The sequence below is a fragment of the Podarcis liolepis genome, assembly GCF_965112155.1.
Source record: "Podarcis liolepis genome assembly, chromosome: 7".
In the NCBI taxonomy this organism is placed as follows: domain Eukaryota; kingdom Metazoa; phylum Chordata; class Lepidosauria; order Squamata; family Lacertidae; genus Podarcis; species Podarcis liolepis.
This window is the reverse complement of record NC_139561.1, coordinates 85,479,987-85,533,595: the sequence shown is the minus strand read 5'-3', so window position 1 is coordinate 85,533,595 and position 53,609 is coordinate 85,479,987. Positions and strand designations below refer to the sequence as shown.

The following is a 53,609-nucleotide window of genomic DNA, read 5'->3' as shown; positions in this document are numbered from 1 at the left end:
GGTGGAGAAAGGAATTGCCACCGATGGCTTCTAGCCATGATGACTATCTGGAGGCAGCCATGCTTCTGAAAACCACCTTCTGCTTCCCTGCAGAATGCTCTTGAGGTTTGGGGATAGAACTCCCCCTTCATTGCAACCATCTTTCAAACACTCTGTGCACCTCCGTCATTGCCCAAGCCTTGCGGTCTCCGGATTTCATTGCTCCCATCCAGACTGGGATGGTGTCTGTGCGTGAGACAATGCCTGGATTTGCCCCCACCGTTCTCCATTGGATCCTGGCACACCCTTGCTGCTCCCGCTGCGTAATCCATGGAGACAGCCTGCCTTGGATGGCCCACCCCTGCCCAGTACACCGAGATGCACCCACCCCTTGCCATTCTCATACATGCCTTGGACCTGGCATATGATGGAGATGTAGAGCTCCTTGCAGTCCCCGTGCTCATTAATATTCTGTGGAACTTCCCTGCTTGTTTTTAATTTTGCAGTTTGGCAGCCGCCGGTGGGGAGAGCGCAGCCCCTGCCAAATCGGAGGTTGGCAGATACTTCTTCATTGCCTTCCTCTGCCTCAGAACGCAGCAACGTGTTGGTTAAGGTCGGGGAGCAGGGTCTGGTTTGGGAAAGGCCTCCTGCCCCCTTCCAAGGGGGATCCTGGGCTCAGATCGGCGCTGCAAAAGTAGAGAGAGACTTGCATTGCAGTTCGATAGCCTTCCTGCCCTCAAAGGGTTGTTCCCAAATCTTGGGGCACAGAAGCGTTCTTTATTGGCGTGAACCCAGCCGACCTTTCCTCCCAGAGCTGGCAGATACTGCTTAATAACCATTTTAATATGGCACTTAGTCTTTTAATCACCCCCACTTGGTCCTTGCAAAGAGATTGCAAGGTTACAGCACATTCTTAGGAGAACAGAGTCCCATGTTGCTGGCTCCTGAACTTTGGAGCTGGGTGGGTGGGTGGGTGTTTTGCAGATTTACTTCACAGCTTCTCAGCCAAAATCTTGTTTTCTGGGGGAGGGTCAGATCCCACTGTTTGCCACTTCAAGTTCCTCTCCCTCATCCTTCCCTTCAGACAACTGGCAAGAGAAGCAGGGGGAGCTGCGGAACATAGAAGGGCAAGAAGAAAAAGCAATAATGGGAAAAAGTAGGGTGGCTTAGGGAAATTGCAGGCTGGGGTTTGACCTCTCCCTCCCAACCCATCCCTTTGAAATGCCCTGGCTAGCTGAAAACTCTGTTTGCAACCTTAGCATTACCGTTTGCATCTCGTCACGTGTGTGTGTGTGTGTGTGTGTGTGTGTGTGTGTGTGTGGATATGTAGGAATGCGGGTGGCGCTGTGGGTTAAACCACAGAGCCTAGGACTTGCCGATCAGAAGGTCGGCGGTTTGAATCCCCGCAACGGGGTGAGCTCCCGTTGCTCGGTCCCTGCTCCTGCCAAACCTAGCAGTTCAAAAGCGCGTCAAAGTGCAAGTAGATAAATAGGTACCGCTCCGGCTGGAAGGTAAACGGCGTTTCCGTGCGCTGCTCTGGTTCGCCAGAAGCGGCTTAGTCATGCTGGCCACATGACCCGGAAGCTGTACGCCGGCTCCCTCGGCCAGTAAAGCGAGATGAGCGCCGCAACCCCAGAGTCGGCCACGACTGGACCTAATGGTCAGGGGTCCCTTTTTTTAAGAGGAGGATTTGGGCTGCTCAGCAATATAGATTGGTTTCCCAGTTATGTGCCTGTGGAACAGAGCCAACCAACTTGTACTCGCATCGTGTGAGGTGTTGGCTCCTGTGCTTCAGGAGGCAGCTCCCACAGTGTGGCTGCTAAGCCGTATCATCCATCTCCATCAGGTCACTGTAAATGACGAACGATGGGGCTGTCCTTGGGTTAAGTTCCCGGCAAAGCCTACTACCCCCCTCCCTGGTTTCTTTCCCCAAACTCTTCCCTCCTTCCAGAGATCCAGCCGCTCTCTTAACCTTCACCAGCTGCCCTGGGAAGAGGCAAACGGCCCGCTTTGATTAATGAGCCTAATTGAGTTGATGAAATGATCTTTTTTTTTATTTCCCCCACCGGTGCTTTCTGAGGTCTTCATCGTTTCCTTATTTAAACCAGCTGTCCCTCTGGAAAAATCCCCACTGGCTTCGAAAGGGCAGGATAGCATCACCATGCATGCATGCATGCGCAAGCATCCTCCTCGTGTTTCTCCCCCCTGGCCTGAACACCCTCAACCACCAACTCCTCTTCTTCTTCCTTCTTCTCCATCTCCTTCTCCTCCTTAAAGGACGGGGTGACCTCGTCTCCCCTTTTCCCTAGTACAAAGCAAGACTCTGTTCCCAATTGCTGCACTCTCTGCCTCCTGCTCTCCACAATGAATATTCAATCAAGGCTGCGCTATGTATTATTTCCCACTCTTTCTGCCCCACCGGGGCCTCCTTAGGGAAAAAATACTGAGATTTTAATTTGCAGGCTCCATGGGGCAGGTGTGTGTGTGTGTGTGTGACAGATGGAGGGGATCAAAGTGAGAGCGCTGTCACTCAGGCTTCCTCCGTTTGGAAAGAGGCGATGGAGACCAGACACTCGTCCTTCTTTGCTCTCTTTTCAATTAGGCAGCCTTCGTCTGAATCGGTTTCCTCTCTCTCCACCCCCCTCGCGCTCTTGGGTTTCGATGCCTTCTGATCTGCCTCTTATTCATTAGGCAGCAAATGAAAGAGCAACTGAAACCACCTCCGGTCTTGCCCGGGCACAGCCACGGCTGCTGCCTTCCCCCCCTTCACAAAAATGGACATTGGCTTGCCACCCTGTGATCCGGCCTAGAGGCTTGTTACTGCTCGCTCGGCTCCTCCTGACTTCTGGAGCGGGGAAGAGGCTGCGAGCGATAAATTCCACCCACTCTCTTTCAAATCTGCCGCATGCTTTGAGTCAGACCGTCGACTGTGCCAGCCCACGGTGGTTCTGTCTCCCAGAGATGCCAGCATTGCAAGGGGACAGGCCCCCCCTTGCAGCCTCTGCTGAGGATGAAATCCTAAGTGCCCGAGTGATTTGGGGGGTCCAGCGGAGGATCCAAGCAGTAAATGTATATTTTTTAGGTCCTACAATCTTGGTTACACAGGCCCAGAATCAAGCACCCGGCCGTTTCGGAGAATCCTAGTTTTCCTTTTACCAAAGCAATCATGTTTCTAGCCCTGGAGTGAGCAGTTGGGGTTCATGGGCCAAAGGGCAGTTATCTAGAGGGAATTCATTGGCAAAAAGATGATGGGGTGCTGGCTTTAAGTGGCATTTAGAGACAAATTCAGTAGCGGATGCTCATAACTAGTGGGGTTTGCATCAAAATGTTGCAGCGTTTGGAGTGTTCCTGTTCACTGTGCCGGCCAGCTAGCTAGCTAGCTGACCTTCCTTCAGGATACTCCATTCCGTTCCCCCTACCAGCAAGTTTCTGCCCCTTCCGCAATCATAATTCTGCTGCCGCTGAGCATGCTCTGTCTCCATTGATCTGTTTTGCCTCTCCTTCCACCCCACTTCAATTCCCCCCCCCCCTAAATATGTTTTGTTGTGTTTCTGCAAAGCTTGTGTTTCCCCAAAAGAAAAGCACTGCTGGATCAGGCAAAAGGCCCGTTGAATCCCGCGTCCTATTCTCACAGAAGCCACTCGGATGCCTGTGGGAATGCTGATCACTGCAAAAGCAGCTGGGGTAGAGACACGCTGCCTCTGACAGTGGAAAGACCCTTTCAACGGGAGCGCTGTTTTAATGTCATAAGAGGTGATAGCCACACCGGGACATCAGGAATCTGGTCAGAATAGCTGATTGGAACCTCCATGTACAGATGCAGTATATCTGTGTCAACAGACGAGGATAAGGAACAGGTGCCCTCTAGGTGCCTCAGAAGCGCTGAGGGCAGCAGGTGGCAGCAGGCTTTGCTTCTGTGCCAAGAAGGGAAGAAGCGAGGGAGGGGAACCTAACAGAGCATCAATAACTTTGGGTCAAAAAAGCTCAACACATTTTGTGTCCAGATTCTCACTTTTTGAAATATGGCAACCCTAGTTCGCTTCCTCCTCCTCAGTCTCAGTGTTGCTGCTGGTTAGAACATAGCAGGTAGAAGGGCAAACTGAGGATTAGTTGGCTTTGCAGGTCATTGTCCTCTGGCGCCCCCTACTGCTAGGCTCCCTTCCTTCTGCCCTATCTGTCCCAATGGGTCCCAGCCACAACTCAGCTACCCCATTGCTGCAGATACAGATCTGCGGGGACGAGGTGAGCCATTTGCAGCTCAGCCGCCTCTGCATCAGGCTGTCAATAATGGCCTGTAACCGATCCAAAAATCAAGACGCACGCCCCTCCCTTCCTCGCTCGCCTCCTTCCGGCAACTCCTGCAGCCCAGCTGGTGCCAAACGTCTTGCGAGGCCAAGAGGCCCAGGCGTGCACCCCATGGAGGTTATTTCAGTGTTGGTTGACTTCATCCCTAGAGGAGCACTCCATTGTCTCTTGAGACAGACAGATGCCAACAACAGGGATATGGTGTTCTTGTGGTCTTCTAGATGTTGCGAGATCACAATTCCCATCACCCCTGACAGTTGGCTGAGCTGTCTGAATCTGCTAGGCCATGTGCTCTTCCTTCCTACGAAATCTCTGCTCCTGACATTTAACAACATGCGCCAGAGTAGGGCCCCAGACCGTCTGAGCTCTTTTCAATTCTTTTTTTTTTCCACCTGAGCTGAGCTCAAGATGATGGTTAATGCTTTAGAAAGAAGCAGGCCAGGGACCGCGCATAAATATATGATGGCGCACCAAGCACACTCAATAATTCATGGGCGCTTTGGGGGACAGCGAGAGAGAACAAGGGAAGAAGAAGAGGGAGGGAACGTAATGGATGGAGGGGCGGGAGAGAAAGGACAGGAAAGGGGAGAGGCACCAAAACAGCACCCCCACCCCGTTCTGCAGGCCAAGAGGAGGCTGAAGCTCTTCCCAGACTGTATCTCGGCCTTCATCAACCTGCCTGGTCTAAAACATCTGGTGGTTGCCACCAGGTTAGAGAAGGCTGCTGTAGCATTTGAGGACATGCCAAGGGGTGTGTATATTTAATCTCCTTTCTCCCCCAGACCTTGAGCGCTTTACCACCTGAACCCAAAGCCTAGCCTTGCTGGGTGGCATGTAGCCCAGTGTCTTGTTTCCAACAGTGGACAGCCAGGGGCACCCTCCAGGAAGCCCTGCAGGCAAAGTGTGAAGGTCCTCTCGTCCGCCTGATATGCAGAGGTAGACTGCCTCTGCAGCTGGAGGTTTCCTTTTGCCCCCATGGCTAATTGCCGCGATTTTTGGTTTTCTTTTCTTCTTTTTTTTGCACGTATGAACAGGGCCTGAGTGAGGCCAGAACAGGGCCTGGTAGTGCAGGGACGTCTTGGACTGCAGCTCCCATTAGCCCCAACCAGCGAGACCAACAATCAGGGATGATGGGAGTTGGGAGTCCGAGAGCTCCTGGACGGCTGCAGGTTCCCTATCCCTCCTGTGGCATAAATGAGGGATGACCGGCTCGCCAGCCTATAGTCTGGGGCTTCTTGTCCCTGTAGCAAAAGTTGCTTCTGACACTCCACTTCTGACACCATGTTTCGTAGCAAAAGAGCTGGAGCCCATCTGCAAGAGCAGGCGGGCCTCAGGGCTGGGAACCAAGAGTCGCTGCTGGTTGTGGGGAATCTCCACAACCCTGGGGTGACAGTGAGGCCCTCCAGCCATCTCTCGTCTGGCCCCCAACAACTCTTCCCCAAGGTATGCCCCTCCTAGGCGCTGCTCCGTTCCTTGAGACTGTTTGCCTGGCTGGAATGTGTCCTTGCACTTTAATAATGACGCCTGCCTGCCTGTATAGGGTGTGTGTGAGTGCACACATGTGCATGTATGTAGAAAGTCTATTGTACAAACGGTGAAAGTTATGTGTTGCCCCGCCCACTTTTGCCTTTGGCCCCTCCTCTGCTGGAATGTGGCCTCCAGAAGCCTACCCAGGAGGAAATATGGCCCTTGGGCTGGCAAGGCTTCTCCACGCCTGTGGCAGAGAACGGCGCAGGACTTGGAGGGTAGGGGAGGACCTTGGCAGGCCAGTTAAACTCTCCCCTCCCTCCCACTTCCTGGTCGACTTGACTTGACCCACAGAGGCTACTGCCTTATGGGTCATGCAGCCCAAGGTGGGTAGTCGCCTTGGCACCCCGCGGCTCATTTCACAGGCAAGATGTATCGGCGTTGCCGCAATATAGACGGCGCACGAGTCATACGGGTGGCTCACGAGGCAGAGGTGCCTTGGCAGTTTATTGAGGGCGGGGTAAGGAGAACATGACCTTTGGGTGTGGAGGCCAGGGCCTCTGTAGAAAAGGAGAAGTGACCAAGAGACACAGCCAGCTAAGGGAAGCCTGGGTGGGCGTGGGTATGAGAGAGAGGTGCCCCATTGTCCGTAGGTAACCTAATCCCCTCGCCTCCCGTTTCCTGGAAGCAGAAGCTCAAATCCCCTCCCCAAATTCTGTCCCAGTCTAGGTGAACGGGCCTGTCTTCTCCCGCAATGGGGTTGGTTTCTCCCCAAACTGTCAGGGATGTAGCTTCGATAGCTGCTGCCCGTCCATCACTCCTGATGCCAGGAGGGACCCATTGCAGAGACCCCGTTTCCCAGCCTGGGGTTCCTGCTTCTTGCAACCGTATATCCTCTTTGCTCCCAGGGCTTGCTGAGTTGAGAGTTGAAAGGGTGGAGTTCTTCCACACACACCTTTGCTGGGGTGGGTTGGTTGGTTGGTTGGTTCACGAAATCAACGTCAGGAAACCGGTGCTCACCCCATCATGTCGGCACACGCCTTTCCAACTCCCAACTGGGGGTGGAGGGGGGCGAGGGCGTGGCTTTGGTGGGGCAGGAAGACCTAGGTTGGGGCCTTGTTGGACAGGTAAGCGATGAGCGCCACCACTGCTCCGATGTAGGTGCAGATGCCGAGGATGATGGACAAGACAGCCAAGGCGAAGGTTTGGCGAGAGGCCGTCCACGCTCCCGGGTAGTCACCCTTGGCAGACGCCTTGTTGGTCTGGGGAGAAAAGGCAGCGGATTTAGTATCGGGAAAGGCAACTGCAGGGGCTCAAGTTCCTGAGCCTAGAACTTGGCAAAGACTGTAGCTATTGTTTTAAGGTAATGTGGCCTGCGGTACATTCAGTGTTAGCTGCTGATGGTAAAACCTATTGGTGCTTCGCAACTTTCTGACTAGTTGCAGGACCTTATCCAGACCTAGCAGAGTAAACGCAGAATCCATGGAAGCAATTGGCGACTTGGCTGCAGACAGGATAGACGAAGCAGGAACCAGGAACTTATAGTTAGGTGTTTATTATATACAGTGGACTATTTACAGGACTAGAACACAGATCTTTAGCTTGCTCTCTCATACATGACTCACAACTCCTACACTGACACAGAACTCTGAACTCGAACACTGAACTCCCAGTTAGTAGGTCATTAATTATCATTCCCTTAAGAGAGCTTGACCAATCAGGGAGCGGTCTCCATGTCTTTGTTATCACCAGGCAGACGTACTCCTTCAGATTGCCTTCTGGCTGTCTGCCAAACCTTAATTGACTCACACAGTTTCCCAACAGTTGCATGGGCACCAGGAGTGGCGGCCATGCCGTGCACCCAGGGGGGTGGGGAGAGCCCCCTGCTGTGTGCCTTTTTGTCACCCCCCTCAGGGATGACACCCGGGGCAGACCGCCCCTGCTGTCCCCCTTCCTACGCTCCTGGATACATGATGCACCAAATGGCATGCACAGGCTCTGCAAGCTCTTGACTGCTGCTTCTGGGCTCCTCGCGGCAAGGATCCCATCTCACATTCCCAACACCCCCTTTCCTTCCTTGCTTGCTCTTGTACAATTCAGAGAACTTAGACAAATAACGTCTCTCTAACCAAGTGTTTGGTGGCAAGTAATAATAATAAAAAATAAATAAATAAATTATTATTATTATTATTATTATTATTATTATTATTAATAATAATAATAATATTAATAATATGTTGATTTCTGCAGCTTGCAACCAGCCCTGTTCTCCATCTAATAAATTTTATTAGGGTTTGTAAAGAAAAATGCAAAGTGTGTTGTTGAACGCTGCCTTTTGTCCGAACTAAAACATTAATCCAGAGGCAGAGAGAGAGAGAGAAAAGAAGGAAAAGAAAAAGGAAAAGATAAAGAAAAAGGAGTAGAAAAAGAATTGGAGAGAAAAGAGGAGAGATGTTAAGATGCTAAAGAACTTCCGATTCTTTTGTCTGTCAGCTATATATAAACTTCATTCACTTCATCCACTCCAGTATAGCATCTATCCTAAACCCATCTATCCTAAACCTGCCCCCTTTGCGAGCTTTTCCCTGCTCAGCGACACCCACCTTTTGGGACAGGTAGAAAGCAGCGATGCCCAGTGGCCAGAAGCAGCACAGCATGGAGAAGACCGCCAGGCCCAGGTAATCTTGCGGCAGCAGCATGGAGAAGCTGCTCTCGCTCTCCGTATCGCTGTCGCTTGAGGAGTCATTCTAGGGAGGGAAGGGGAGAGCAAGCGTTGGCTTCGTTCATTCTGAGGTCTGGCGAACGAACGCCAATAATAGGAGAAGAGCCCGGCTGGATCCGGTCAATGGCCAATCCTGCTCTCACAGTAGCCAACCAGACGTCTCTTCTGGGAAGCCTGCGAGCAACTGCACTCTCCCTTCCTGCCATTTTCAGCAACGGGTAGTCAGAACCATTGCTGCTTCCAACTGCTGAGGCCAAGCTGAGTCCGTGTGGTTCATAGATGTTGATTAGCCTCCATGAGGCTGTCTCTAGTGGGAGGGAGTTCCATAGTTTATGTGCTCTGTAAGGATGTGCTTTGTTTTGTCCATCCGAGCACAATTCAAAGTGTTGGTGCTGACCTTTAAAGCCCTAAACGGCCTCGGCCCAGTATATCTGAAGGAGCATCTCCACCCCCATCATTCAGCCCGGACACTGAGGTCCAGCGCCGAGGGCCTTCTGGTGGTTCCCTCACTGTGAGAAGTGAAGCTACAGGAAACCAGGCAGAGGGCCTTCTCGGTGGTGGCGCCCGCCCTGTGGAACGCCCTCCCACCAGATGTCAAAGAAATGAACAACTATCCAACGTTTAGAAGACATCTGAAGGCAACCCTGTTTAGGGAAGTTTTAATGTTTTATGTTTTATCGTGTTTTTAATATTCTGTTAGGAGCTGCCCAGAGTGGTTGTGGAAACCCAGCCAGATGGGCAGGGTATAAATAATATACTACTACTACTACAGTGGTACCTCGAGTTACAGACGCTTCAGGTTACAGACACCGCTAACCCAGAAATAGTACCTCGGGTTAAGAACTTTACCTCAGGATGAGAACAGAAATGGTGCGGCAGCAGCAGGAGGCCCCATTAGCTAAAGTGGTACTTCAGGATAAGAACAGTTTCAGGTTAAGAATGGACCTCTGGAACGAATTAAGTTCTTAACCTGAGGTACCACTGTACTACTACTACTACTACTACTTCAGTTTCATTGGATGTCCACGAATTCTTGTGTTATGAGAGAGGAAGAAAAGGCTTTTCTGCATCCGCTTCCTCCATCATCTTATAAACTCCCGTCCTGTCCCCTCTAGCTCACTTTTTCTCTACGCTAAAAAGTCCCGAATGCTGCAAACTTTCCTCCTAGAGGACTCGCTCCCTCCCTTTGATCATTTTCTGAACCCTTCCCAACTCTGCAGTGCCCTTTCTGAGGTCATATAACATAGTACAGTGGTGCCCCACAAGACGAATGCCTCGCAAGACGGAAAACTTGCTAGACGAAAGGGTTTTCTGTTTTGGAGGTGCTTCGCAAAACGAATCTCCTATGGGCTTGCTTCGCAAGACGAAAATGTTTTGCGAGTTCCTGCGGGGGTTTTTCCCTCTCCCCCCCTTTTCTAAGCCGCTAAGCCGCTTATCAGCTGATCCGATAAGCCGATGAAAACCGCTAAAAGCCGCTAATAGCGCTAATCCGCTAATCCGTCAATGGGCTTGCTTCGCAAGACAAAAAAACCACTAGACGAAGAGAATCACGGAATGGATTCTTTTCGTCTTGCGAGGCACCACTGTATTCCAAATGCAGCCACACCATAGATCTGTTCAATGGCATCACGGTTTCAGCAGTTTTGTTTTCAGTTCCTTTCCTAATGATCCCTAGTATGGTATTAACCTCTTTCACAGCTGCTGAGCACTGGGCCAGCATCTTCGACAAGCCATCCACCACAACCCCAAGGTCAGGCATTGCCAGTTCAGAACCCATGAGCGTATATGTGAAATTAAGATTAGATAGATAGATTAGATACCGTATTTTTTGCTGTATAAGACGCACCTTTCCCCTCCTAAAAAGTAAGGGGAAATGTGTGTGCATCTTAAGGAGCGAATGCAGGCTCCACGGCTTCGCGTTGCTTTCGCTGAAGCCAGGAGAGCAAGAGGGGTCAGTGCGCACCGATCCCTCTTGCTCTCCTGACTTCGCTTGGCTGAAGGGGCTCTGTGCAGAGAGGGAGAGAATATTTTTTTTCATGTTCTCCTCTAAAACTAGGTGCGCCTTATTGTCGGGTGCATCTTATAGAGCGAAAAATACGGTAGATAGATAGCCCCAACATATATACGTGCAACACTTTACACTGAATTGCGTTTGCAGCCGCAGGATCAGCACCTGCAAGACTGGTGCCTTTTTTGTGTGTGTTATTTTGGTCTTTATAGGCTTTTAATTCCTTTCTAATGCCTTTTTAACCCTTTAAACTTCTCGATGCTTTAATGCTGCTCGACGTAACTGCTTATCGTTGCCTGCCAACAAACAAAGAATCCAGCTTGTTTGACTCGCTGAACCGCATTTGCCATTTTACTGCCCGTTCCCTCAGTTTGGAGAGATCCTTTCTATAGCCGTCTGCAATCCCTTTCGTTTTAATGACTCCGAACTCTTTTCTCGCCATCAGCAAAAACGGCCACTCCTAGCTCTAGATGGTTTATGAAAAAGTCCCAATACCAATCTGAAGGTATTCTACACCCGTCCATTAAGGTAACTGTCTATTTATTCCTACACTATGCTTCCTGTTAACCAGGTGCAGATCCAAATGGATGCATTCGTTCCATAACATCCTGCTCTGGCTCTCTGCTTCTGGAGTGGCTACTAAAATCATGCTTGGTGTGCAGAGAATGGACAGAGGGTTTTTTTCTCCCCCTCATTATATGAAATGCAATAGAACCCATATTTAAGGTAAAGGTAAAGGGACCCCTGACCATTAGGTCCAGTCGTGGCCGACTCTGGGGTTGTGACGCTCATCTCGTTTTATTGGATGAGGGAGCCGGCGTACAGCTTCCGGGTCATGTGGCCAGCATGACTAAGCCGCTTCTGGCAAACCAGAGCAGCGCATGGAAACGCCTTTTACCTTCCTGCCAGAGTGGTACCTATTTATCTACTTGCACTTTGCCGTGCTTTCGAACTGCTAGGTTGGCAGGAGCAGGGACTGAGCAACGGGAGCTCACCCCCTCGTGGTGATTCGAACCGCCGAACTTCTGATCGGCAAGTCCTAGGCTCTGTGGTTTAACCCACAGCGCCACCCGCGTCCCAGGACCCATATTTAGGAGAGAGTAAAAGTGTGCACTGAAGGAATGAGGTTGGTTTTAATGGCAAGTCAAATACTCCCCTTCGGAGATCCGCAATTTCGCATTTCAGCTCTTCACAAACTCTTGAGCGGACACCATCCACGCCTGTTGATTTGTTTATTTTTTAACTTGTCAGTTAAAGTCTAGAATGGCATTTCTTGTCACCGCTATTTTCCTCAGTTCTTCAGACTCAGGAAAATAAAAATCAGTCCAGGCACAGGTATCTGACCTAAATCTTCCATAGTGAGAAGCAGAGAAGTCATTCAGCTCTCCTGTAATCTCCTTATCCTCCTTTTGCACCTTTACTTGTCTTCTAATGGTCCAACTTCCCTTCCTGGCTAGTTTGCTGTTTCTGATGCACTTAAATATTTTCCAAAATTAGTTTTGCTGGTTATAATGCTAGCATTTCTGCCCCAATTTCTAATATTCCGTTTGCAATACGGTACCTGTTGGGTCTTTGAACCTATATACTGCCATGTCAGGCTAAATTTTGTTCGCCCCAGTAGGCTTAGCAGAACATGACAGCAAAGGTCAACAGACATGTAATGCAAAAGTCTACTGTACAGGTAAGGGAGTATCAGGAAGACAGAATAAAATGTCGCCTGAATGTAGCCTTCATGTTTTAGCAATATGCTCCTGAAATTATTTTTTCGCTTCTCCTATGGCCCATCTGTCTGTCTGTTGCGTGAAAGTTTACGTTCTGTTTTGTTCTCATTTGGATAAAACTTCCATTTTTAGTGAAAGGGTTTAAGGTCACTGAGGAGGAGGATTGGTTTGAGAAGATATTGGATTATTTGGGTAGGTTTGAACAATTTGGGGCAATTAAAATGTTAAAAGTTAAATAAACCTTGTGGAGGGAGGAGTGTTAAGGTATATAGAATTGTACATATGGTTGATTTGAGTATGTTATTATTGATTATGTATACCCAATGTATCAGCCGCCTGGGGTTTTTCACTGTTTGTGTTTTGGTTGTTGGTAAAAAAAAAAAAAAAGAAAATGGAAAAAATGAAAAGAAAAAAAAACTTCCATTTTTTAGAAGGGAGCTCCTTTGCTTCTAACAGATTCCTGGCTCACTCATTAACCTGGCTCACTCATTAACCATCTCGTGTGATTTCGGCGAGATCTTGCGAGATCTCGTTGGAAATCGGTGCCAATGCCTCACCCTACCTAATGGGAGGGCCGGCCCAAGGTGTGGATTTGCTGCTTCCTATGCTCAGCAGCTGAGCTTCTGTTATCGTGGCTTTGAATAACTACCTACCCCCTCAGCTGGATGCCCCTTACCTTCTCTCAACTTCCCCCTATCTAAAAAAACACCTTGCAAACTTTTTAATAGTAAGCACCGCCAACTGTCCGCTTCTGTTCTGGTCCGAGGGGAGCCCAGTCTACCTTCTTCCTTATAACCTGTCCAGGTGGTGATGATACTTCCCAGCTTCCTTCTCCTTAAATTAGTTTTTATTAAACTGTGTGTGTGTGTGTGTACGTGTGTACATATAGCACCTCCACTTTCAATTCCTATAGTCTTTTTCATACATTCGGTATGAGACACTATTGCCATTGTGGGGAAAGAGAGATGGGAAGGGAAATTAACTTTGGTTCTACAGTGGTACCTCGTGTTAAGTACTTAATTCGTTCCGGAGGTCCGTTCTTAACCTGAAACTGTTCTTAACCTAAAGCACCACTTTAGCTAATGGGGCCTCCCGCTGCCGCTGTGCTGCTGGAGCACGATTTCTGTTCTCATCCTGAAGCAAAGTTCTTAACCCGAGGTACTATTTCTGGGTTAGCGGAGTCTGTAACCTGAAGCCTATGTAACCTGAGGCAACCACTGTATTGCAAAGTGCTTGTGCAGGGTGTTTGAGTCAGGGTCATGTGGAGCGGTCCTTTGTTTGTTTGTTTATTTATTGGCACCATGGGAGATTGGAGGGTCCAGAATTTGGTCGTCTCAGCGACACCCTTGCAGAATTCAGCAGGGAATGAGTTGGCTCTTGTCTACCTTTGGTTGTCGTTTGTGGCTGACGTTGGGCCTCCTGCTCCACCAGTCCCAATGGACACCAGCCAATGCTATCCATACCCAAGCTCTCCTCCTGACACTACCTGCTCAGACTGCAATGCGTTCTACGTGGGGCTACCTTTGAAGGTGGCCCGGAAACTACAACTAATCCAGCATGCGGCAGCTAGACTGGTGACTGGGGGCGGCTGCCGAGACCACATAACACCGGTCCTGAAAGACCAACATTGGCTCCCAGTACGTTTCCGAGCACAATTCAAAGTGTTGGTGCTGACCTTTAAAGCCCTAAACGGCCTCGGTCCTGTATACCTGAAGGAGCGTCTCCACCTCCATCATTCTGCCCGGACACTGAGGTCCAGCTCCGAGGGCCTTCTGGCGGTTCCCTCACTGCGAGAAGCCAAGTTACAGGGGACCAGGCAGAGGGCCTTCTCGGTAGTGGCGCCCTCCCTGTGGAACACCCTCCCACCAGATGTCAAAGAGAACAACAACTACCAGACTTTTAGAAGACATCTGAAGGCAGCCCTGTTTAGGGAAGCTTTTAATGTATTTTAATATTATGTTGAAAGCCGCCCAGAGTGGCTGGGGAAACCCAGCCAGATGGGTGGGGTATAAATAATAATAAATAATAATAATAATAATAATAATAATAATAATAATAATAATAATTATTATTATTATTACTTGGGCTTCCCATTTGGGCAACCGATTGGCATAGCTGTCAATGTTTCCCTTTTTTAAAGGGAAATTCCCTTATTCCGAATAAGATTCCTCGCAAGAAAAGTCGACAGCTATGCCGATTGGCCACGGTACAATTGGTGCCTTTTGCTACTGACAGCAGTGGCGGTTCAGGAACGGGTCTGACACCTCCTTCCGCAAGAGGTGAGCCACAAGCTTCTACTCCCTGCGTTTGAGGCCCCTCGGCCAAGCCCCCCTCGAGCCCCAGCCCTTACCTCGAGGTCCGGAGACTCTGTGTCGCCCACCTCGTAGCAGACGGTGTGGATGTCCTTTTCCAGAGGCACTTTCCTTGGCAGCTCCCCGGCCTCCTTGCTGTCTCCAAAGGCGGTTTCGATATAATCTTTCTTCTTCCACCCTTGGGGGTTGCTGGATTTCCACAGCTCGGGGTACAGGGTCGGTTCCGGGGTGCAGAAGGGCTCGACTGTCCTCTGCAGGCTGCTAGGGTCCAGGAGCTGACTGGGAAGGATGTGGGGTCCGGGCTGGAGCCAGGAGAGGTTAGGGGGCATGTGATGGGACAGCAGTCCAGAGTGGTCCTGGGGGGCAACCCGACTCAGCATTCCGCCCCGGAGGGTGGCTCTCCCGGGGGACTTTGCCAGAAGTGGGTGCTGCAGTTCATGGATGTTCTCCATAGCACCCCTAGGCGGAAGGTTCTGGCTGCCCTCTTCTCCTCGCTGTCAGTTAAGGCCGAGTGAGTCTCTCGCTTCAGTTAGCTTGGGGAGCGATTGCGAAACAAGCAAGTAAAAAAACAGCAAAGCGTTTAGAGCCTTTTATGTCTTATTTACCGTATTTTTTGCTCTATAAGACTCACTTTTCCCCTCCTAAAAAGTAAGGGGAAATGTATGTGCGTCTTATGGAGCGAATGCAGGCTGCGCAGCTATCCCAGAAGCCAGAACAGCAAGAGGGAGTGCTGCTTTCACTGCGCAGCGATCCCTCTTGCTGTTCTGGCTTCTGAGATTCAGAATATTTTTTTTCTTCTTGTTTTCCTCCTCCAAAAACTAGGTGCGTCTTGTGGTCTGGTGCGTCTTATAGAGCGAAAAATGCGTATATAGGGGGGAAATGTACACATCACTGCACCAAAAAGCTCTCTTGAGAGGCACACTAATAACAGATAAAGCCAAGATCCACAACCCATCTCCAAACAACTGCAGTGGTACCTTGGCACTCGAACAACTTGGAACCCAAACACTGCAAACCCGGAAGTGAGTGTTCCGGTTTGCGAACTCTTTTTCGGAAGCCAAACGTGCTCCGTTTTGAGTGGTACCCTTTCGTTTTGAGTGTTAAGCTTCTGTTCTGAGTGTTACGCCGAGGTCTATTTTCGCTATTTATTTTGCGTTTTAGTTTTTGAGGCTTCTTTCTTTTGTTTTTGTGACTGTGTGGAACCCTGTTCAGCTACTGATTGATTGATTGATTGTGTGACTGCAGTACATTGCTTATTGCTTTCATTTTATGGATCAATGGTCTCGTTAGATAATAAAAATTCATGCTAAATTTCTGTTTTCAGAGTTGTATTTAAAAGTCTGGAACGGATTAATCCATTTTGCATTACTTTCTATAGGAAAGTGCGCTTTGGTTTTGGAACGGATTTTCGGAATGGATTAAGTTTAAGAACCAAGGTGCCACTGTATAGTTAAGAGATACCAAACTTGTGATCCACATCCTTCGTTCAGGAGGCCTGCATCTTGTCTGTGGCTGAAGGCTGGAGAGAACACACCTGTCTTGTTCAATATTCGTATTGATTTTTAAATTGTATTTTAATTGCTGCTTTTATTTCTTACAGATTGCGTTCTATTGTATTGTGATTTGTATTTGACGGATTCCAAATTGGAATACAATGAATACAACCTATGAGAAATAAAATGAAAGAAGCAGTAAAAAGAAGATTAAGAATCATACAACGTCTAGTGCAGTGTATTACGATTGCTGCAACAGTAATGATGGATCTGTTAAGACCCTTAGTGGTTTTCAAGTGGGGGGGCATGGGGGGGCATGGGCATAGCCAAGGCGGGCCTGGGGGGGCAGATCCACAATTTTTTTTGAAAAGCATTGAAAGTACTCAATTAACTGAGGTTCTCCCCCCTCCCAGAGAAACCTCCCCCCCCCAACCAAAGTCTGCCCCCTGTAATGTCCGCTAATGGGGAGTACAGTCACCCATGATTTCGCCAAAAAAGCTCAACAACTTGGGGGGGGGGTGATCTCCTAAAGAAAGCTCAACAACTTTGGCGCCCCCCACCCAACAAAAATCCTGGTTACGCTCATGGGTGTTGGGGAGAGAGATTTGGAAACCACTGGCTTAAAACCATAAAACAAAGATAAAAATCAGTAAAACTTTTAAAACAAATAAGGTAAAGGTAAAGGGACCCCTGACCATTAGGTCCAGTCGTGACCAACTCTGGGGTTGCGGCACTCATCTCGCTTTATTGGCCGAGGGAGTCGGCGTACAGCTTCCGGGTCATGTGGCCAGCAGGACTAAGCCGCTTCTGGCGAACCAGAGCAGCGCACGGAAATGCCGTTTACCTTCCCGCCGGAGTGGTACCTATTTATCTACTTGCACTTTGATGTGCTTTTGAACTGCTAGGTTGGCAGGAGCTGGGACTGAGCAACGGGAGCTCACCCCATCGCGGGGATTCGAACCGCCGACCTTCTGATCGGCAAGCCCTAGGCTCTGTGGTTTAACCCACAGCGCCACCCGCGTCCCCTTTAAAACAAATACAGGCAACTAAATAATGCATCGAGATAGGCTGGCTTAAACAGGTAAGTTTTCATCAGGAGGTGTCTAAAACAATAAGGGCGGATGCACTAATGTCTTAATTATTTCATTTCTATCCCACTTTGTTCTCCAAGCAGCTCAAGGTGGCAAATGTAGTTCTCCCCGTTCTTATTTAATCATCACAACAACCCTGTGAGGTAGGTGAGGCTGAAAGGCAGTGACTGGTCCAAGGTCACCCAGGGAGCTTCATGGCTGAGTGGGGATTCGAACCCTGGCCTCCCAGGTCCTAGCCTGACGCACGAACCACTGCACTACACTGGCTTGCAGAAGATGGTTTACATTAAATGCTCTGAAAACTTCAAAATACTGTGCAGAGATAATAGGTGTTGTCGTTGTTGAAGAGCCATTTCTCCTCATTCTGCTGTTTTCCGAACCCAAATCGAGCCCCTTGAATTTGTGTGAAACTGAGTCCCTGTAAGTTAGAGAATTTTCTCCTCCACTGCCCTGAGGCTTAGGAAATCTCTTTGTTTAGAGCCTGGGTAGGCAAACTAAGGGATGTGGGTGGCGCTGTGGGTTAAACCACAGAGCCTAGGACTTGCCAATCAGAAGGTCGGCAGTTCGAATCCCCACGACGGGGTGAGCTCCCGTTGCTCGGTCCCTGCTCCTGTCAACCTAGCAGTTCGAAAGCACGTCAAAGTGCAAGTAGATAAATGGGTACCACTCTGGCAGGAAGGTAAAGGGCATTTCCATGCGCTGCTCTGGTTCGCCAGAAGCGGCTTACTCATGCTGGCCACATGACCCAGAAGCTGTACGCCGGCTCCCTCAGCCAATAAAGCGAGATGAGCGCCGCAACCCCAGAGTCAGCCACAACTGGGCCTAATGGTCAGGGGTCCCTTTACCTTTAGGCAAAATAAGGCCTGAGGGCTGGATGCAGCCCAATTGCCTTGTAAATCCGGCCTGCAGACGGTCCAGGAATCAGCATGTTTTTACATGAATAGAATGTGTGCTTTTATTTAAAATGCATCTCTGGGTTATTTGTGGGACATAGGAATTTGTTCATATTTTTTCCCCAAAATATAGTCCTGCCCCCCGCAAGGTCTGAGGGACAGTGGACCGGCCCCCTGATGAAAAAGTTTGCTGACCCCTGGTTTAGAGAGCCATCCGCTCCTCTCAGCTGCCTGCAAGACTCCTTTCCTGACACAAAACCCACCCCACTCTTTGTGAACCAGTTAGTTGGGACAGAAAACTTGGAGCAAGTCCATTTGTATCTCTGTATTTCCAAACCTATCTGTCTGTATAGATATATATCAGAGGTAGCGAACGCAGTGCTTTGCAGAAGTCGCTGGTTCTGAAAATCTGTTTAAAGTTCCACTTCACTGGCATCTGATATCCTTCTGGCTGAAAACGTACATGCAGGCTGATGCGAGATAGTGACTTTTAGAGATGCAAAGCTGTTTTCCTGCTAATTTTATCTGCAACTTTCGGAACAGATTCACAAGAAGCCTTGTTGAAGGAATTGCTGGATACTATAAAGGGACATTTTGTCAAAGGATGTAGAGATAACACTAAGTTTGGCGACGGCAGGAAAAAAATGCTTTATCAGTGTGAAGTGGAATTTAAGATGAATGTTCCAGACTTCCTAGATTGCTTTCATATAGACCCTTTTATTTATGGCTGGGGTTCGGCTCTCATAAGCAGAAGCTGAGGAAGTACATAAATTTCTGGGATGTGCCATTTGGCTTGTAGGTGGAGTTCACTTGAGTGCTCTGTACGATTATTTTTCAATCCATGCACATAAAAAAAACCAGCCTGTCGCAGTGAAGGTTACCCTAATCTTGCCCCCCTGACACCATCTGTATTCTTAAATGTGCAGATTATATTTTATTTTTGTACAACGTTCTCACACGTCAGCCCGCACCGGCAGTCTGAGATGGCAGCAATTCAGAAACAGCGACATTGTCTCAGCTACTGTTTGGGTGAAATAGGCAGCGATGGACTTAGGCAACAGAGAGCTGTTAGCGAATGCGGTGCTAAATTAACGTCACTAAGCGGTATCTGAATTGTGATGGCAGAAAGTTCTTGCTGAAGGAAAAACACAGGTACATAGCCCAAGATTGTCGTGCAACTGATTGCACAGCAAAAACCAGCTGCTGAGCACCAAGAATTGGATATTGTGCAACAAACTTCTGCTGGCACAACTTTTGAGTTGGATTCTTTTGTCGCCCTCCCTTTAAACTTGTGATGGCCTGGGACTCGGAACCAGAGGAGACTCGGTCTGCACAGGTTCCCTTGCAACAAACACCAGCTGGGCCAAGTCAGAGGCCTGAGCCTGCCCTGGCTCCAGATGCGGGGATTACTTCATTGTCTTCAGCTGGGCCATCACTTACAGCTGCTTTGCTACTGGTTGGGTCAGGGGAGACTGAGGCGGCCTCTGGGTCTAGTAACCCACCGACGTCTCCCAAGCTGCAGAGACGAAGGTCTGAGAGAAGGAAAGACCTTGTGGTGCCCCGCAAGACGAATGCCTCGCAAGACGGAAAACTCGCTAGACGAAAGAGTTTTCCGTTTTGGAGGTGCTTCGCAAAACGAATTTCCTATGGGCTTGCTTCGCAAGACGACAATGCTTTGCGAGTTCCTGCGGGGGTTTTTTCCTCCCCCCCCTTCTAAGCCGCTAATCCACTTATCAGCTGATCCGATCAGCAGATAAGCCGCTAATAGCGCTAATCCTCTAATCCGTCAATGGGCTTGCTTCGCAAGACGAAAAAACCGCTAGACGAAGAGAATCACAGAACGGATTCTTTTCGTCTTGCGAGGCACCACTGTACTTGCAGGAGGAGTGTTTGCCTTTGGGCGAAACAGGGAGGTGAGTCACCGGGGGATCAGGACCAGCCGTTACCCCAACAAAGATAAAAGGCTGTCGGACCCTGCCCCAGGTTGTGGGAGCAACATTGTTGTATGCTAGATCCTGCCTGAGATCCTGTACCTATCCTTGCCTGGTTTCCTGCCTTGTGTCCTGCCTTGGCCCTGTTGGACTGTCTCCCAGCGGAACATTTGGATTCTGGACCGGTCCTGGACCGCGTTTCACGGGTTACTCCCGGGCCCAGCACAAAACTCTTGTCACACACTAGCACACAGATCATTGGATACAGCCCAGTTTCTGGACTTAATGGTCTGAAATGGAGAGCCCCTCTTTTTCAATAGCAATGGGTCTTCCTCTGTTTACTTTGAAATGTGGGAAGCCAGCCCTGCAGTGTTTGGGGGACACCCTGGTCATTCTGCTGAGTGGGGGGCCTGGGCCTCTGCCCCCAAAGTCCTGCCCTGATGGTGCCATTGGAAATAGACTTATACCATCACCTTTGGAAGACAGAGAGCAGGGGGGAAAGTCTATTGAAAACTTGTTTATGAGCTGCGACGATAAATACCTTGAAGATGTCAATCCATATGCTGTGTTTTTTACCACATTGCACTGGGAGTCTGCTTTATCGACCAAACAATCCACTTTATTGATAGGTTGCCGGGTGAGCATTTTATGTATCGTGTATTGTTTGCAGCTTTACTTTTTCCTGGTTTTTTGTTTTAAAAATTGCTTTCATTCGCCGCAGTTTGTCTTGCCACGTTGCTTTGAGGCTCTTTCTTTTGTATAAGGCAACCGATGAACGCAATAAATAAGAATGCCGTTTTTAAAAGGTTTAAGTTAAGCCCCGAGACTTCAGACGCAGTGGCAGGCAAATTTGGACGACAAAAAGTGGGAATATTGAAATGGTGATGAGGGATTATTCGTAAGTAACATCGGCTTAAATCGGAGGAGGCCTGGGAAGTATGCAGGCTATATTCCTCTGCTTATTGTGGCTCATTAGAATTGGCTGGTGTTTCATGCCTCCACCCCCCTACCCCCCCCATCTGCAACCTTTACACAACCCCTACAGCAGTCGACTGAAAAAGAACAGCGTTTGGCACTTTCTGGTGGCACACTGCCATCACGCAATTGTAGTCGCTGTATGGGAAGAGACATTCAGAGTTTGTCCTTTTTTAATTCCTGTCAGGGCTCCCACCAACTCAGAAAGCCACGCACCGTGAAATCCGGTGCACGCACATGGGATTTCCATAGCAGGAACAGATTGCTCAGCCAAACATGTGCAGCAGTTAATGCTCTGCACAGAGGCGTAATGCAGAACTCCAAATCACTCTTTTTAAATGATTGGGAACGAGACAAGCTGCCCGCTCCACACACACACCAAAAAAATTGCGTGAAAGCAGGATCGTGTAGAACAGGCCCTGATGCCATCAACAGCACAAATAGTGTTGGTGCTGACCTTTAAAGCCCTAAACGGCCTCGGTCCTGTATACCTGAAGGAGCGTCTCCACCCCCATCATTCAGCCCGGACACTGAGGTCCAGCGCCGAGGGCCTTCTGGAGGTTCCCTCATTGCGAGAAGTGAGGTTACAGGGAACCAGACAGAGGGCCTTCTTGGTGGTGGCACCCGCCCTTTGAAACACCTTCCCTTCAGATGTGAAGGAAATAAGCAGCTATCCTATCTTTAAAAGACATCTGAAGGCAGCCCTGTTCAGGGACGTTTTTAATATTTAACGCTGTACTGTTTTTAACACTTGATTGGGAGCCGCCCAGAGTGGCTGGGGAAACTCAGCCAGATGGGCGGGGGATAAATTATTATTATTATTATTATTATTATTATTATTATTATTATTATTATTATTAAATAACCATGAATGAACGTCTGGAGGGAGCCTTGGTCTTAATAATGTTAAACATTTCCATAGCTGTTTCAGTTGTAATCCTTACAAGAACCCTGTAAGGTAGACCGGTAGTATTATGCCCTATGTTGCAGCCTGAGGCTGAGAGAGTTAAGAGTGGCTGGCTCGAAACCACCTACTGCGCACACGACAGAGGCGAGTTTCGCACTGGGGGCTTCCTGAATGGTACCTCGGCCTCTTAGGCACTGCACCACGATTCTGGAAATTTGCAGGTAAGCAAAAACGTCGTCCACATGGAAAGGGCATTATCTACACGGGTTTCCGCATGCTTTGTTTTTGTACGTTTTTGATCCCATCTGAGCTCAGCTCCTCCCATGCGCTTTTGCCTGACAAAGAGCTGTGTGTGACTCAGAAGCTGGCATGCTGCTTCGCGTACCCCGACACACACACACGCGACCAGATCTCGCGCAGCTGGAGATCAGTCATCGGCACCAAACTGAGCTGCTCTCCAGCCCTGGCTCCATTAAATGGCATATTTGGTCTACTTGACTTGCACAAACGATGGGTCAAATTTATCTTGATAATTTGTGTCAGGTCACCAGTCAGAAGGAAAATGGGCTGATGGGACTGTAGCCTGATCTAGCCAGGATCCTGAGCCCAGACTGTGTGTGTGTGTGTGTGTGTGTGTGTGTGTGTGTGTGTGTGTGTATGCATGACAGAGAGAGAGGGGGGGAGAGGGAGAGAGAGAGAATTGGGGGATAGGGATGGAGTCAGAATTCATTCTGGATTTAAGGAGACCAGGCCAGGTCCTTTGTACAGTGGTGCCTCGCAAGACAAAAAGAATCCGTTCTGTGATTCTCTTCGTCTAGCGGTTTTTTCGTCTTGCGAAGCAAGCCCATTGACGGATTAGCGGATTAGCGCTACTAGCGCTATTAGCGGCTTTTAGCGGCTTTTAGCGGCTTATCAGCTTATCGGATCAGCTGTTAAGCAGCTTAGCGGCTTAGAAAAAGGGGGGGGAAACCCCCGCAGGAACTCGCAAGACATTTTCATCTTGCGAAGCAAGCCCATAGGAAATTCGTCTAGCGAAGCACCTCCAAAACGGAAAACTCTTTCGTCTAGCGAGTTTTCCGTCTTGCGAGGCATTCGTCTTGCGGGGCACCACTGTATATCTTCATCCCAACTTACTGGCAGAAATATGGACAGTGTACTGAGAGTGACATACAGAGCAGAAAGAAAACTGAAGCAGAATACAGTGGTACCTCAGGTTACAGACGCTTCAGGTTACAGACTCCGCTAACCCAGAAATAGTACCTCGGGTTAAGAACTTTGCTTCAGGATGAGAAAAGAATTCGTGCAGCAGCGGGAGGCCCCATTAGCTAAAATGGTACCTCAGGTTAAGAACAGTTTCAGGTTAAGAACGGACCTCCGGAACGAATTAAGTTCTTAACCTGAGGTACCACTGTACAGAATTGTACGGGTTTTATGAAGCACCGTACAAAAATTTATTGAATAGTAAATCTGCTTCAGTTGTACGGTTTATAGCCATTATGACGGCTACTGTGAAGCTTGACAAATTACTTTACCTTCTGTTCCTCCAAACCCTCCTGTTGCCTGATTTATCTCCCCCTCAGAGTCCCTTGTCTTGTATTCCATTAAGGGTTTCCTCCCTCATCTGAGGTTTCTGAGGAAATATTTCTCATTCCACAGGAATCATAGGATGGCAGTTGCAGGGTCATCCAGCCCAACCCCTCTGCAACGCAGGAATCTTTTGCCCAACATGGTGACTCTGAGATGGGGATCCAGTTTCCTTGTGCTCTCTCAACATCAGGGTTCAAAGCCAGACTTTCTATGAAACTGACCAGCCTGGCTAAATCTTTGTGCGTAAACCTGAACAAGCAAGAGTAGCGACTAGACTAGGATTGGTTCAGTTTTGGAGCCATGGCTCTGGGTTTATTTTGCATTCTGCTTTGACCTGCCTGCTTTTTCATACAATACAGTGGTACCTCGGGTTAAGTACTTAATTCGTTCTGGAGGTCCGTTCTTAACCTGAAACTGTTCTTAACCTGAAGCACCACTTTAGCTAATGGGCCCTCCTGCTGCTGCCCTGCCGCCGGAGCACGATTTCTGTTCTCATCCTGAAGCAACGTTCTTAACCTGAAGCACTATTTCTGGGTTAGCGGAGTCTGTAACCTGAAGCGTATGTAACCTGAAGTGTATGTAACCTGAGGTACCACTGTAATAATAATACAGTGGTACCTCGGTTTCTGAACGTTCCTGTTGATGAATGTTTTGGTTTTTGAACACCGCAAACCCAGAAGTAAATGCTTCCGTTTTTGAACATGCCTCGGAAGTTGAACGGCTTCCGCTGAGTGTATGTGTTCTTTTTCTCAATTTTCTCTATTAAATTTGCAGACTGCCCTTTGTGCCTTGGTTTTCGAACGTTTCGGAACTTGAACGGTCTTCCGGAACAGATTACGTTTAATATTTAATAATGATTTTATTATTTATACGCTTCCCATCTGACTGGGTTCCCGCAGCCACTCTGGGCAGCTTCCAACAAAATATTAAAATAATACTGGGGGGGGGGGGGAGGAAGGAACCCTCTACAAGAGAAGATTGCTACAAAGGATGCTGCCGGCTCACTTGCGCAGGGACTGCAGGACTCGGAGACAGTTCCCACATGACACGCAACCCAGGGAATGCCTTCTGAGGAAGAGAGAGAGTGTTTCTGAAGAGAGGGAACGAAACGTTTCCCTCAGTGCTCAAACAAGCGCATGTTGGCATCGAAAGATCTCGGCTCTGTTTGGCAACATTGGCTCTGACGTGGGGAACCTGCAGTGCGCCACAGCCTTGCCAAGATCTGTCGAGCTTGTTTGTTTGGTTTCTTTAAAACTGAAAAGGGAAACCAGGGTGCTAAAAGCCCAGAACTCGCAGGAGTCACTTCTGCCGGAAGGAGGACTGCAGCGCAGTGGCAGAGCACCCAGAAGGTCTGGGTTCGATCCCTGCAGTCTCTAAGAAGGGTTAGACAGAGCTCCTGCCTCAAACGCTGAATAGCCGCTGCCGGCCAGTGCAGGCGGTCTCTGTGCTCCTGTGTTCTGGTTCTCAGTATCACCTAACCCACTAAGCAGGCGGCACAGAGCAGCAGTTTTGTTACTGGGCCTCCATCCTAACTGGGAAATCCTTCAAGAGGTTAACGGAATCTCCCCTTCTCTCTCTTGGGCATCAGAGTCTGATATGGGGAATTTTCCCCAACCACTCTGGGCAGCTCCCAACAGAATAATAATAATAGCAATAAAAGATCAAACATTAAAAAACTTCCCTAAACAGGGCTGCCTTCAGATGTCTTCTAAAAGTCAGATACAGTGGACCCTCTGGATATGAATGTAATTCATTCCAGGGGTCTGTACTTACCCTGAAAAATCTGCAAGTAGAGGCGCTGCTTCTGTGCATGTGTGCGGCACGATAGAGCGCTTCTGCGCATGAGCGCACGGCGAAACCAGGAAGAATACACTTCCGGGTTTGCTGCGTTCGCAACCCGAAAGTTACGTTACCTGAAGGTAACGTAACCCGAGGCTCTACTGTAGTTGTTTACTTTCTTCACATCTGATGGGAGGGCGTTCCACAGGGCGGGTGCCACCACCGAGAAGGTCCTCTGCCTGGTTCCCTGTAACCTGGCCTCTCGCAGTGAGGGAACCGCCAGTAGGCCCTCGGTGCTGGACCTCAGTGTTCGGGCTGAACGATGGGGGTGGAGATGCACCTTCAGGTATACAGGACTGAGGCCGTTTAGGGCTTTAAAGGTCAGCACCAACACTTTGAAAATAGCATTAGACATAATGAAGTTCCTACCCAATCTCAGATTCTTATGCCAAGGATCGAAGTTTCCCATTCCCAGTTGCACAGACTTGTCTCCATTAAGTTGTATGGAAGACAGGGCCAAGGAGAAATTGGGGGGGGGACCCAAAAGCAGGAAAGACACCCTCCGTCTTCGCATCACGTAAAGGTAAAGGGACCCCTGACCATTAGGTCCAGTCGTGGCCAACTCTGGGGTTGCGGCGCTCATCTCGCTTTATTGGCTGAGGGAGCCGGAGTACAGCTTCTGGGTCATGTGGCCAGCAGGACTAAGCCGCTTCTGGTGAACCAGAGCAGCACACGGAAACGCCATTTACCGTACCTTCCCACCGGAGTGGTACCTATTTATCTACTTGCACTTTGACGTGCTTTTGAACTGCTAGGTTGGCAGGAGCAGGGGCCGAGCAACGGGAGCTCACCCCGTCGCAGGGATTCGAACCGCCGACCTTCTGATCGGCAAGTCCTAGGCTCTGTGGTTTAACCCACAGCGCCACCCACAACATCACATAGTAACTAGCAAATTCATTCATTGTGTTTGTGTCCTGCTGCTTTCCATTACGGGACCCCAAGTCACCACACACGTCTGTGTGGTGAAGTGGTTAGAGGACCTGGGAGAGCAGGTTCGAATCCGTGCTCAGCCATGAAGCTCACGGGGTGACCTTTGGGCCAGTCACACTGCCTCTCACCTCAACCTACCTCACAGGGTTGTTGTGGGGGATTGAATGAGGAGGGGGAGAACCATGATTGTTTTGGAGAAAAAGGTGGGTTGTAAAATATAATATAAATGCAGTCTCCAATATTGTCATCTCCCATTTAGGCACCAACCAGACCCACAACCAGGGAGGTGGGAGCCTCATTTGCCTTCAGACCATAACATGGGACCATATCTGGGGGCTGGGGGGGAGAAGCAGCCCTGGAAATTAATCTTCTTAAGCAAAATTGTTTGCCTGCTCTGCCACCTCACCAGCCTCTTAAACTGATCTTCCCTTCCCACTCACTGGGCTTTGAACCCAAGGCTCCCGTCACATGACGGCCCCCTCTTGCGCTACCCACTGAGCATCCCTTCTCCTCCTAGGAGCTGGAATCGAACTCCCAACCCTGGCCACATTCCTGCTCTGAATCTCCTGCCAACGTCCCGAGTTCCCGGTTAAATTAAATCAGAGTGTCTTCACGCATCTGCGCTGCCTCGCTCTCTTGGGAAACCGTACATCAACGGAAATTATTTTGGGATGGAGAGGAGGAGGAGGATGAAAGCAAGTCCCTAGAGATCTTGGTCCTGACTGTACTTGGATGGCGGTGCCAGCGAATGCCCATGAATCACTGCCGCTTCACCAAAGCAGAGGCGGCACAGAGAAAGCGAGGAGAAGAGATTCAGCTTTTTATCTTCTTCCCCGGCTTGGATGGCGGGGGAGAAAATTGGCAGAATGCTCCCTGTCTTCCTAACCCCACACGGGGAGGTAGGCAAGCTGCACTTTCCTGAGCCACACAGTGGGGTCAGGATCAGAGTAACTGAAATAACAGTTCTGAGGCCTTAAGCATTTGCAGAACATGTTTCCAAGCGCTCCTAGGAAGAGCCGAAGAGCCCGGCTGGGTTTCAGTTAAGCATCCAGCGAAGCCCCAGTGTCCTGTTTCCAACAGAGGGCAGCCACACGCTTTCTGGGAAGCCCAGAAGCAAGGGTGTGAAAGCCTTGCTCAGCAGCAGGGCACATGCTTTTGGGGACAGAAGAGTCCCGGCAGGTTCAGCCCCTGGTAAAAAAGGTAAAGGGACCCCTGACCATTAGGTCCAGTCACGGACGACTCGGGTTGCGGCGCTCATCTCGCTTTATTGGCCGAGGGAGCCGGCGTACAGCTTCCGGGTCATGTGGCCAGCATGACTAAGCTGCTTCTCGCGAACCAGAGCAGCGCACAGAAACGCCGTTTACCTTCCCACCGGAGCGGTACCTATTTATCTACTTGCACTTTGACATGCTTTCGAATTGCTAGGTGGGCAGGAGCTGGGACCGAGCAACGGGAGCTCACCCCGTCGCGGGGATTCGAACCGCCGACCTTCTGATCGGCAAGCCCTAGGCTCTGTGGTTTAACCCACAGTGCCACCCGCGTCCTGGTACATCCACTTAAATAACAGGGAACAGGGTCCACGTGAAAGGGGAGGTTTCTGCTGGAGAGCAGCTGCCAGCCCAAGCTGGCAATGTTGGGCTAGATGGAGCAAGACTTTGACTCGGTGTAAGGGAGGATGATAGCTTATACCAAGGCTGGATGGCCTTTGACCCTCCAGATATTGATGGACTACAAGTCCCATCATCCCTGATCATTGGTCATGCTGCATGGGTTAGGAACCCGAAAACGTCCGGAGGTTGTGGCTGGGGCAGGTGAGAGAAGTCATCCAAAAAGAGCCCTGGTTTATTCAGTCATGAGAGTTACAGCCCTACAGCCCTCTTGTTTATCCCCAACGTCTGGGGATATCACAGGTAGAGTGCCTCTGAAGAGAGAGGCTCTATTTAACCGCTAGCTGCCACCAAGCCATTAACCTACATTATATCAAGCTGCTCAATAAAGGAGGCTGGTGTTGTTATACGACCTCCACCCCAAAGTGCAGCTCAGTGGGGCGGAGAGTGGAGAAGCTGAGGGAAGAGGGGTTTGCCTAACTTTGGGGCTGAGCCTAAAGTGAGGTTTAATCTGAAGTCTTCCCACCCCTTCCCCATGCTGGCTCTCACCGAAGACACCAAAGTTTGGACCTTAGGCTCTGTGTGAGAAATACCTGTGCCCCTCCAGATATCTGCTAGACTCGGTCTCCCATCCTTACTATAATTTATTGCTTTTATATCCCCCCTTTTTCTCCCAAGAGCTCAAATCGGTGTGCGTGGTTCTCCCCTCATTTAATCCCCACAACAAACCCTGTGAGGCTGAGTGAGGCAGCGATTGGCCCTAGATCACCCCGTGAGCTACATGGCTGAGTGTCAGCATTTGAATCCCGGCCTCCCAGGTCCCAGTCCAACACTCTAACCATTGCACTGCACTGCCTCGAGCACTTCCTGACCATTGGCCTTGCTGGCCGGGTCTTCTGGGAGCCAGGAGGACCACAGGTCTCTCACTGCTGCCTAAGGCCACATCAGGGTTCGCCAGGATTTTGCCCCGGAACCTGTTTTCTACTCAAGGCATATAAACTGAACCCTGATGCCATGAAGCAAGCAAAGCTGCCTATGAAACATTTAGATCGTCAGTCTCCCCCAGCCCAACCAGGGAAGTGCTAGGGATTGAATTTGGAACATTGCCCATGGAAATCATGTGCTCTGCTGCTGAGCTGTGGCATCTGAACATGTGCAGAGTGCCAAATAATCAGACGTAGCTCCTACGTCCCTTAGAATTCTGGCAAAAGGCTTCGGGCCACAGGGCAACTATTATAAAAGTATTGGCATTTAACACCAGCCACTGGCATCTCGGAAATGAAGCACTTCGGCCAATTATTCTGTTTATCGCAGACCATCAGTCTCTGCTAGCATGGCCAATGGTGAGCCACAGGCCTAGGAGGTTGTGGCTTTCTGGATTCCTCATGTACAGAGCAGAAACTGGTGGATCTGCCCCAGGCCGGAGGTGGCCAAGTGACTGGAGCACTCGTTCCAAACGCGAGGAGCCATGTGTTCAAATCCTGACCGGGCCGCTGAATTTGCAAAGCCTGATTTTCACCATATGTTTCAGCCGAATGAGAAATATACTCATCGGTCGATAAAGAAACGCATTCCGGGTTTCATGGAAACGGCTCCCTCCTTCTCCTCTCCCCGATGACATGCACATATGGTTGAAATCGACAGCAATATGCGAGGGGGTGGTGAGGGGCCTAATTGGACAGATTCCCACCGGTCCAAAGCTGAAGCCCAAACGATGCTTTGTTATATGTGCAAGCAAAATAGACACACATGTTCAGCCCTCCCTGTTTGATTTCATGCATACATTTCTCTTCTTCTTGTGCTGTTGCTGCGCACAGGTTTTGCACATGGAGCAAAGGTGAGCCTGAAGGGATAGCGTCCTACTAGATATGGATTCTTTGGGGCTGTTGGGAGGGGGGTAAAACTAGCCTTCCTGGGTACCCAATGTGGTTCAGCACCTGTTGTGCCATGATACCCAGGTGATGGGCTAGATTGAGCTAGTTTGGGTGTCCAAGCCACCATAGGTAAAGGTAAAGGTAAAGGGACCCCTGACCATTAGGTCCAGTCGTGGCCAACTCTGGGGTTGCGGCGCTCATCTCGCTTTACTGGCCGAGGGAGCTGGTGTACAGCTTCCGGGTCATGTGGCCAGCATGACTAAGCCGCTTCTGGCGAACCAGAGCAGCGCACGGAAACCCCATTTACCTTCCCGCCGGAGGGGTACCTATTTATCTACTCGCACTGGTGTGCCTTCGAACTGCTAGGTTGGCAGGAGCAGGGACCGAGCAACAGGAGCTCACCCCGTCGCGGGGATTCGAACCGCCGACCTTCTGATCAGCAAGCCCTAGGCTCTGTGGTTTAACCCACAGCGCCACCCGCGTCCCTTTTCCAAGCCACCATAGACATCCCATAATCCATCTTCAGCCGTGTGTGCCAAGGAGTGAAGGGGTTTGGGGTAGGGGATCAATGAGTCATAAAGACCCATTTTTGCTCCCCCAGGAGATTAAACGCGATTGCCGAATTTCTGGGCTTGCTCATGGCGTCCATCGCTTGCCCGAAGGCATCACTGACCACTTAATGTGTTTTTCGGATTTCCATACCACCCTTCGAGACGCAATTATCAGAGCTGCGGTGGCAAATGTTAAAATAGAGCAAAAATGGGAAAATCAGCGACGTCATAAAAACCAGCAGGGTTCTATTATTTCTTCCCAGCCAAAGCATCTCTTTCTCTCTTTCTCTTTCACTGCCTGTTGCTGGTGAGGGGGAAGCAAATAAAACAAGTGTTTTAATTAACCAGGCAGAGCTCCAGAATTAGCATATAAACTGGGCATTCCGTTTTGGCACTCGCCAGAGATCAGGGACCCCCCCCCCAAAAAAAAAATTATTGATGGAACTGTAGGGCCGTTTCACACCTTGTGCTGAAACCAACCCAGGTTTGCTGCATTTTGTACACACTCCTGGCCGGCAGGGAGTCATAATCGACCCTGGATCTGAAAGGAGTGTGCTTAGATAATGCACTTGTTTTCGTCACAACCGCACATTACATAATGGGGACCCCACGAGAATGTCCATTTTCACACGCACGGGGGCGAGAAATTCGCTCGTTTGTTCTTCCCGGGTTCTAACGGGAACATGATACCACAGAGTCGTTCCCCTAACACATTAAGCTATACAGTAAGTCACAGAAGAGTGGAGGAAGCTTATTCTGCATCAGATCAACTTGGGGTTAATCAAAGACATCCGTTTGTGACTCAGCCCGATGACACTTTTGATGCTTGCCACGTGGGGATGGCGTTACGTGCGAAAGGGAAACCGAGTGTACATTTGGGGCAAGGGAAGCTGTACCGGGACTGAGTTCCTCACCCCTCGCATGAGAAAAACAAGCTTATTTTGATGTGCAGTTTCCCGGAAACGGACAATTCATTCATGCAATGCACTGTTATCTTTAAGAAAGTCGTCGCCCCAGAGTCTGAATATGGCAGCTATTTCAGATGCCTTTAAATGAGAATGGAAAAGATAATAATTCAGAACACAGCAGTTGATCTGCAGCTGTAATTATATAAGGCGTGATGGCTTAGAGAAACCTCAATGTACAAGGGCAGTATACCCCTAAATGCCAGGTGGCGGGGGACAAGCAAGGAAGGGCTGGGTCTTTGGGCCTGTGAGGTTCAGAGAGGCACCAGCTGGCCAGCAAAATACTAGATTAGATCGCCACTTCTCTCTCCATATCGATCCCTTTCAATATCCTTGCACCTTGTTTTGCTCCCTGGGCCCTTTCTCTCAAGAATCCAAAGAGGATCTGGAGAGGTAGCTGGGGGGGGGGAGGGAACCCCTCTTTCCAGAGAGCCACAGACACAGGAGGAGCGATGGGTGAGCCCCCACAAAGGAGCTAAATCCCCAGCAGTCTTTCCTTGCACATTGATGGTCTCTATCGATCTCCTTCCTCCTTCCTGCTTAGAGCTCCCACAAGAAAGAAACTCTCTTTCTCTCTCTCTCTCTCTCTCTCTGTGTGTGTGTGTGTTTGAGAAAGAGAGCTCTGGTTCCTTTGCCCTCGGTTTTCCAGCCCACACACCTGCTGTGTAAAGACTCGGGGATGATGCATCCCTTCTCCATCCCTGGGCTGGCGAGTAGGAGAGAATGTCCCCAAGCTGGGAGCCGGGAAAGGGGCATCCTCTTGCCACCAGGGGCTGGCAACCTTTTAAAACACACACACAAGAAACCCACCCTCTGGCCAACTCTGTTTCACAAATCCTTTGCACGCTTCCCCGAGACTCTAAAGATGCGCTCGGCTCCCCGCGCTCCTGGCCCGACCCCTCTCTCTCGCCCCCTCGCACAACAATAAGACAGAGGCTAGGGTTAGGGGGCTCAGTGACCTCTCGGGGGGTTGTGCCATTTCAGGGGCGTTAAGTGGAGCGGGAGCCACCTGTCTGCCTCCCTGCCCATCGCCCTGGGACGCTCGTCCTCTTGGGTACCCAAGGCTCACCATAAGAAGCCATGCCCTGGTCCAGAGGGACTCCGGCTTCACCCAGTTACCCCCTCGCTTCGCCGCCAAGCTTAATCTCATTAATTCCACCATCTCGCCGGCTCGGCTGTCGGGAGTCAGAGAGAATCTCTCTTCAACTTTCATATGGCAGATTTAGAATTGAGAGCAGCGAGGAGGGCAAAAAAACCCCCAAGTTTTTTTTGGGGGGGTGGGGGGCAAAATCCAGGGCCAATGGGGCACTCCAAATCTGGGATGGATAAGAGTGGGCAAGAGGATTGGCGTTGGGCTTCTCCTTAGGGGGGGTTGGACTAGATGGCCATTGGGGTCCCTATTCTACGATCTGATGAAGACTTGCAGTCAGGGAGGTTGGCACCACCTGGGTAGCCCAGGCTGAGAGGGTGGTGGGGTTGGCAAAGTCCACATGAGAAAGAGAGAGAAATAGAGACCCTTACCGTGCTCACTGCCAGCGTCCCCGTGGCAAGCACCTGTTTGCCACCCTCCATACCTCCGCGGGCTGCATCCTCTGCAAAAGGGTGCCCATCTCTGCCCAGCCCAGACACAATGATGCCCGGTCAGCGAGAGAGTTGCTCGGCTTGGGTGCCAGCCACAACACGCAGACCCTCCTCCTCTCCAAAAATGCCAGGGTCCCTTCAAGAACTCCTGTGGTGAGCCTGGCACGATGCCCTTTGCCACCCTCAGCGCTAAGGGTTAGGTTTGCCAATCTGTGGCAATCTGTGGCGGCTTCCCCAAGGCTTGCCACGAAGAAGAAGGACCCGTGGCACGAAGAGGAGGAAGAGAGAGGCAGAAAGTCCCCTCCAACGTGGTGGCTGGCCGGCTCCTCTGCCTTCTGCGCGGTGCCAAGGCAGTCGCCTACAGCAAGGCTGCCATCCAGTGCTCCGGGAGCAGCTGTGCGCCTGCTGCCAAGATGCGGTGGCCCCCTCCTCTCCCTCCTTCCCACCCCCAGATCTGGATGGAGGAGGGGGGAGGAGGAGGGGAGGGGTTGTCTGCGAGCTGACAGCCACACACAGGCAGATGCCTCGCCTCCTCGCAGAGATGGATTGCGTGGCAAAAGAATAATAAGGAAGACACCCCCCTTTTAAAAACACACCCCTCCCTGTGGGCACGTCTTTGCAATTTAAGACCCCCCCCTCCACGCCAAGCTGGCTGATATAAGGAAGAGAGACCAGATGCAAGAGGGGGGAATTGATTTTAGGACTTTGGCACCCCCCACAAGCACCCTTTTCCTCCCTCCATAGGTGCCCGCAGGGTTGGAAGAGGGTGAGGTGTCATAAATGTGGGGGGGGGGGGCAGATGCTCCTGGCTCCCTTTAGTCTCCTGGAAGGGGGGCCCGGGCGGCGCTAGCTTTCAGACTCTGATCTTGGGCTTACACGCAGCCCAGATTTATTTATATTTTTGGGTGGGGGTCACTTGTAGCCTTTGACTTCAACAGCTCCCCCCGCCCTCCCAAGCTATATTTTTACTCACGGAGCCAACCTCCTCTCACAAAAGAGTCTGCTAGTCCACCTGCAACCTGGGAATGATTAGCTGTATCTTTCGTTGCTTTTCAGTGCTTGCAGATCTTCTGAAATGGCTTAAATCGATTAAAAATAACTATTTTCAAAATTATTTAATGGGTGGTGTTGTCTGCCACCCTGGACTGAAGGGCAGTGCAGAAATTGAATGGCCCAACAAAATAACACCGAAAGACCCCAGTCAAATCAAACTGCTGCCCCCTCCTTTTGCACCCAGAGCATAAATTTGCTGCCTATCCGCCACCCAAATAAATGCACGTTTCTTTCAAGTCTCCAGCAGGCCTCTGATCGCGCCAGCGGCGATTATAATAATTATAACGTTTTATGTTTCTGTAGCGGCCTCTTGAGCTTTCCAACAGCTTCGAGTGCATTATTGTGCTGTAATCTCTGCAGCAATCCTGTAAGGAAAGCTGATATCCCTGTCTCTATAAGTCCTGAGAAGCCTATGCACCATACATTAAAAGCACATTCCACCACCACCACCCACTCCCAAAGAATTCTGGGAACTGTAGTTCGTGAAGGGTGCTGGGAAATGTAGCTCTGTGAGAGGTGGACTACAGTTCCCAGGATTCTTAGAGGGAGGCGGAGGAAGACATGTGCTTTCAGTGAGATTTCAGTGCATGGCGTGTACACAGCTGGTACAAAATTATTTTACAGCTCAATTCTGCAATTCTGTGATTCCAGAGGTATGTTAGACTCCAGCTCCCATCAGCCCCAACTAGCAAAGCCAGTGATGATGGGAACTAGAGTCCAACATACTTCTGGGGGCGGGCATGCCCTCCGCCAGTGTTTCCCAAACTTGGGTCTCCAACTGTTTTCGGACTACAATTCCCATCATCCCTGAGCACTGGTCTTGCTAGCTAGGGATGATGGGAGTTGTAGTCCAAAAACAGCTGGAGACCCACGTTTGGGAAACACGGAGTCCACAGGGAAATAATTATTTGGAGCAGGTACAGAAAAAAGGGGTATTCCCAATACAGTGGTACCTCTGGTTATGTACTTAATTCGTTCCAGAGGTCCGTTCTTAACCTGAAACTGTTCGTAACGTGAAGCACCACTTTAGCTAATGGGGCCTCCTGCTGCTGCTGCGCCAACGGAGCACAATTTCTGTTCCCATCCTGAAGCAAAGTTCTTAACCTGAGGTACTATTTCTGGGTTAGCGGAGTCTGTAACCTGAAGCGTATGTAACCCGAGGTACCACTGTACGAATATTTGCCATGGCATAGATCAGGGGTCAGCAAACTTTTTCAGACCTTGTGGGGGGCCGGACTATTTTTTTGGGGGGGGGATGAACAAATTCCTATGCCCCACAAATAACCCAGAGATGCATTTTAAAGAAAAGCACACATTCTACTCATGTAAAAACATGCTGATTCCCGGACCGTCTGCGGGCCAGATTGAGAAGGCAATTGGGCCGGATCTGGCCCCCGGGCCTTAGTTTGCCTACCCATGGCATAGATAATCAGGACAACATTCCTGTTTCTTCAAGGGACACAGCTAATGGTAGCACACCCTCTGTTAAGGGTTGCTGGCAAAACAAGTGAGGGCTATCGCCAGGAAAACTCTTTCGCCTTCTTGCCCAAATCCCACTCTCTCCCATCCTTCCTTCTTCCTTGGCTCCGTTGACTTCCTAATCCTCGCATCCTGACCTACTTTCCCACCTGCGCTGATGCCCACAGTGTTTCAGATCTGTCTTGTGTTCTGTGTAGATACAGAGGGAGGTCACTTTAGCTGCAGCCAAACTCGTGGAGTTTGTTTGCTTGCTTGCTTCGTTTTGTAAGCCGCCACTCCAATTCGGGCTGTTGTTTCGTTGAGATGTGGTCCCTGTATATGTGTTTTTTTGTGTTTGTGTCAGGGTCAGGTTGTGTGAATAGGAACCAGCTCCTAGGGGCCAAGGTCCCTTCGCCCCCAATAAAATATTTGAGGGGGCCGGGGGACCCCAAAGTTGATGGGTTTTGCCATTCAGATAGTGTGCATGCGATGCGTCTTGTGATTGATTGGGTCAACAATCTGGGCTCTCTCTCTCTCCATAGTATCCAGATTTTTGCCTGTCAGTGCATCTCTGTAGCTACTGGCTGGATTGCTGTGATGTCACAGAATGTTCACAATTAACTCTCCACTGGTGGTCTGTGTAGACAATACTAAACTAGATGGATCAAAAGTCCGACTGGGACAATCTGCTGCTATTAATACTAAACTAGATGGATCAAAAGTCCGACTGGGACAATCTGCTGCTATTATTAGAATAGAATAGAGTTGGAAGGGACCCATAGGGTCATCTAGTCCAGCCCCCTGCAACGCAGGGATATGCAGCTGTCCCGTACAGGGATCGAACCCACAACCTTGGCGTTATCATCACCACCGCCCTCTAGCCAGCTGAGCTGTCCATCTGATACTTTTTAAAATTGATTTAACAAAATGTACACACTGCTCAATTACAAACAGGACCTCTAAACAATTTATAAAACAAAAAACTTAAAAAACAGAAGCAAGTGTTAACATCGTTAATGAAATTGCCAACTATTGCCAATTAGATTCCCCTCCCCACCCCACATACCTCCTCCCAAATTTGCTCAGGGCAACTCAGTTTACAGCAATACAGAGTTTAAATCAATTTATTCATTCCAAGGCAACCTCAGAAATAATACTTTCAAAACTGCCCCAAACACCCAAATGGTTGGCTGTCTCTGCCCTTCTTGGTTTAGCTGGGTGGGGCCTTACCCTGCCCGCCCCCCCGGCTTCTGAATATGATTCTTATTATAGCCAGTTTTGCCTCAGACCTGGGCAGAAGCATGTGGAGGAGACAGAAAGAAATCAGGTGGGTGGAAGGAGCCTTCGTGAATGAAGGCGAGCAAGATATGTGTTATGAAATAAAATGTCCCTCACATGGACATTATAACCAAGATTTGGGGCACAGTTGCCAGCTAATTCCTGGCAGTGCTTGGCCAAGAGCCACACTGCAAAACTGTTGTGTGGCTTTTACCTGAGCAAGGATATTTATAAGGTGTGATGCAAGCTTTTCTTTCTTTTCTTTTTTAAATATATTTTTAATTAGTTTTTTTAACATATCATTTCCAACATTCATACAACAGAAGTTCTTATCTTATACAATCTTTTTACTTCCGTCAACACCTCTGACAATTTTCTGTTCTTTATCACTTATTCTGCATTTCTTGATTTCTCTGTTACTCTTAATTATCGTCAAATAAAAATTCTCCTCATTGTCTTACTTGTAATATTTCAAATAGTCCTCCTTACAACACTGCAATCCTACTAGCGTAATCTTTTCATTACTATTACTTTTCAAATAGTTCATATATTTACTCGAGTCTTCTAATAATCTCTGGTCCCTCTGGTTATTTTTGTTTTTTAGTACTGTATTGTGTTTTCTTTTGTGTGTTTTCTTTTCTTTTTTCTATGTTACATTTGTTATAATTGTGGAAAATTTAATAAAAAATCTTTTGGAAAAGAATCTCTGGTCCCGCAGGTTTCGGATCCTTCCTGTTAATTTATCTAATTCTGAACAGTCCATCAATTTCATCCTCCATTCTTCTTTCATCGGTAGTTCTTCTTGCTTCCATTTTTGTGCCAATAATATTTTTGGACACGGGTAGCTCTGTGGGTTAAACCACAGAGCCTAGAACTTGCCGATCAGAAGGTCGGTGGTTCAAATCCCTGCGATGGGGTGAGCTCCCATTGCTCGGTCCCTGCTCCTGCCAACCTAGCAGTTTGAAAGCACATCAAAGTGCAAGTAGATAAATAGGTACCACTCCGGCAGGAAGGTAAACGGCGTTTCCGTGCGCTGCTCTGGTTTGCCAGAAGCAGCTTGGTCATGCTGTCTGCGGACAAACGCCGGCTCCCTCGGCCAATAAAGTGAGATGAGAGCCGCAACCACAGAGTCGTTCGCGACTGGACCTAATGGTCAGGGGTCCCTTTACCTTTACCTTAATATTCTTGCAGCTGTCATTGCTTATATGTCAATGCAATGCAGTGATGCAAGCTTTTCAGGAGGATGAGTGAAAATCCGACCCACATGTCCACTGCTTCCTTTGGCTGAGACCCAGAAAACCCAGGCCAACGAAGACTCCATGGTGTCCCCGAAGGACCCTCTCCTGCCTGGGTTTCAGAGTCCCTGGTTCTGTGTGCTTGAATCCCAGGGGTTCTGTTATGCACTGAGTTGAATAGGATCCAAAATGCAGCAGTCTGATTGGTCCTAGAACAATAGGATTCAGAATGCAGCAGTTTGATTGGTTCTAGAACAATGCAGCAGTATGATTGGTCCGCAGGAGCCACCCAATCCAGCTCCGGGTGGAAGTGAATCCACAACCTGATTGGCCTATAGGAGAATCCCGGAATTAGCCAATCACGTGCAGCCCACTGTGTAAATAATGTATATAAAGCAGATATTTTGGGGAAACTTTCATTCCTCCTCACCACTATGAGCTGAATAAAGAGCATGAAATCCACTCTCGACTCCGAGTATATTTCAGGTTCCCTCGGCTGTCCGATAGCCTCTTTTGCAGCTCTCTGAGACCCATGAAAGATTCAGGAACACAGGATAGCAAAGAGCTGCCTTTGGGAGTCGGGGAGTCAGCACTTACTGGCTGTGAACGGTGGTGTGTTTGTGTCATCTGAGGTGATTAATCATTCAAAACCGTCGCTGGAGAGGGAGGAGCGGAGACCTGGAGTTGCATGGGCATCTAGGTGGGCAGAAGGGGCAGCGCAAGATCTGAAGGGGGATGAGAAAGAAGGCAGGAGTCTGGTATTATAGGTAAAGGTAAAGGGACCCCTGACCATTAGGTCCAGTCGTGGCCGACTCTGGGGTTGCGGCGCTCATCTCGCTCTATAGGCCGCTCTATAGGTCATGTGGCCAGCATGACTAAGCCGCTTCTGGCGAACCAGAGCAGCGCACGAAACGCCGTTTACCTTCGTGCCGGAGTGGTACCTATTTATCTACTTGCACTTTGATGTGCTTTCAAACTGCTAGGTTGGCCGGAGCAGGGACTGAGCAATGGGAGCTCACCCCATAGTGGGGATTTGAACCGCCGGCCTTCCGATCAGCAAGCCCTAGGCTCTGTGGTTTAACCCACAGTGCCACCTGTGTCCCCTATTATAGGCCAGGACATTAATAGGCAAGATGTTAAATTGTTTTTATATGCAACAACTGCGGCAAGAGTATCATTAGCTCAGAAATGGAAACAAGAAGAAATTCCGACAAAAGAAGAGTGGCAGACGAAATTTGTTAAGTTGTGGGTGAACATATCAGACAACACAGCGATTCAAACAGACAGCTCTTGTTTATTCACAGGCCAGAACAGAACAGAACTGAAGGGTTCAGCCAACCTGCTTATATAGAGCTCAACTACAAAGCAACAGTAACAACTTTCTGTAACTATCCAATCACTGAACGTCACTTTCGATTCCTCATTTGCATATGCGGACCTGAGTGAAAACTATCTACAGCATCCCCCTGCCGGCCCAGGGTGAGAACTTCAGTACATAACAAAATTAATGGATTATGCAGAATTGGACAAAATGACAGGAAGGATTCGAAACCTGCAGGACCAGAGATTTACAGAAGATTGGAAGAAGTATATGAATTATTTGAAGAGCAACTGTAATCAACAAATTGCACTAGTAGGACTACAAGAAGTTTTGTAAGGAGAAATATACGAAGTGTTACAAAGTAGGAAAAGATAGTGATATTGGTTATGAGTTTGAAATGTAATAGAGAAGATAAGAAATGCATACTAAGAGATTAGATTGGAAAATTTTCAGATAGGATTGATGGAAGTAAAAAAAAAAAGGTTAAGTACAGGTTAAGTACTTAATTCATTCCGAAGGTCTGTACCTAACCTGAAACTGTTCTTACCCTGAAGCACCACTTTAGCTAATGGGGCCTCCTGCTGCCGCCGCGCCGCTAGAGCACGATTTCTGTTCTCATCCTGAAGCAAAGTTCTTAACCTGAGGTAATATTTCTGGGTTAGCGGAGTCTGTAACTTGAAGCATATGTAACCTGAAGTGTATGTAACCTGAAGCGTATGTAACCTGAGGTACCTCTGTAATTACTGATGAAAATGATATGTTAAAAAACTAATTAAAAAATTATATATAAAAAAGAAAGAGGGTAGGAGTCTAGAGAATAGGAATCGAGGGCTGGTGGGGCCCAGGAGGTAGAACACCTGTTTGGCATGCAGAATGTGTCGGATTCGATCCACAACAGCATCTCCAGGTTGGGCTGGGGGAAGAAATCTCCTCCGTCTGAAACCCTGGCGAGCTTCTGCCAGACTGTGTGGACAAGACAGTGTTAGGCGCACCAATAGCCCGACAGCAGCATCCGAGGTTCCCACGGTAGCAACACCATTAATTAGATTACAAATCATTTGGCCTCGCTCAGAGAACTCGGGTTCCGCAAGGCCTCCGGGGACGAAAGCCGTGAATGAAAATTAGGCAGCAAGTGAGAATATTCTGCGGAAGTAATAACGGCCAACTTGTAAGGCAGCGTTCAGGTCTCCGAGGACGTTGTTAAGGCGAGGGCATTGTCAGTGGTGGTGGGGAGGGACTGTATCGCATTAAAGGAGCAAAGCAGGAGAGCAAAGGGGCCTGGTTGGATTAAAAGTGCTTTAAATGGGTGGTGTGGTTGTCAGAACTAAAAGTAATTTTGGGGCAGCGGGTGGAATCTGGCAATGTTGCAATTGTTGTCACTCAGAATGTGAAATTGCAGATGTGAAATCCCAAATGGGTGTTTTCTGAAAATAAAGGGACCCCTGACCATTAGGTGCAGTCGTGGCCGACTCTGGGGTTGCGGCGCTCATCTCGCTTTATTGGCCGAGGGAGCTGGTGTACAGCTTCCAGGTCATGTAGCCAGCATGACTAAGCCGCTTCTGGCGAACCAGAGCAGCGCACGGAAACGTCGTTTGCCTTCCCGCCAGAGCGGTACCTATTTATGTACTTGCGCTTTGATGTGCTTTCGAACTGCTATGCGGCCCCCTAAAAGTGAATTCTGTAGGCCAGAGATTCTTAAGCTCATACGTTTCCGAGCACAATTCAAAGTGTTGCTGTTGATCTTTAAAGCCCTAAATGGCCTCAGCCCAGTATACCTGAAGCAGTGTCTCTACCCCCATTATTCTGCCCGGACGCTGAGGTCCAGCGCCGAGGGCCTTCTGGTGGTTCCCTCACTGCGAGAAGCAAAGCTACAGAGAACCAGGCAGAGGGCCTTCTCGGTGGTGGCACCCGCCCTGTGGAGCACCCTTCCATCAGATGTCAAAGAGATAAACAACTACCTGACATTTAGAAGACATCTGAAGGCAGCTCTCTTTAGGGAAGTTTTTAATGTGTGACATTTTAATGCATTTTTTATCTTTATCTTTGTTGGAAGCCGCCTAGAGTGGCTGGGGAAGCCTAGCCAGATGGGGGGGGTACAAATAAATTATTATTATTATTATTATTATTATTATTATTATTATTATTATTATTTATTTGAGGGCTACAGGTGAGCTGTAAAACACACTCACATGGTCTGTGGAAAGGTTGCAGAAGGCTTGGGAATATGCTGCGGCAGCACCAGAAAGAAGATTTCAGGGAAAGGGCAAAATATATTTCTAGGTGGGAGAGCTGTGCCCCACATATTAAGATCTCGGTTTCTTTTTTAAAAAAAGAAACAAATGGTCTTTGCTCCCGTACTGCAATATTTCCTTCTGCTTTCACCTTCAGCATTCAGAAATGTGCATGCCGTCAAATTTATGTGAAGGCTATGGGATAAAGAAAAAACCAAGAGACTGGCGAGCATGAGGACAACAGAAGAACCTTCCAGATCCGGTAAATGGCGCATCGATGCCAACATTATTTTCTCACAGCAGCCGCCCAGATCATAGAATCATAGAATCATAGAGTTGGAAGAGACCACAAGGGCCATCAAGTCCAACCCCCTGCCAAGCAGGAAACACCATCAGAGCACTCCTGACATATGGTTGTCAAGCCTCTGCTTAAAGACCTCCAAAGTAGGAGACTCCACCACACTCCTTGGCAGCAAATTCCACTGTCGAACAGCTCTTACTGTCAGGAAGTTCTTCCTCATGTTTAGGTGGAATCTTCTTTCTTGTAGTTTGGATCCATTGCTCCGTGTCTGCTTCTCTGGAGCAGCAGAAAACAACCTTTCTCCCTCCTCTATGTGACATCTATATTTGAACATGGCTATCATATCACCCCTTAACCTCCTCTTCTCCAGGCTAAACATGCCCAGCTCCCTTAGCCGTTCCTCATAAGGCATCGTTTCCAGGCCTTTGACCATTTTGGTTGCCCTCCTCTGGACACGTTCCAGTTTGTCAGTGTCCTTCTTGAATTGTGGTGCCCAGAACTGGACACAGTACTCCAGGTGAGGTCTGACCAGAGCAGAATACAGTGGCACTAGTGAAACTAGTCACTAGTTTCCCACAGATACCCGTGGGAAAACCGCAAGCAGGACTGTGGGGGCAGCGCATAACCACCATGCCCAGGAACCACTGATACTCCACAAATACGGCAGAAATCAGGAAGTGCCTGACTGAAATGTTGTCTCTTCCTTGAACACGTTGGTGACCCTAGAAGGGAAGAGTGTCCAGCATGGTGCCTGTGAGTCGCATCTTGCCCTCCAATGTCCATTATGGCGCTCTTGAAAGTAAATACCGTGGTACCTCGGGTTACAGATGCTTCAGGTTACAGACGCTTCAGGTTACAGACTCCGCTAACCCAGAAATAGTACAGTGGTACCTCAGGATGCAAACGGGATCCGTTCTGGAGCCCCGTTCACATCCCGAATGGAATGCAAGACGCGACGGCACATACGCGGGTCACATTTTGCCGCTTCCGCACATGCGTGTGACGTCATTTGGAGCGTCTGCACATGCGCGAGCGGCGAAACCTGGAAGTAACACGGTCCGTTACTTCCGGGTTGCCACGGAGCACAACTCGAACGCGCTCAACCCGAAGCACATTCAGCTCGAGGTATGACTGTACCTCGGGTTAAGAACTTTGCTTCAGGATGAGAACAGCGACAGCGGGAAGCCCCATCAGCTAAAGTGGTGCTTCAGGTTAAGAACCATTTCAGGTTAAGAACGGACCTCCAGAACAAATTAAGGTCTTAACCTGAGGTAGCACTGTATACCCTCAAAAATCCACAATTTGGCACAAGGCTGTTTGCTCTTCCTACTGGATTCCTGTTTATTCATTTGTGGCATATTATATCCCACTTTTTTCCTCCAAGGACCTCAAGATGGCATACGTGGCTCTCCCCTGATCTTCCTCATTTCATTCCCACAACCAGTGGCGAAGTCGCATGCTCTGGCACCGGGGGGCAGAGAACAGGCGGGGGCGTGGCTGGTGCGCATCCTGGGGGGCGTGACATGTGTCCTATGGGTGTGGCATGTCATCTGTGGGAGTGTGGAGTGTGTCCTGGGGGCATGGCGCACCATCCATGGGGGCATGGCACCTGGCGCAGTGGGAGGGTGCGCAGCGCATGTCCGGGGGGCAGCCACAATGGTACCCCCCTCCCCGATGGTGCCAGGGGAGGTGCACTCCCCCTGCCCCCCTTCCTCCACCAGTGCCCACAACAGCACTGTGAGGTAGGTGGGGCTGAGAGATGCAGTGACGGGCGCAAGGTCACCCGAGAGAGCTTCCTGGCCGAGGGGGGGGGGATTCGAACCCTGGTCACTTTAAAGAGAAAGGCCTTCCCCACCAAAGAATGGTATGAGCTGGAGTTTGTTCCAAAATAGAAGCAATGCGGCCGCAAGCTGCTAGCTTGAAAGCAAAACATAATGGGAATGTTGGGACTGTTCCGTGGGAAACAGAGGGATAGTCTATTCACAGTGCGAAGCACCGGAATTAGCTCTGAGTGTAATATGAGCTGTACAGGAAGTACAGGAGGAGTTTGTCTCTCTGCTGTTGGAGTTTGAAGAGAGCAGACATGTTTTCTGTAACGCTGCAAAGACAGAAATAAAGGCATGTAAATACGTTTCTGTCTATCTCTTTCCCCTGCCCGGGGAGGCAGGAAAGAGTCGTGTGTTCTTCTCACGCTGAGGAGGATCGCCGATCGCGACCTAGCCTGTATCCTGCTGGGGAATGCAGACAGGGAGGTCAACCAGAGATCAAGCCGGGTGCCTGGAGAGTGGCCAGTTTCTCCTGAAGGCAGGCTTGAATCCCAACATGTTTATGGTTCTGAGCATCGATAGGAGACCCCTATACCTCTCCCCGGAACTATAATACCCAGAGTTCTCTGTGAAAGGGAATTGATATTTAACTTGCTCTGGGAACTGTAGTTCTGGGAGGGAAATGGGGGGAGGGTCTCCTAACAAACCACACCTCCCAGAATTCTTTGGGGGAAGCCATGATGGCTTGAAGTCGTATCACAGTGATTTAAATGTCTGATGTGAACGTGGCCTTTGTCCGAGGCGGAACTTGAACCCAAGACTTCCAAACGAAAGAGTCTCATTTGTCGACCTAATTAAGTGATTCTTCCTGAGCAAGGTGGCTAAAGGAGGTGATGTTTAGACTTTTGGTGCCCTTCTGTCCCAAGGTGGGCAAATTCTCTCCGCTCCTGCCAACCCTTGTCCCCCTCAATCTGCTCCCACCCCCTGTGCCCCCTTCTGTGTCCTGCCAATCAATCCTCCTGACCCAGGCCTTCATTCTTCTTTCTGCAGAGAGACTGTCAGAAAAGCAGCCCAATTACTGCTAATTGCGACGGCAGCTTTTCCAAGGGCCCTACTGGGAAATTTCAGCCCGCCAGCAAGCACCAAACGAGCTGAACTTGCAGCCGGAGGAGAACTAAGCAGCGGGTTTTAATTTGTGGGAAAGGTGAGGCATGCCATGCCACTGGTATTTGTTTGTCTGAGACGTTTTATAGCGCACCCATCTTCCAAGGAGCTCAGAAAGCTACATCATTCATGAATTAATTTTACACCCCCCTTCCTCCCCATAGGAGCCCAAGGCCTCACTTTCCACGAAAAAAAACAAAAGACCTCCACATTTCTTATATATGTTGTTTAGTTGTTTAGTCCGACTCTTCGTGACCCCCTGGACCAGAGCACTCCAGGCACTCCTGTCTTCCACTGCCTCCCGCAGTTTGGTCAGACTCATGTTTGTAGCTTTGAGAACACTGTCCAACCATCTTGTCCTCTGTCGTCCCCTTCTCCTTGTGCCCTCCATCTTTCCCAACATCAGGGTCTTTTCCAGGGAGTCTTCTCTTCTCATGAGGTGGCCAAAGTATTGGAGCCTCAGCTTCAGGATCTGTCCTTCCAGTGAGCACTCAGGGCTGATTTCCTTCGGAATGGAGAGGTCTGATCTTCTTGCAGTCCATGGGACTCTCAAGAGTCTCCTCCAGCACCAGAATTCAAAAGCATCAATTCTTCGGTGATCAGCCTTCTTTACGGTCCAGCTCTCACTTCCATACATTACTACTGGGAAAACCACAGCTTTAACTATACGGACCTTTGTCAGCAAGGTGATGTCTGCTTTTTAAGATGCTGTCTAGGTTTGCCATCGCCTTTCTCCCAAGGAGTAGGCGTCTTTTAATTTTGTGACTGCTGTCACCATCTGCAGTGATCATGGAGCACAAGAAAGTAAAATCTCTCACTGCTTCCATTTCTTCCCCTTCTATTTGCCAGGAGGTGATGGGCCCAGTGGCCATGATCTTCGTTTTTTTGATGTTGAGTTTCAGACCATATTTTGCGCTCTCACCCTCATTAAAAGGTTCTTTAATTCCACCCTCATTAAAAGGTTCTTTAATTCCTATATAATTTTTATTAATTTCAACATACCAATTATTATACTTTCCACAGAGCTTCACATCTTATACAATCTTTTTGGACTTCCATCAGCAGCTCTGATGATCCGGCATTTTTATCATTTCTTCTGCATTTCTTAAATTCCTATTGCCTTTAATTATCTTACCTCACAATCCACCTCTTTAACCATTTTTGCAATAATTCAAATAATTTGCTGTAATGGGTTTAGGGGTTGCTCGTGCGTAAGTTGCCGCCACTCCTGGCTAGGTTACCTGGTTGAACCCTTTCTGACCGAACAGCCTCTAGCTTCGTGGCTGTCTCAGTCGCTGGCAGAATCCGTCAGTGGGTGTTTCTTGAACTTCTTCCAGCACAAAAGTTCCTTGACACCTAGTCTCCGCCTAGTCTCCCTCCGCGGAAGCCTTCTGCGCAGGGAGGGTGTGGGCAGCGGCAGTGGCGTAGCGTGGGTTGTCAGCACCCGGGGCAAGGCAAGTAATTTGCGCCCCCTAACCCATGGATTTACGCCCCCTAACCCGTGGATTTGCGCCCCCTAACCCGTGGATTTGCGCCCCCTAACCCTAACCCCCAGATGTTGCGCCCGGTGCGGCCAGCCCCCCCTGCATCCCCCACGCTACGCCACTGGGCAGCGGAGGACCCGTACTCTCTCCGCTGGTCTCCGGCGAAGAGTCTTGGAGCCTCCTCTCCAATTCCCCCATCTGCCCCCTTTCTCCACTGGTGTTACGCTGATTTCCTTCCCCAGCAGACGGGCTGCCTCTCTCCCTACTGGGACCCTCTCCGCCATCCCTCTGGAGCCTTCCCTCCGCCTCCAGCTCCGATGGCAGTTCCCTGACATTTACCTCACAAAACTTCTTGCAAACCTACAAACGTAATCTGGTCATCACAATTACTTTTCAAATAGTCCGTAAATTTACACCAGTCTTCTGTGAATCTCTGGTCCTGCAGGTTTCAAATTCTTCCGGTTAGTTTATCCGATTCTGCATAGTACATCAATTTCATCCTCCATTCTTCTTTTGTCGGTAATTCTTCTTTCTTCCATTTTTGTGCCAATAATATTCTTGCTGCCGTCACTGCATATAAAAACAGCTTACAATCATTTCTGTTTATATCACCTCCAAGACCTCCACATTTCCAACCAGCTCGGTTGGCAGAGCATGAGACTCTTAATCACAGGGTTATGGGTTCGAGTCATACGTTGGGGTGGGGCTAGATGACCCTCGGGGTCCCTTTCCAGCTCTACGAAGCGATGATTCTAAGAGTCTGCTCTTATTACCAGCACACTGCCCCCTGAAGGCGTCCAGGGGCTACTGCAGACCATTCCCCCAAGCTGTCGTTAAAAGGGGATTTAAATTTAAAACAGTAATGTTTTCGGTGTGAATCTGCTGACGAAGCTGTCTGTGTTTTGCCACTGCGGCAGCTGGGCTGGCAAAGCAGCCGTTGGGGAGGTTGTCATCCAGAAATCCGTGGAGTCATCACAACTCTGGCGCTGTTAATGATTTTTACTAACTATAAAGAGAAATTGGAATCGCCGGGGTGATGGCTCCGAAAGAATAAGACGCATAAAGCGAGCCGGGTGAGATCAATCAAGGTTGGGAACAAGCTTTGAAGCAACACAGAGCTCCTGCTCTGAAGCAGGCGAGGGGGTGGCAATAGCTGCTTTTACTGGTTTTACTGCTCTTACTGGTTTTAACCTTGGAACTTTATGAAACGGTTCAAAAAAAAAAAAGTAGCTGTTTTACTACAAAGGAATTTCAGAAATAGACTGGAAAGAGAAGCTGCTGAATTGCAACTCATTACCAAACTTAAAACCATGGAGAGACCTGGTCTGAACAGAGACATTGGATTCCTATCTCATTATACATGACTAAGCCATTTCTCACCTTCTCACCCCTTGCCTTTTCCTGTAAGACCTATTACAGTCGTTAAGAGTCGTCAACAGGCTCATCTCAGCTATCTGCCAATCTCCCATTCCCACCACCCTTCTGAGCAATACCCCTCCCCACCTTCTCACTATATAGAAGGGTCTGGCAACTTCTGTTTCAGTGTATCTGAAGAAGTGTGCATGCACACGAAAGCTCATACCAAGAACTAACTTAGTTGGTCTTTAAGGTGCTACTGGAAGGAATTTTATATTTCAAAAAAAAGGCACCTTTTACATGCTTGGAGTGCATTTTCCACAACACCCTGATAATCAACAGCTGGGCACCTGTGCACAAGGATGCAAATGACAGAGCCTTTCTCTGCATAGCAACCAGTGCTCACGCTTAACTCAGCATATGGGGGGAGGCTGTTGCAGCCCCATCCCTGAGAATGCAATGCACCTTTCAAGGTGCTGCTGAGAAGAGGTTTTCTCCCATCGTATTAGCAGGGGATTTGCTAAAATGATGGGGGGGGGGGACACCTGTCTTTTAGCAGGAGATTGTAAAGCATGGGTAGGCAAACTAAGGCCCGGGGGCCGGACCCGGCCCAACCACCTTCTAAATCTGGCCCATAGATGGTCCAGGAATCAGCGTGTTTTTACATGAGTAGAATGTGTCCTTTTATTTAAAATGCGTCTCTGGGTTATTTGTGGGCCATAGGAATTCGTTCTTGTCCCCCTCTTCAAAATATAGTCCGGCCCCCCACAAGGTCTGAGGGACAGTGGACCGGCCCCCTGCTGAAAAAGTTTGCTGGCCTCTGTTTTAATGCATGCCCCTTCCCGATTCAAGGAGGCTTGTGTGTCAGAATCCCTCGCTGAAAGGCAGGTTTCCCACAACATTTTAGCAAGAGATTTCACACAAACCTGTCCAGTTTGCCCCACAATGCCGATCCTGCCTGGCCTGTGGAGCCCAAAATATTGCATTGCACCCAAACTCATTGTTAGTACATAACAATGAGTTTGGGTGCAATGCAATAGAGTTGAATAGGGTCCAAAGGCAGCAGTCTGATTGGTCCTAGAACAATAGGGTTCAGAATGCAGCAGTCTGATTGGTCCTAGAACAATAGGGTCCAGAATACAGCAGTCTGATTAGTCCACAGGAGCCACCCAATCCAGCTCCAGGTGGAAGTGAATCCGCAACCTGATTGGCCTACAGGTGAATCCCGGAATTAGCCAATCATGTGGGGCCCATTGTGTAAATAATGTATATAAAGCAGACATTCTGGGGCAGGGACGCGGACTTATAAAAAATATTGGGGGGGCCCGGGAAAGCTCATGAATAATAAATAAGCTCATGAATATGCAAATAAAGTGGCGCCGCCTCCTCGTGAGCGAATAGGGGAGAGCGTGCTGCGCCTATTAATCAGCTCCAAGGACCTTCTGCTAGGGAGGTAGGGAGGGAGGGAGGGGAGCCCTGGATCGCCCTCTGTTTCTGTCTTGCAAGAAACAAGGAAACAGGAGGAAACATTGTATCCGCTGTTGCTACATTTTGTAGCGCGCTTCTTCCCCGCTTTCTGCTCTCGGTTTCTTGCGCTCTCCTGGCGGATCGCGCGCTCCAGACACGGGGCTGCTGCTTCCTGACTTCGGATTGGCTGCCTCTCACCTTGGACGATGCCCATTGGTCAGCGATGGTTCTTTGAGAAATCCTGATGTTTCATTGAGGGGTTTCGGGACTCTATTGAAGGGTTTACAAGCCTTCAATAATCTCCGGCGCTCTGCTGGAGGGGCGCCGGAGATTATTGGGGGGGCGGAGCCCCCCCAAACAAATTTTTGAGGGGGCTCGGGCCCCCTCAAGCCCCATGGAGTCGGCGCCTATGTTCTGGGGGAACTTCCATTCCTCCTCACCACTATGAGCTGAATAAAGAGCATGAAATCCACTCTCAACTCTGAGTATATTTCACTCATAAAGGGAACAGTCGGGTCATTGCAAAGGTTGGTAAAAAGCAGCTGCGTTTAGTGCCCATTGGGACTGGTAGGGCGGAAGGGAAGGAGCCTAACAGTAGGTGGCGCCAGCGCCAAATAAGATCTGCTTTTGCCCCCATCCTCCTGCCTGCTGAGTTGTACAAGGAGCAACACTGAGACTAAGGAGGAGGAGGAAGCTGAATTTCCCGGGGTTCTCCAAAGCAAAAGCACTGAAAGCATGCTAATTTCTCACACGAAAAATAGCGCCTGTGCTTTGTCACATTTCAGGCACTGCAAATGCTAGGAACTTGCCCTTTAAAATGGAAAATGGGGGTTATGGTTCATCTGGGGAAAGGGGCAGCTGTCGCTGTCGCCCACACCTTGCCCAAACTCCCCCTGCCTCCTGCATGGCACAGGCCCATTCATTCCAGACTCCGCTGGCTAAAGGTGACTGCGTAGGTGTTCGCCAGGGTGGCATCAGGTGGCGCACGGACTGGCGGCTGGAGCGAAGCCAGCTCGAAATTAAGCGCACATTGTTAAGAACCCAAGGTGATTAAGTCCTATCACTGCCCACCTAGAAAAGAGATTAAGTGTGCTTGTCTCCATCTGTTACCTTCCATGTACCGGATGAAAATTGATTGCCCTCTGGGATTGTGTACATAACCTACACGCCGTAAGGTTTAATAGTCCCTTGGAGCTGATGAACTGTCGGATGGCAGTGGTGAAGGGGAGGCTTTTGGTGTGCTAACCCCCTCCTGGACGCATACAGCAGACCCAGCCTCCTAAAATACTTCTCTTACTTTTCTGGGCACCTAAGAAAGCCCTTAAAAAGCAGAGACATCACCTTGCCAACAAAGGTCCGTATAGTTCAAGCTATAGTTTTCCCAGTAGTGATGTATGGAAGTGAGAGCTGGACCATAAAGAAGGCTGATGGCCAAAGAATTGACGCTTTTGAATTCTGGTGCTGGAGGAGACTCTTGAGAGTCCCATGGACTGCAAGAAGATCAAACCTCTCCATTCTGAAGGAAATCAGCCCTGAGTGCTCACTGGAAGGACAGATCCTGAAACTGAGGCTCCAGTACTTTGGCCACCTCATGAGAAGAGAGGACTCTCTGGAAAAGACCCTGATGTTGGGAAATATTGAAGGCACAAGGAGAAGGGGATGACAGAGGACGAGATGGTTGGACAGTGTTCTCGAAGCTACCAGCATGAGTTTGACCAAACTGCGGGAGGCAGTGGAAGACAGAAGTGCCTGGCGTGCTCTGGTCCAGGGGGTCACGAAGAGTCGGACACGACTAAACGACTAAACAACAACAAGAAAGCCCACTCCCCACATCTGACCCCCCACCAATATCCCACTTCCCCACCTGCCCACCCAACTGTCCCTGGACTTATGCTGCCCACTTACGCTGATTGACTGTAAGCTTAATGGTGCACAACAAGTATTTTTCATCTTTTTCTTGTGTTGCTCTGTAAAAACACATTGTACATTTTTTTTTAATGAAGGGGGGGGACCCTGTCCATTTGCCGTCATTATAACGATGTGCTTTCCCCCTAATTAAACACTTGCTTCCCATCCAAAACAAACATTAAGCACTTTGCCTTTTTTTTGACATTGAATGAGTAGTAATGGGGCAGTCGTGCTTAAAGAGATAAGTGCTTGGTGCTAAATAATTTTTCTGTGAAGGGTCGCTCTGAATAGATATATATTTTTTATCAGCCGCTGTGGTGAATGGGGCCCTCCCCCACCCACACCACCCACGCCACGCTCACTGGTGTGGACAGAACACCATGAATGCAGAATCCTAGGATTACAGTGGTACCTTGGGTTAAGAACTTAATTCGTTCTGGAGGTCCATTCTTAACCTGAAACTGTTCTCATCCTCAAGCAAAGTTCTTAACCCGAGGTACTATATCTGGGTTAGCGAAGTCTGTAACCTGAAGCGTCTGTAACCTGAGGTACCACAGTGGTACCTTGGGTTAAATATGCTTCAGGTTACATACGCTTCAGGTTACAGACTCCGCTAACCCAGAAATAGTACTTCAGGTTAAGAACTTTGCTTCAGGATGAGAACAGAAATCGTGCAGAAGTGGGAGGCCCCATTAGCTAAAGTGGTGCTTCAGGTTAAAAACAGTTTCAGGTTAAGAACAGACCTCCGGAACGAATTAAGTACTTAACCCGAGGTACCACTGTATAAAGTTGGAAGGGTCCCTAAGTGTAATCTAGTCTAACCCCCTACAATGCAAAAAAATTCCTTCCAGTAGCACCTTAAAGACCAACTAAGTTAGTTCTTGGTATGAGCTTTCGTGTGCATGCACACTTCTTCAGATACACTGGAAGTGTGCATGCACACGAAAGCTCATACCAAGAACTAACTTAGTTGGTCTTTAAGGTGCTACTGGAAGGAATTTTTTTATTTTGACTATGGCAGACCAACACGGCTACCTATCTACCCCTACAATGCAGGAATTCTCCCCATGGCCATCCTCGAGTGGGCTAGAACCATCAACCTTCTGGTTAACAGCCAGACGCACTAACCCATTGCACCACAGGAGCAACGAAAGTTTTGAATAAAACACATTCATGCAACAGGGCCGCCACACCTGGTTATCAAGGGTGCCTGGGAATTGGACAAACTGGCTCCAGGGCATTGGACTGCTTTGGGGTCTTCTGATGGCTATTTCCCAGAACCCTTTGCAACTATGCACAGGGTGCCAGGAATAGACTTCTTCTTTCAATTATATTTTCAATAAATAAACAAATCACCTCTACATTCCAACACCTAATAGGTTTTTCTTTTGTTTTGTCAACTTCCCATCCCATTTCCCATAGTGTGTTTTTTTTAATATCTCCCCCTTGCTGCACCCTATCTTCTCTCTTTTATATATCATGGCAATAATACAACAATCCCTAATTCCTTCTGTTGCTCACAGTTCGAATCCTGCTCACAAATTCACCATACTATAGTATTTCTTTAAATAGTCCAAAAGGGCTTCTGTTCTTCGCAAAACAATCATCCTTAGGTTCTCTTATTTTAGCTGTTAGCTCTGCTGATTCCGCATAGTATATCACTTTGATTATCCATTCTTCTTGGGTAGGAATGTCTTCCGATCCGCTGCTTGGGCAGCAGGCCGGTTTGTTGGTGCCCGTCGATATGTTACCACCCAAAAAAAAAACAGCTTAGGTTTTCTGTGCTGCCAGGCTGGTCCTGGGGGCGGCTTGTCCTGGCCCCACATCTTCCCCTTGCTTTCAGAGGTTTCCCTAGGCACAATAAAAGAAAAGACACCTCTCTTGCTCCTTCCTTCCTTCCATCCATTCCTCCTCTTCTTTTTCATCCTGTCTGTTCAGTTCTGCTCTGCAGGAAAGCGCCCCTGGCAGCATTTTAGCAGGAGATGAGAGAAACACTTACGGAGCCATTTATCAAAGCACCCAGCAGCCAGCCGTTTCCAGACAGGTGAGGAGAGCTGGAAAGCTACAGCAGGAGGAAAGTTTAATCAACACCAGGGGGCTTTTAATTCAGATGATGGGCTGCTTCTTTGCTGCTTTCCTCCTCTCCTCTCTCTTTTTATTATCTGAGTTGATGCCGTTCCTTCCAGCTGTAGGCAGTGTGTCATTATTATTATTTTTAACAGAAGAAGCGGATGGCGGTATGTGGCCAAATTTTGGGAGACACACCAAACCGCAGCCATTTATTTATTCCTCTCCTGCCAACGGGATTTGATTTAAATATATGCAAGTTTTCAAACTGTATACCGCACTGCGGTTGCAGGCGTACAGATGGCCAGGTGCGGCCCCTCCAAATTTCCCTATTTTCCAGGGACAGTCCCGGATTTACAGAAGCCGTCCCGGTTTCTGATTCGATCCTGAAATGTCCCACTTTTCCTTAAAGGTAAAGGGACCCCTGACCATTAGGTCCAGTCGTGACCGACTCTGGGGTTGCGGCGCTCATCTCGCTTTACTGGCTGAGGGAGCCGGCGTACAGCTTCCGGGTCATGTGGCCAGCAGGACTAAGCTGCTTCTGGCAAACCAGAGCAGCGCACGGAAATGTCATTTACCTTCCCGCTGGAGCGTTACCTATTTATCTACTTGCACTTTGATGTGCTTTCGAACTGCTAGGTTGGCAGGAGCAGGGACCAAACAACGGGAGCTCACCCCGTCACGGGGATTCGAACTGCCGACCTTCTGATCGGCAAGTCCTAGGCTCTGTGGTTTAACCCACAGCACCACCCGCGTCCCCGTCCCTATTTCCATCGGAGAAA

At 49.2% G+C, this 53,609-nt stretch overlaps 1 protein-coding gene across 1 annotated transcript; it reads right to left on the bottom strand.

The window, feature by feature from the left end:
- Positions 1–6,225: 6,225 nt before the first annotated feature.
- On the bottom strand, positions 6,226–33,246 carry TMEM91 (transmembrane protein 91). The gene is made up of 4 exons (XM_083516011.1): positions 32,679–33,246; positions 14,553–15,047; positions 8,355–8,498; positions 6,226–7,013 (listed from the first exon to the last, which is right to left on the bottom strand). The coding sequence occupies exons 2-4, from the start codon at positions 14,964–14,966 to the stop codon at positions 6,855–6,857; spliced, it is 717 nt and encodes a 238-aa protein (XP_083372137.1). The 5' UTR covers positions 14,967–15,047; positions 32,679–33,246; the 3' UTR covers positions 6,226–6,854.
- Positions 33,247–53,609: the final 20,363 nt, after the last annotated feature.

Excerpts from the sequence above, each read along its gene's own strand:
- TMEM91 (XM_083516011.1), bottom strand. The coding sequence starts at position 14,966 with ATGGAGAACATCCATGAACTGCAGCACCCACTTCTGGCAAAGTCCCCC. Across the intron at positions 8,499-14,552 it reads CAGAGTCTCCGGACCTCGAG|AATGACTCCTCAAGCGACAG; the intron begins GTAAGGGCTGGG and ends TTCCCTCCCTAG. Across the intron at positions 7,014-8,354 it reads CTTTCTACCTGTCCCAAAAG|ACCAACAAGGCGTCTGCCAA; the intron begins GTGGGTGTCGCT and ends TTTTCTCCCCAG.